Source organism: Telopea speciosissima, chromosome 6 (assembly GCF_018873765.1).
Source record: "Telopea speciosissima isolate NSW1024214 ecotype Mountain lineage chromosome 6, Tspe_v1, whole genome shotgun sequence".
Classification (NCBI taxonomy): Eukaryota; Viridiplantae; Streptophyta; class Magnoliopsida; order Proteales; family Proteaceae; genus Telopea; species Telopea speciosissima.
The window spans coordinates 23,877,258-23,949,346 of NC_057921.1; the positions used below are offsets into that span (position 1 = coordinate 23,877,258).

General features: G+C 41.6%; 2 protein-coding genes across 2 annotated transcripts; one reads left to right on the top strand and one right to left on the bottom strand.

Annotated features, from left to right (window-relative positions):
- Positions 1 to 19,975: 19,975 nt before the first annotated feature.
- On the bottom strand, positions 19,976 to 31,302 carry LOC122663847. Its single transcript, XM_043859495.1, has 2 exons — positions 31,078 to 31,302; positions 19,976 to 20,313 (listed from the first exon to the last, which is right to left on the bottom strand). Exons 1-2 carry the CDS (start codon positions 31,236 to 31,238, stop codon positions 20,193 to 20,195), a joined length of 282 nt encoding a protein of 93 aa, XP_043715430.1. The 5' UTR covers positions 31,239 to 31,302; the 3' UTR covers positions 19,976 to 20,192.
- A 6,463-nt stretch (positions 31,303 to 37,765) lies between these two features.
- On the top strand, positions 37,766 to 39,460 carry LOC122666154 (pseudo histidine-containing phosphotransfer protein 2-like). The gene is made up of 6 exons (XM_043862281.1): positions 37,766 to 37,864; positions 37,977 to 38,104; positions 38,237 to 38,305; positions 38,683 to 38,754; positions 38,959 to 39,031; positions 39,133 to 39,460. Exons 1-6 carry the CDS (start codon positions 37,805 to 37,807, stop codon positions 39,178 to 39,180), a joined length of 450 nt encoding a protein of 149 aa, XP_043718216.1. The 5' UTR covers positions 37,766 to 37,804; the 3' UTR covers positions 39,181 to 39,460.
- Positions 39,461 to 72,089: the final 32,629 nt, after the last annotated feature.

Sequence of the window (72,089 nt, forward strand, 5' to 3'; positions counted from 1 at the left end):
GCATTTTTTAGACAAGAGTTAGTACAAGTCGATTTATTTGTAATCATCAAAATCCTTATATGATCATGACAGATGATTGGAGTTTATGTATGAGGACTTTTCTTCAACAATAACAAGGCCTATCTTAGAGGCTGCCCACCCAGTTCTGACTTGGGATATCTTCAAAGAAGCTTTCTTTGGGAATTACTTTCCCACCAGTGTACGAAAGAAGGAGATTGAGTTGGCTGAATTGACACAAGGACCAAGGTCAGTGTTGGAGTACCAACAAAAGTTTAAAGAGCTGTTCTTCTTTGCTCCTCCACATCTTAGCACTAATGAAGCCAAGGTTCAGAATTTGAAGATGGGTTGAGGTCACAGATTGCCTCTATTATGACTACTCGAACCACCCAGGGTTATTCTAAAGTAGTGCAGTTAGCAAAGAGAGTTGAAGATAAGTAGAGAGATGCATATCAAGTGAGTCAGGGATCAGGAAAGAGATATGTACCTTTTACTGATAGAGGGTACAACAAGTTCACTAAACCCTCTGGTTTTAGTTCAACACCAGCCCAATCACAGAAGAATGAGTCCAAGTCATCTGTGTCTAGGCCTGTATAAGACAATCCCAGCACCAAGACTATAGATGCAACAGCTCCAACAAGTACTGTTGATTTCAAGTGTTATACTTGTGGTCAAGCTGGCCATACATCTAGGACTTGCTTCCAGAGAAGACCTACACTCCCTACTCGACAACAAGGCAGCAAGCCTCAGGGTCTGATCTACTCTATTTTTGCTAGTGATGCTGAGGCTAACCAGACCATGGTTACTAGTATCATTCTAAACTTATACATTATTTATGTATTCATTGATTGATATCATGCATATGTAATCACTAAGTCATGGCATTTAGGTACCATTCTCGTCTGTTCTACACCAATATATACTTTATTTGATACGGGAGCGACACATTCTTTTGTGTCTCCGTCATTTGTAAAGAGGACAGGTGTATCACCTCAGTGTTTGACAGAAGGTCTAGCTGTTAGTACACCTACTGGGTCAAGGATAGATCTAAACACAGTATATGAACCATGTGCAGTAAAGATTGCCGGCAGGGAAATCAATGCCCATTTGATTCAGGTTGATATGACTGACTTTGATGTCATATTAGGGATGGGTTAGTTGGCGGCATACAAGGCAAATGTACTATGTGCAGAAAGGAAGATTGTCTTCCAGCCAAGAGGTGAGAAAGGATTTATCTTTGTGGGTGACAAGAAGAAAAGACCAAGGAAGATGGTAATTTCAGCCCTCAAGATGAAGAAGTTAGTTAATAAAGGATGCCTGGGATACCTTGTGTCAGTTATGAATACTAGGACACAAGTTAGGCCTATGTCGAAAATCCCTATAGTAGGGGAGTTTCCTGATGTTTTCCCTGATGACTTGACAAGTCCACTTCCACCAAGGGAAAATGAGTTTGTAATTGATTTACTTCCTGGAGTGGCACCGGTATCTAAGGCACCTTATAGAATGACGCCAAGTGAATTAAAGGAATTACAAGCTCGGTTGCAAGACCTATTGAAGAAGGGGTTTATAAGACCAAGTATTTCACCTTGGGGTGCCCCAATTCTATTTGTTAAAAAAAGGATGGCCCCATGTGGATGTGCATAGACTACAGGGAACTGAACAAGTTAACAATAAAGAATCGATATCAACTACCAAAGATTGATGATCTTTTTGATCAACTCCAAGGTGCCCAAGTCTTTTCAAAGAGAGACCTCAGATCCGGGTATCATTAGCTTCGAACTAAGGAAGCTGACGTTAGCAAGACAGCCTTTCGGACTCGATATAGACATTACGAGTTCCTGGTAATGTCTTTTGGCCTTATAAATGCTCCAACAGCCTTTATGGACTTGATGAACAGAGTGTTTCATGATGTCTTGGACAAGTTTGTTATAGTGTTTATTGATGACATCTTGGTTTACTCCAAGAGTGAAGAGGAGCATGCCCAACATTTGAGGTTTGTTTTGCAAAGGCTAAGAGAGAAGCAACTATATGCAAAATTCAGCAAATGTAAATTTTAGTTACCTCAGGTGGGATTCCTAGGTCATATGGTTTTAGTCAAAGGGATTGAAGTAGATCCAGGGAAGGTGGAAGTAGTGGTGAACTGGAAGAATCCCAAGACAGTGACAGAGATTAGAAGCTTTCTGGGATTAGTTGGATACTATAGAAGATTCATTGAGAACATCTCAAAGATAGCTATGCCCATGACACAGCTTACAAAGAAGGGTGCCAAGTTCGAATGGTCTGAAGATTGTGAGAAGAGCTTTCAGGAGTTGAAGCAAAGGCTGGTAATAGCCCTAGTTCTTATTGTTCCTGATGGAACTGAGGCAATAGTTGTGTACATTTATGCCTCTAAAATAGGACTAGGTTGTGTATTGATGCAACAAGGCAAAGTTGTTACTTATGGTTCTCGACAGTTGAAAGAGTATGAGAAGAACTACCCTACACATGACCTGAAACTGGCTACAGTGGTATTTGCTTTAAAACTGTGGAGGCATTATCTCTATGGTGAGAAGATTGAGATATTCACAGATCAATGACTATGAATATGAGGCAAAGGGGAGATGGCTTGAGCTTATCAATGACTATGAATTTGAGATCCAATATCACCCAGGTAAAGCCAATGTAGTGGCAGATGCACTCAGCAGGAAGTCATTAGATTGGGCAACAGGCAGAATTATGATTGAAGATGAAATTATGAAGGACTTACATGAGTTGAACGTGGAAATTGTATTCGGGGAGACTGATGAGTTACTTTCAGTGTTGATGGTACAACTATCACTGCGTGCACAGATAATAACAGCACAGTCTTCTGATGAAGAATTTTAGGATATAATAAATAATGTTCGTGTTGGGACACAGAAGGACTTTGATTTCTCACTGACAGTTGAAGGGGTGCTTATGTTCAGAGACAGATTGTGTGTGCCAGCAGATGGTCATTTGAAGAATCTGGTTTTACAAGAGGCCCACCAATCTCCTTTCTCTATGTATCTGAGTGGTACAAAAATGTACAGAGATCTGAAACAATACCTGTGGTGGCATGGAATGAAGAATGATGTGGCAGGCTATGTATCTAAACGTTCAACTTGTCAGCAAATTAAGGCTGTTAGACACCGACCTCAGAGGCTTCTACAACCGTTAGCTATACCAGAGTGGAAATGGGAAAACATCATAATGGATTTTGTCACAAGTCTTCCTCGCACTAGGAAGGGCATGGATACCATCTGGATAGTTGTGGATAGATTGACCAAAACAACCTACTTCATTCCAATGAAGATTACCTATTCTATGGATCAACTGGCTAAATTGTATGTTGATAACATTGTCAGATTACATGGAGTACTAGTAAATATAGTGTTTGACAGGGACCCCAGATTTACATCTAGATTTTGGAAGAGTCTTCAAAGGATAATGGGCACAAAATTGAATCATAGTTCAGCACATCATCCTGAGACGGATGGACAGTCAGAAAGGATGATTCAAACTTTGGAAGATATGCTCAGGGCATGTGTGCTAGAAATGAGTGGTGGTTGGGATGAACATCTGTCTTTGATAGAGTTTGCATATTATAACAGCTACCACACATCTATTGGGATGACTCCTTTTAAGGCACTTTATGGAAAGATATGTCGCACTCCATTGTACTGGGATGAAGTTGGTGAGCGGCGTATATTGGGCCCAGAACCGATCCAGACAACCTGTGAGAAGGTAGACCTCATAAAGGAGAAGATCAAGGCTGCCCAATCCAGACAGAAGAGTTATGCTGATAGAAGAAGGCAGCATGTTCAGTTAAAGGTTGGAGAAAAGGCCTTCTTGAAAGTGTCCCCAATCAAGGGTGTTGTGAGGTTTGGAAAAAGGGGAAAGTTGAATCCCAGATACATTGGCCCATTTGAGATTTTAGCCAAAGTTGGTGCAGTGGCCTATTAACTTGCACTGCCCCCATCACTTGCCGGTGTACACGATGTATTTCATGTCTCTATGCTGAGACAGTACATCCATGATTCGACACATCTTCTACCTTAGGAACTGGCTGAACTCATTGCTGACTTAACTTATGAAGAGGTATCTGAGGAAATATTTGATACAAAGGAACACAACCTAAGGAATCGTACCATCTCTTTTGTTAAAGTCAGATGGGTTAACCACTCCTTAATTGAAGCATCTTGGGAAAGGGAAGACTTAATGAAAGAAAATACCCCTTTCTTTTTGACCTACCAGGTACGTCAATTCCGAGGAAGAAATTCTTATAAGGAGGGGGGAATGTGAAATCCACTGTAAATTTGAATTTTGGAACTTGTGTGATTTCAGGTTCTAGTTCAGTATCTATGGTTGCCTCGATGCTGTGGGCTGCATCAGTAGAAGATGCAGATCAACTCCTCGACTCACCTATGGAGGATTCCAGGGAGTCATCACAGTTAGCTATTCTTGAATCTGAAAATCCTACTGGCTCCATGCACTAGAGTTGCTTGTATCAGATTTGTTGGCTCGAACATATACAGAATCTCTCAATTTCCTAAACTAATTTGTAAGTTATAATCTATTCTTATGTGTATATTACATAAATTATTGTTTAATTAATATATAGGGGCAAAATAGTAATTATTACTTGTGAGACCCACATCCCGGTGAGGGATTCAGCTTCCCATAGTCTACCTCAGCTAGATCACTAATTGTGTCATATGACATAGCCTGCATGACTTAGATTTAGGCTAAATATGTAATTAATTCTATAAAAATCATATTAGAAAAGTATTTCTTTAAAACTAATTCTAAGTTGACTAAGGCAAACATGCCTTAGTTAGACTCTACCATATAAACTATACTTAGTCTTATATTTAATTCCTACCAAAACTAAAGCCAAAATCGTTTCAGCATTGAGAGCTTTAGAGAAAAAGAAGAGAAAAGAAAGAAAAGAGAAGGAAGAAGGGAAGGAGAAGCAGAAGACTTGGAGATCAAGCATAGAGAATTATCTTGGAATAGAAAGGAGGGGCTGCCATCACCAATTATACCTTCAAATTCAGGTAGGCTTTAAGTCTAATTGTTGTAATGGTTCTTATTCTCCCTTCCTCCTTCAATCTTTCCTTAAGGGTTTAGGGTTATAGAACTCTAGCATAGAATTCAATCAATTTTTGGTTAATCCCCAAATTAATGAATGATTTTGAGTTTAATAAACACAATACCACTTACCCATCTTGGATTAACCCAAAAACCTGAAATTAGATCCATGCATTTGGAGCAAAAGCCCCAATTTTGACTGAGCAACAGGATGGAGTTGCAGGCTCCAGGGCAGACGTCCGACCCTCTGGCAATCTGCATCCGGTTGCACTTTTTGATGTGTTTGTTGGACTAATTCCTAAGGGTTTGACCTAGAATACTACCCTAACTGATATATGATGTTTTGATGTCTAATTAGGACTGTTTTACTCCATTTTTTGTGAGGATTACTTGTACTTTTGGGTTTCTATTTGGCTAAGATTATCAACTATCTCAGGTAAGGGAAATTGACCTTAATTTTGGTGTGTTTGTGCAATTAATTACCATTTTGTTAAGTATGCCATATCATGCATCATTCCTACAACTCTGTTCATATAGTTTATTAGCTTTTACTTCTTTGCATTAGATGTGCATGATTTAGGATGCATCTGCATATTGCATTGCACTTATTATTGTTCTTGGAATTGTATGATTTATGATGATGTTATTATTACTCTATGCCATCATATTAGACTGCATATGGTTAGGATTGACATAACCCAATATTACGTCCCTTACCAAAAGGGGAGAGGTGTTGGATAATCCGTGGTAAGTTCGAAGGGATGATTCAGGTATACCATTCACTGTCCCATTTCCAAAGAACATTATAGGAGTGGGATTAAACTGTAGGGTTAGTCATTGGGGGTCCGTTAGTGCCAGATGTTTGATGCCTGAGCTGTCGGGTCTCCACCGTAGTAGAATGGTTTCACTCGGGTGACCGACGTCTGGTTATGTGTTTTCGGGACCGAGGCTATCACTCTATTACAGTAGTACTTATACCTTATGAGACCTAGTATCCATGTTAGGAACATGTTTAATTTAGGTCATTCATCATGGACTATTTGGATATGCTTGTATGCTTTTCCTTGTTGGGCTCAGTGGAGCTCACCCCCGTGGATATCTTTATTTTTTAGATGATACTACTTTTGCTATGGCTGTTTCTATGGGAGTTTCTTCTGCTCCGGACCTGGAGTTGATACTCCGTTTCTTATGGAGCACGATGTCTCGTGCTTGTGTAACGATTGTGCCTTCTTTTGAACTGCCTGATAGACCAGGCTATCTCCTCTCTTTTTATTTATAAACACTTTTGTATACTAAGTTTTATGTAAATATGTCGTTTTGGTGTTGGGTTACTGTGTGAGATTGCCTTATAACTCAAACTTCACTTACATATATATGACAGCTGTGAATTCACCTAGAGGGGGTGTGAATAGGTGAATGTAATGGAATATAATAAATGATGCGAAATTAAAAAGTTATCAATGAAAGATAAGCAAATAACAAAGATAACACACAAAACTTATAGTGGTTCGGCCAAAACTTCCCTACGTCCACTCCTCTCACCTTAGAGAGAATTCTACTAAATAGAATCTTGAGTATGAGCAAGAGAACTCGTACAAATCTTGATTAAGAGCAAGAGAACTCAACCAACCAACTAATCTTGATTTTCGAGGAAGAGGACTCAAACTACTCTTGATTCCGAGCAAGAGGACTCAAACAACCATATGAAATAAAATGGTACTAATGATAGAGTTACCTCAACCTTAGTGGTGTTTGCTACCTTTCAACTTTGAAGCTTAATGCTAAGTGTGATGAAGGAGCTAGTGAGGGAATGTACTTGAATGCTTGATGAAGAATACACACTTCAATGCTTTGAATGATTAAGTAGTAATATCTTTTGATGCCTTTGATTAGCTTTGATTAATTGTGTTTAACTTAATTAAGCTTACCTATTTATAGGCAAAGGTACTCAAGGCATCTAAGAATCATTGCTAATTTCGGACATAAGTCTGTCCTGATCCGGTATGTCATTTTTCAATTCGGTATGATGGATCACAGAATATATCCGTTGACCAACGGCTAATTCATAACAGTCATAACACAATTCGATATGCTGGATCATGATTCGGTATGTTGGATTGTGATTCGGTATGCTGGATTAAGATTCGCCACATTCCGTTTGCTCTCTGTGAGCCAACCCTGAGATTGTGTTAAGTAGGCCAAAAGGGATTAGGCATGCCGGATCTGGATTCGATATACCGGATCAGCTGTATTTGCTGAAAATGACTATCCTTAGTTGGACAAGTCCGGGCCATTTTCTTTGGTTTTAGTCCATGTGGGAAGTGTCTAAAATAACCTCCTAAGGTCATACTACATGTATGTATGCGTGAGTGTGTGCATTACATTTGAATATGAACTTTAACTTAAATACAACTTAATAGAAATTTAAACAAGTTCTTTGAGGTCTTGTATCCCATGAAATTATTTGAAGATAAGTCTTGAGTTGTGTTCTTCTCTTCAAATATCTTGAAAGCTTTGGCTTGGTGCATCAATCTTTTAAGTGCTCCCCCTTACTTGATTCACTACTCTTGTGAAGTCTCTTTATACAACTTAACACAAGTTAGTACATAGGACTTATTTGTTATCATCAAAACCACAATGGATGATGTGTGAGGACTTTACCTCAACAACAACATTATCACTAGATTCCTTTATTACTGCCTTATTCTTTAATATTTAAATTGCTTCCGTTGCGTTTAAATTCTGTATATTGTGGTAATTATTGTAAATAGGGTACTGCACTTGTGATCCTGGTGGATTGATTGGATGTTAGAGACATCCAGTCACACTTGGCCCTTATGAACCGGGTCGGGGTGTGACAGTCCATGTTCTTTTGGGAATTTGAGCCCAATCTTTTACGACCTTGTGGTCATGCCTATATGTGATGATTATATGTCTATACCTTGAACTTACACTCATGTTTTGTGATCTATTCATGATTAATTGTTTGATCCTTATTCATGCGGTAAGGTCAAAATATTAAGGCCTACACCAGCAGGACAAGTCCGTAGGTAATGACAGACATTAGTATACACCGTGGCTTCCATTTATACGAAAGAGAATGATTTACCTTGAGAATGAAAATCCTTAAGTCCCGATGAGCCCCTCTCCCTCAGGAGACCGGTAAATGAGGTAAAACACCAGGGTAGGATATATCATATTTCCTAGACAAGGTAAAGAAGAGTAAAATGAGATATGGATTTCATTAGTAATATTAAATTTATAAGCCTCGTGAACAAAGAAACTTAAATTAATTAAGAAGCCCGAACCCCGTTCACTACACTTTGACCAAATATTATCAGTAGGAACTTAGAATGGAGTGGAATCTTTTTCCATTCCAAGTACAAGGCGTAGGATAAAGAACCAAGTATGAGACAAGTATTATGCAACCTACTTAGCTTAAGAGTAAAAGAAGACTGAACCAATATAGTGTAGAAACCTTAATGGGATGTATAGGATCCAAAATGGTGGCCAGACAGAGTGCGAAAGGATAATGACCTAATAACAGGCTTGTTGTTTTAATTAACTTAGTTTAAACAATTAATGGAGACCTTGTACAAGTGAAAGCCACTCATGTAATCTCCCAGGTCAGTGGCAGCACTATTTTGAATTTTAACTTAGATCATCCAAACCTTTAACTAGATCTACGGATAGAGTGCCAAATTCATTTGGAACTTCCAAATGACCTTGATCATAAGATTAATAAGGCCTTAATGTTGGACAAAACCCTAGAATATGTGAATGGAGAACTAAATTAGGGTTCCTCCATTTTTATAAAGTATGTTGGACCCACATCCGAGTTATGACCTGTGCTTATATCCGATCCATCTGTTTAATATCTTTTGGTCTGAATCCCCTAATATGTCGTGCTTGAGATTTACCTTCCGTCATGGAATAACCTTGTTTGGCGGGTGCATTCTTAGGGATATGAGTATATTTGTTGGAGTATTTTGTGTTTAAATGTATGTGTGGAGTTTGGAACCAAATAACTTCCTTCCTTAATCTTTTAATGTTTGACTAGGATGGTTTTCCTGCATTGCTAGCATGACCTTGCCCTGATCTTACTATGTTAGCTAGTTTGGGCCCTGACCTTAGCCAGGTTATTTGTGGGTTAATAGTCAATAAATTTGATGTTAACCCTGGGTAAGTCACGGGTAGGCTGAATAGCAAGGCTTGCCTGACTGGGGACGTCATTTAGAAGAGTTAACTTAGACCGAGACAATAAGAGATTGTTAGTTCTCAAAAGAGGACTAATATAGACTTACTTTCTGTTGAACAGTTGAATTGTAGATTTATGAGGTTGTGAAGGCTGAAACTGAAGGATGTAACAGGATCTTTTCCAACAACAAATATGAATGGAGTAATGGGTCACCAAATGCATTCCCTCCGTACTGGGAGTGAACAATAGGAGATTCCATCAATATTCCAAATCATTCTAAAGTTGGGTTAGGTAATAAAAGAATCCGAAGTGAAAGCATTTAGAATGTGAACCCTGTGTGGAGGATTAGATAAAGTTTAACCTTGTAACTCAAGGATGACCAGATTTAATACCGGCCGGATCTGGAAGATCCAAGGGACCTTTTGTTCTATATGGCTTAACCTAGTGCCTGAGGCCCTAGTTTCCTTGGACAAATTGGAGTGTCGACTCTTACCCCAATTGAGCCCAGGGTTACCTTGAACCATATTCTATGTGCAGACGCGGTTCTGTAGGGAGGAGAGTTGTGAGTTCCTGACCTAGTGTGCTATGTAGGCACTGCCCCACTTTGACTGGACCCCTAACATAGTCCGGGTAGTGTGGAGTAGGTAGTGTTATTGTTTAAAGTATCCTTACTCATTAGAGCCCTTAGACGCGTCAAATTTTGATGACGAAATTTTTATAAGGTTGGGGGAATGTTACACCCGTACCCAAAATACAACCTAATACCCCGGGTCAAATTAAACTTTTACTGAGTCAACACTTATATAATAGCCAATCATCAATTGGAAGCGGGCAAGATGGTGATGAATTGCGATTGGTCTAAACCTTCGACCAGCGGCTTCTTGCGACCTGCCCAGAATGCCCATACATATCAAGACCTTGTTCACACTATGAATAAAGGCCAGGTGGAAGGGGGCAGTTAGCTGGCTGCTTCTTGGCCACGTAACTTGTCCCGGGCATCTACCATTATACCCACAATGATCGACCATACAATTGCTATGCATAATGGCAAGGAACATTTGCCTATTTTTATAACAGATCGGATATTGATAAGGTGAATACCCAGTCTATTCAATGCTAGGTGAATATAAGGACCTCAAAAGAAATCCCCTTTTCGTCCTCCATTTGGTTTCATGTTCTATTTCACTCCCCGATGGGGGTTCTTTTCACCCTTCCCTCATGGTACTACTTCGCTATCGGTCACCCAGGAGTATTTAGCCTTGCAAGGTGGTCCTTACTGATTCACACGGGATTCCACATGCCCCATGCTAATTGGGTCAGAGCGTAAGCTAGTGTCTGTTGTGCCCCAGCAAGAAAAAGCCTACCGCTATATAAACGGGCTAACGCCCATGCAACCAAGCAACGGCTAGCTGATTGTAGAGCACTGTTATGCTAACGCAGCAAGAAAAGGGGTGTTTGGATGATGCCACGATGCCAATGGTCAACACCTGTGACCTTAGGTTGTAACAGTCAAGGGAGAGACTCGGACAAGGAATTGTGTTCACACCTTGATGGACGGTTGGACCACACCTTGGGTAAAACCCGAAACCCAAAAATTTGGGTATACGTATCCTAGGGGTGTCAATTTGGTACCGAAATCGTGTACCGATACCGAAACCGCCCGTGTAAAACCATACCAAATCGTACCATTGCAAAAATGGTACGGTACGGTATAGTCAAACAGTATTAACCATGGTACGGTACGGTATCGGTATTGGGTACAATACTGTTGGTATGTACCGAAATAGTACCATTATACCGAAATGGTACTGAAACCGTACCGTATTGGGGGTTATATTTGTAAATTAAATCCTAACCTAACTCCCCTAAATCCCTAATTCCTAAACCATTTACGCTTTCGAGTTTCGACTTTCAGAGTTTCAGTCTCAGTAATGGAGTAGTTTCCCATTTCCCTTTCCCCTTTACAGCTTCACCCTTCCTGGCTAAGCTTCATTGCAAGTTGCGATGCCCAGAGCAGCACTCCAGCAGAGCGGCCAGAGCCTCCTCGAGTCAGTTACCGCAACTCAGTTGGCTTCATCTCTCAAATTTGTATCTCATTTCTAATCTGATTCCTTCCACGCACTTTGTTAATCATTCACGGAGTGTTCGATGTTCTTCCTCAATTGATGTGCTCTTGAATCGGTAACTAGCCTTCCTAATCGTTACCTTTCGTTGATAATCTATTCCCTATTTTTTATTTCTTTAATATGTTTAATGTTCTTTACGGAGTTAGGTTATTGGAATTTGTATGTTTTCTTTCACGTTCTTTGTTATTTTTAATCTCTGTATGGATTGTACTAATGAGATCCCATTTTTTTTTATGTTTTTCTTCTTTTCCCCTCGCTTCAATGTCTATTAATACAGATTGACTTTATGTTGTTCATTCAGATGTTTTATTCTCTAAATTTCACGTTGAATACCGTTTTGTATACTGTTTTCATACCGTACCATAGTGATACGGTTCGGTATTGAAAATGGGGTTCCTAAACGGTATGGTACGGTATCGGTATTGGGTACCTATTTTTGGTACCGTACCAAAACCATACCGTATTATCGAAATCGTACCGGTTAACAAGCCTATCCCCTCGAAGCCCTGGAAGTGTGGGTCAAAGCCCTGTAACTTTCCTTGTATTTTGGGCCCTCACAAAAGCCACGAAGTCACGAACGGACTCACAAGACGAGTTCCGTTCGTGGATCCGTCTGTGCTATTTCTTGCCCTTTGGTCGTATTTTTATGTGGGACCCACGTCCCCATGTTCCGAACACAGTGACTAAGTCCTCGGACAAGATAGACCCCCATCCCCACCTCCTATTAGTTGTTGGGCCATGAATGTGGGCCCACAAGACTTAAACTTAAATGAATAATGGATTCTTTTATTTAGCTTGAGCCAAACAAGCCCTAAAACTAAAATGCTTTAATAGGACCTTAGGCTAAGCCAAATGTGCCCTAACCAATTGAACCTAATAGGGTTTGTAACCTTAGCCAAATAGGCCTTAAAGCTCACTTGAACATAAAAGATTATTAACCTTGGAGGCACCTAGGCAAACAAGCCCTAAGACCCATTTTATCTTTTAAAAGGAGGGGTTCAGCTCTAAACTCTCCTATCCTTCCCCCTCCAAGCCAAACCGTGAAGGAGAAGAAGAAAGGAAGAGGAATGGGAGGGGAAGGAAGAAAATGGAAGGGGAAGCAAGTGGAGTCTTACTGCCCTACCTCCTCTCCTCTAGCTGTCCGGACAAGGATTGAAGAAAAGAAGAAAAAGGGAACAAGGAGAGAGGAGAAGGTGGATCTTCAAGGCTGGCTAGAGTTTGGGTTTGAGCTCCACTCACCAAGGTATGTTTCCATCTCATGGGATCTCCCACTTCTCCATTTATTCTTAGGTTTGGGTAGGTTTATTAGAGGAGGAGCTGACCTAAGGTTCCATTTAGGACTCAAGGTGGAGCTTAGCCCTTAATGGGGCTCTATTCATGCAGACTAATCCCTAATGTAAGCTTCACTCAGCCAATTTACAGCCATTGCTGCTGTTCTATGGTTTTCAAACCCCAAGCCCTATATTGGGCCAAAAGGAGTTAGATCCTTGTGTGATCTTGGATCTATGAGGTAGGACTAGGTTCTAGTGACCCTGGGAAGGCCTATGACTCCCCTCCATGACCCTGAGGGCCATGTGAACTCCAAGTTCCAAGATGGGGAAGAAAATCTTAAGAAATCTCAGAAAAAACCTCAATGGATGCACGAACGGATCCAGTGTAGTGGTTTCGTTTGTAAATCCGTCCAATGTATGTTGGTGACTGGTTCGAGCGAAGCTAGGAACGGATTCACCATGTTGCCTCCGTCCGTGGTTCCATTTCCTCTCGGGAATGTCTCAAGAATCGAATGGATGCACGAACGGATTCAGGTGGAGGTTCCATCCGTGGATCCGTCCCTCGTATTTTGACTTGTTGGCCTGAATGAAGCCAGGGATGGACTCACCCTGTTGCTTTCGCCCGTGAGTCCGTCTGTGCTCTCTTGTTTGAAACCCAAATTTAACTTGGGGGCATAACATAGGACCCCTCTATATATCTTTTAACTCTTGCTCTCGCATCTTTAGGTACCCAACTCGTTGGAAAGAACGTGCACCGATGAGATTCATGTCAACCACATCGGGTGATACCCGAATTAGGTGAGTGGGTTTTGGGTGATTGTTTGGGTTTGTTATGCATTAAATATTCATTATCATCATATTATATGAATTATAAGCATCCTGCACATTTGCATTATTTATCTTGATTGTGAACTAGTACGAATGTGGATGTGTTAATTGTTTCATTATTGTATCGGGTCACGGTATCGGGTGTACCGGTACCGAAACCCCAGAAATATTTATAAAATATGTTGACTGTCATCTTGCCCTGTATGCATCGTGTCGTGTTGGTACCCGGGTACTAGATGGAATGGAACATTGATGCACCCGGAATACCTCTCGGGACGATAGGACTTGCATATAGTATATCTGTGGTTAGGATTCTTGTTCCCTTATGCTACGACCCTTACCAACAGGGGTTTATGTGTTGGATAGTCTAAGCACCTATTGCTTGTGGGGAGAGAGGCCAAGTCAGGGGTAGTGATGGCTATCAGGGTTTGCCACTGGGTGGTCTGATGGCTTTGACCGGTGTAGGCTCCCTTGTGATAACTGTGGTTTCTGTTGGGAGTGACCCAAAATGCCCTGCCTAGATCCCGACTCGGGCGAGGGAGCGATGCGCGCTGGCTGATGTGCAATAAAGAATTAAAGTTGCACATTCCGTCACAATGCGTCTTTTGGGGGATTGGCAAGCGCTTGGTTCCAACAATTGGTATCAGAGCAGGTGATCGCGAGTTCGAGTCTCCCCGGTGCCATGGGTACTCTGTTATTGGACGTGCATTTGGGGGGAGATTGTTGGGAGTGACCCAAAATGTCCTGCCCAATTTTTGGCTTGGGCGAGGTAGCGATGCATGCTGGATAGTGTGCAATAAGGAATTAAAATTGCACCTTCCCTCACAAGGCATCTTTTGGGGGATTAGCAAGCGCTTGGTTCCAACAGTTTCATTGTGGCAATAAGTTAAGTGTCCCACAGTGTCTCCCGAGTTATCATAGTAGCATACACTTGACTTAGAATTGTGTGCTAGGTGAAAAATAAATCTAACATGTCCATGCATCATGGATTGACTTCAAATTGATTGTTTGTGTGTATGTGCATTCCCCTTTGCTCTCTCACTAGCTTGTGGAGCTAACCCTGTTGCGCAATCTTGTTTAGTTGATATACAGGTAATCTCTTGATGAACTCCTATGGATGAGAATCGAGTGGATCCAGTGACTTGGACTTGGATGTCAATGTAAACCCACGAATGGTGCCCTCATGGCGTGACTTAAATCTTTACTCTTGTATTCATCTTTAGTCATGTACAGACTCCATGTATAAATTTATGAAATTTACTGGATGGAGATGGGATATAGTAACTGTAATATATACTATCATTAGTGAACCGATATCTTGTATTATTCGATTTTAAAATGATTTATGCTTCCGTTGATTTCGATCTCTTTATTTTGGAATGATTTACTCCATTGGTTTACGCACCCTGACAATATCATGCCTTGATATTGGGTAGGCTGTGGATCGAGACACTGTATCTGTGATCCTGGTAGTATTGGGATGACACTTGTCGTCCCAGTCACCCATTTTCTTGTAATATATCCTTTATTGAGATGGGGGCGTGACACCTGAGACAGGGGACCCGCTTTCTCTAGCTTTATTTGTGTGATGTTCCCAAGCCCTTAGTAGCTTGATTGCCTAGGCGGAAGTAGAGGAGCTTATTCATGGCATCAAAATGCGGAATAGAGGCAACCCAGTTTCCCACTTCCTCTTTGCATACGACTGTTTGCTCTATCTGGGGTGAGGCTTCATGAGTTGTTTAATTTGAAGGACAAGGTGGAGTGCTTTTGCAAAGCCAGTGGTCAGGCGATAAATGTGAAGAAGTCCAACCTTTGTTTCAGTCCAAATATCCTACCTCGGGTAAAGCGCTAGTTCTCCAGAATTTTTAAGATCCCATATGGGGATGGCCTGGCAAAATACCTTGGGCTCCTTTCGGAAATTAGAGTGAATAAGACTCAGTTATTTCATGAATTAAATGACAGAACATACGTGAAACTACAAGGTTGGGCTCAAAGCTTCTTATCTCATGCTAGGAGGGAGACCCTTATGGCCAATTTCGCAGCGGCTCATTTTAAAATTCCAGCCTCTTTCCACAAAAAATCAAATGCTATGGCGGCTCGTTTCTTTTGGGGAGTTGATAAGAAGTCTTCGAAAGTTCACTGGCTCTCTTGGGGGAAACTATGTCAACCAAAAAACAAAGGTGGTTTGGGTATGAGGGATTTGGCTTTACACAATAGAGTTTTGCTTGCAAAATCAGCTTGGAGGCTTTGGAAGAACTTCGAATCAACTTGGGGTTAGCTGATGAAGTCTACCTACTTTCCCACAAGGGATTTTATGAAGGCTTCTTTGGATCACAACCCTTCCTGGGGGTGGAGAAATGTTATTGAGGGGAGGAAAGTCCTTGAAGAGGGGCTGGTTTGGAAGATTGGGACGGGTGAAGATGTTAATATTTGGAACGATAAGTGGGTTTTGGGTTTACCAGATTTCAGAGTCCCTCACAATCAAAGGCTAGAAGGAGAGATCCAGCTTGTCACGGATCTTATAGATTCTGAAAACCGAGTTTGGAAGGAAGACCTTCTTAATGACATGTTCCCTCTCGAAGTGAAGGAAGCGATTAAAGGCATTTCGCTGTCTCTCTTCCCCTCTACTGATCAGCTTACTTGGGGTGGTTCCAAGGATGGGCGTTTCTCGGTGAAATCAACTTATAATTTGTTAAGGCTCAAGGACGATAGGGTCTCTTCTTCGGATTCTTTAGTGAGACAAGGTAGATGATGGTCGACGTCGGAGCATGTTTGGAAGGAGGTCTAGAAATGTAACACCTTACCAAAAGTGCAAAATTTTTTATGGAGGGCATGTGCCGATGGTTTGGCGACTGGGGAAGGCATGGCCAAGTGAAAGTTCAAGGCGGACTGTTGTTGTATGAGGTGTGGAGCAGAGGTCGAATCAGTGGACCTCATTCTGCTCCATTGTCCTTTTGCCCAATCAACTTGGTTTGGTTGCCATCTTTCTTTGCGGAGCTCAATCAATCCAAACCTTAAATTCTCAGAGTGTTGGGGAGAGTCAAAAAATTTATGAACTTGGCAAGAAGGAGGGCAGGGAGATTATTGGATTTATTGGTTTTCTTGCTTGGTATTTATGGAGGTTGAGAAATGATCTAGTGTTTGGAAGGCGAATCTGATCCCAAGCTGAAGTGATTGAAGCAACGGGGAAAGCTCATAAAGAATTCCTTCTTGCCCAGAATCCTATCGACAAGAAATTCGTTGACAGCAAGGTCTACCCCGATAAACCCAGTGTCCACTGGTCTCCTCCCCCCCCCCCCCCCGAGTGCTCAAATTCAATTGTGATATGCTTCACGGGATCCGATCAGCAAAAAATGTGGTATTGGCTCTACTGGTACTCCTATCTTGGCTAAGTCAAAGGGATTTTACTTTGATCAAGTGATTATGGGAGAAGCCTTAGCGATCAGGCAAGGCCTATTGGAAGGGATTGCACTCACCGTGGATGATCTTATTATTGAGTCGAACAATCACGAAGTGATCTCATTTGTGATTGATGAGTCAAAGGTGCCTCCTACCCTTCTCCAACCAATCATCGATGACATCAAACATCTGGCATCCTACTCTCTCTCCTATACTTTTGTTTTTGTTCCTAGGGAAGCTAATTGTGTAGCAGACTCCCTAGCTCGGAAGGTCCTGTCTATGCAGTGTATGACAATGTGGCCAAATTCCACTCTATGCCCTTTTGGAAGTTGATGTGTCTTCAGCCCCGTGCCCTTTTCCTGCTTCTGAATAGATTTGCTTTTTACCAACAAAAACTAATTAAGCCAAAATGAATGTAAATATTTCCATTTACCCAAAGATTCCCAACTTGAAAAAGCCAATAAAGCAAGCTTAACTGCTTGTATTTTTATTAATGCATCATGCCCACTAGTGCATCTGTAGGTACAAAGCTGACAGCCATGACTGGCCCAATCCAAAAGCTACTTTCTTAGAGTAAATTATGTGCATCATCCAAAGTCATCAAGATTTATAATAGGGCAAATTTCACGGACACCCCCTGTAAGTATTCAATATGTCATGGACTTATCAAATTTGGTCAAAATGGCAACCTACACCCCCTGTAAGTATTCAATATGTCACGGACTTACCAAATTTGGTCAAAATGGCAACCTACTCCCCCTGTAAGTATTCAATATGTCACGGATATACCAAATTTGGTCAAAATGGCAACTTCCCCCCTAACGTTAAGCACAGTTACCCAAAGGTGAAATATTCATTTTACCCCTTAGTTATTTAAATAAAAAAGGGAAAAAGTTCTCTGTCCGGGAGTGTGGTCTATGCCAATACTCCCATGAGTCTATCTCTCTCCTCTCCATGTGAAAAGATACATTTGCCCCCCTGTTTTAAGGAGAGAGATAGACACATGGGAGTGCTGATGTAGGCCACACTCCTGGACAGAAAACTGCTTTCCAATAAAAAAACCTGTCATTTCATCTTCTTCCCTCTCTGGCTCCGACGACCATCACCTGCTTCAACTCCGGCGACCATTACCAGCGGCAATTCCAACTCCGACGACCAGAGAAAAAAATCTGAAACAGAGATGGATTTCCCTGAGGTAGGGGAAAACCAAGAGCCGATCCTCCTTAGTTTGTTTTTCTATTTTTTCTCTCCATCACACAAAACCTGTACAAGCATCTCTCTCTACCCTCACGAAGCATTTTCACTTCTCGTCTCATCCCCAACATACTTTGTCTGTCTGTGGTGGTTCCCTCACACTATTATCCACTCTGGAGATGGGTTCGTGCTTCTCTTCAGATACCACCGATGGTTCCTTCGCTCCCTCCACGGCCGATGTCATCTCTATGCTTGGCAATCTCCGCGAATACCCCATACCCATCACAATATCGCAGGTCCTCGAAATCGAAACCTCGCCCTGCTTCCTCTGCAACTCCGATGGTCTCTCTTACGACGATTACATTCCTGCCCTTGATTCCTCTGAAGAACTACAACCCGGTCAGATCTACTTTGTCCTTCACACCAGTCGCTTAAAGTATTGCCTCACTGCTCCCGATATGGCCACCTGGCCGTCAAGGCTACCACCGCCCTTGCACAGAGTTCTAGGAAGAAGGGCCGACGGAACAAGAAGAGATGGATATCTCCTGTTTCGGAAGTGAAAAAGATGAGGGTTGGGAATGATGGGTATGAGTTGACGGGCTTAAGAGTACTTCCGGTGATGATATGTCCAAAATCAGTGTTTTGAGAACTGAGTCCATTAAGAAATTACAGAGAAATGCTTCCAAACGAGCCAAGTTTGCCATTCGATCGTTTCGATTGAGATTGAGCACCAATTACGAAGGTTTAGTGGATGACTGATTCTGGGGCCAATCGGATCATCGACAAAGAAATATACAGAATCTGTACTCTTCCTTTTCTGTAACTCTCTGTTTTTTATTATTATTATTATTATTTTCTTCACCGGCAAAATATGAGGTTGGAACTTCCACCAACTGAAACCACCATTTCACCATCCAAAACCGTCATTTTCTCTTAGATTTCTAGGCCTATGAAGCTACACATGGCCAAGAGGAAGCTTGAAGCATGTGGGATTGTCGAAATAGATGACTCCTCTTCCGATTCAGGTAAGCTCCTGGGTGCTTGGTGTTCTTCACTGATTCAGCATTTAATTTATAGGGTTAGGGTTCTTGATTTTGCTAGAAGATGAGTGGTATGCTGAGAGGCCAATCAGGTCCCCTCATGTAATTTGTAGAGTTAGGGTTTTTATGGGTTGGATTGTTGAGAGCATGGTCGGCGGGGTAGACTGGAGAGGGTGGTGGCGGGGTTGCAGGGGAGCAAGAGAAGGAGGGCTGGAGGGGGTAGTGGTGGTGGTGGCGACGGCGGAAGAAACAGCAGAAGGAGAAGAAGAAGGAAAGAAAAAAGGAATAAAAAAAATGTATTGAATAAAAACAAGGGCAATATTTTCTTTTACAAAAAAGCTAACTTGCTAACATCATTAATTCATCGTTAAGGGTATTATAGAGAGTTCACCGTGGTAAGGATAATTTTGCCATTATAAAAGAATTAACAGCAATTTAACTGCACAGACCTATCAGAATAGACTAAATTGAAATAAAAAAATAAAGTAAGGATAGTCTGTGATATTACTTACAGGGGCTGTCCGTGAAATTTGCCCTTTAAAATATGATTCACAAGGTTCACTGTACTTACTCAGGCTGTGCTTCAGGATTTATATCAATTCCAAAGAATGGGTGAGCTAGGCTGTATCACCTTCATAACTGAAGGGTTAGTATTTCAAACAGCTGCCCATAAGGCATGTCTTGGGTACGGAGCATCCGAACGGTGCCCACAAGTAGGGGATTAAACCACAATAAAATATGAAATTATGAAGCAAATGATTATAACTATCAAACAGACAGGCTAGAGACAAATAGATGGTCAAAGATGCCTCAAGATTAAAGAAAATGTTAGAACAAAATTGATGACACCTGATTCACACACAACCCGTTAATTATGTATAAAACATTGGAAGATAGATCTTGATTAATACAATACACACTTCTGATGTATTAGTGACATTTAAGGACCAATTAGAACGTAAAACACCCTATGTAATAAGTCATGGAATCTAATAAATTATACAATTTTAATATACAAAGAAGATCATGGAGATAAAAGGAGAAGTAATTAATCATCATAGGAGACATGGAAGTCCGTAGTGCAGCCTAATGCATTAGGATTCTCTGCACCACAGCAATCATAGAATTTGGCAGCATAGGGTGGATCATCAGGTCCAAGTTCGTAATACCTGGGAGAATGCAGGAAGAACTAGTAAGCACTCAGCAGAGGAAGACTTCTTCTCTCCGAAAGAAAATAAATATAGAATTACACCAGCACCATGAAGTTTATATTTGAAAATGCTTTCATTTTCTATGACAATTAAGTGTTCTTCATGGGCTGAACAATCAGTGAAACTGAAGGTTAAGGTATCCACAGAGAAAATCACAGCTGTTGCAACATTTTGGACCTACAAGCAGTAGAATGAAGCCAATTGTTGCACCTTCTCTGAAGAAAGTGGACTGATGGTGGTAACCTCCTCTCCCCCCACCCCAAAAAAAAATAAAAACCCTTGCCTTATTTTTTTGGAAAAAGTACTAAACTGTTCAGCAATAAGAAATTTCAGTGATACTCACTATGATGTTTAATATACATGCAAGGACTTCTCTTTTTTTTCTTTTTTTTTTTAAAGAGAAATTTTATTGAATATATAAAAAGGGCAAACAAGCCTATGACAGATTACTAGCAGAGAAAGCTAAAGCTTAAATAGGAGGGACTCAGTCCTAAACCATATGGGCGAGGGCTTCAAGCCACTCGCTTACCCAATAGAAATGATATACCAAGGCTACGGGAGATCTGCGAGGCGCACCGAGGGGGTCCTTGTCCTATTTGATCGTCGAGGGATCCCAGCATATACTCCGGGCCGATCAAAAGCCACACGAGCCAAAAGAGCCTCCTCCTCTGGTGAAAAGGGAGATGTGGTCTCCTTTTCAACCAGAGGTTTTTCTACTGCCGTGTCCACCCCTTTAACACCAGGCTTAGTCTTCTTTTGACGTCGAGTTCTACCAATAACTGGAGTTGCCATACGACAACCCACACAGCCACCTCGAGGGGCATTCCTACGGCCATCACGATTTTTCCGACCCAGCACCTGAGTCCACCCACCTTGCATCTCCTCTTAATCAACTTGATCATAATCCGGCCCACCCACATCTGACCCAGTTGCACAAGCAGAACCCACATCCATATTTAGGCCCGAATCCACCCCATCCGACCCACCTAGAGAAGATCCCTCCTTATTTGAATATAAAGACTCTTTTCCCAACTCAATCTCCACCTCATCATTATCTTCCAAATTTGAAAACAAAGGAACATTTACACTAGAAGTATTAACCACCACGCCTTTCTCCACTAAATTAGCACCCAAACCGGCATTCACTCTATCTCCTTTCAAAAAACCTCCATTTGATTGGATCTGATTAACCAAATCCCCTTCAATGGGATTCCTTCGCAAACTAGACTCCCCAACCCCAACGTCTCTCCTCTCAAGCCCTCTGCCACCTGCAGATTCCGGTACCCTTGAAAGATCCGACGAGTTCTCCATTCCTTCGGGAATAGCACCATTCAAAACCACAAGTGAAACCCCATCTCCACCACCGCCTATAGCCTTCTCCCCCTCCACTTGAATGTTATTGGAAACCACAACAGCACCAGGAGTAGCACCATATTCGATCCCCAACCCCGAGCCCGACGGCTCTTCCACTGCTTGCACTTCCTTCTCATTCTACCCTTCCTCTGAGTTGCAGGCCGGATTGGCATTTTCCATTAGGGCTCCCCCTAAGGGGGTTGTGCCTTCCACATCGTTCACTGGGGGTTGTGTTGCCCCTGTGCATTGCTCCCCTAACCTTCTTCCTCCTACTCGACCCACCTTGGCAAGTTTTCGACAAATCTGCGCTGTATGCCCTAACTTTCCACAGCCCATGCAAATCATAGGCAGTCGTTCGAACAAGACCTTCTGAAGGAAGCCTGAAGCACCACACCCTATCCAGATTTTTTCAGGCAGTTTAGCGCGAAGGTCTACTTCTACGCAGGCCCTCGCCTCAACCGTTCTGGTGCACCCTGACGTGGCACCATCCACCTTCAATACTTTCCCAACCACCCCTGCAACCGATAGAAAATAGTTACCCTGGTACAAGTTTACCGGCAGATTCGGAAACGAAACCCATACAGGCACTACCGGGGACTCCACCCCTGCTTTAAACATTCTTGTCCACTTAAAGAACCTAAACGGGAATCCCTTGATCATCATGTGATCTCTTTCAGCCAGACTCTCACGTAGTCTGTGTGATTCACAAACTATGTGAGAATATGGGGGGAAATTTTAATGAATGATCAACAAAACAGAAAAGACAACATTGAGAGGCTTCCAATAATCAGAAAAAGAAATGCACAATAATGATCATACCTACTTAGTGGATTAAAGGCATATAATGATCTGTGATAAAAAAAAATGATAATATTCAATCATCAAAAGATACACTGAAGTTCCCATCTGAGTCTTCCCTTCCATGTGCTATCAAGCTCCAAACATCATTTATCTGTCCATTAGTCTACAGAGTAAAGACTGACAGCATATTGGTCAGAATTTCCATGCCACAAATGTACCCATTCTAGTTTCAGGTTTTGAATCAAATCCACAAGTGAAGTCTATTTCCTACTGTAGTAAGATAAAGGCTTCAAAGAGAATAAGAAACTCATACAATATGAGTAGAACTCAAAAACTCCAAGTGTATGAATGGACTCCCAATGTCACACCAACTACATAGTAAAGACCTAGCAACAACATCATGGACAAGTAAGGGCTGAGTTGTGTCAATGCCACTCTCCTTAAGAACGTTGTTGCCCTCTATGGTGCAAAAGGTCCTTGCAACACATCCTCCAAGATGAAACAGCCCTTAGAAGGCCCTATAGTTGATGTGCACTCAAACAACTAGGTCACATTAGAACCCAGTGGTTGTTCTCACCACACATAAAAAATACTTGCAATAAAGAAGAAAAACTCAAAGCATGCAAAGCTAGCAAAAGAGAAGATTTAAGAGAGTAAGAAAACAAAACAAGATTGTAGAAGAAGAGTGAGATCCATGCTCTATTTATAGAAGGGAAGTACCCTTTAGACACATATGTCTGAATGGATACACCTCCCCATAATAAATGATAAAGAGATACATACTATTGCAAAGCCATGTCCTTACGTAGAAGTACACCCCTTGGTATGATTGTCTTTAAACCTCTTTATATACATGTATGTAGAAACCTCTTTATATGTGGAGATGTCTCTAGAAGATGATCTCACATGAGATGTTTCTAGAATATGTCCATATATAGGGGTACATCTCTTTACATCTTGTAATTAAATCAGAAGTAAATACACCAGAAAACCAGAGCCAGAGAAAGAGAGAAGGATAATGGGAGAGTGAGAGGATGGAGGGACTGTCTAATAGAATGGCATATCTACCGCCAGCCAGCCAATGTTATTTATAATAGAATAAGATTACATAATGGAAAAAAAAATGAACTTCTTAGCTAGCTAATCCTAATCAAAATAGAAAATTAAATCTAATTACAATAGGAAAATATAAATTAAGTACTTCGGCAAAAACACCATCCCATGGTATAGAGGTCCATGGACACCCATGGACATCCAACCGATACATAAATATTCTAACACTCCCCCTCAAGCTGGAGTATATATATCTCCCACACCCAGCTTGGAACAACCACCAAAGAGCACAGGTTGAAACAGCGCCTTTGTAAACATATCACCAAATTGATTGCCGGAGTTGACAAACTGAGTTGAAATAACCTTTTGCAAATTGCATTTCTCAGAAAATGACAATCAACCTCAATATGTTTGGTCCGCTCATGAAAGGCTGGATTGCTAGCAATATGAATTGCACCTTGATTATCACAATACATCTTCATCGGTTGAGGAACTAAGAACACCAACTCTTGTAGGAGAGACTTCAACTATATCAACTCAATTGTAGTATGAGCCATAATTCTACACTCAGCTTCTACACTTGACCTAGCACAGTAGTCTAATTCTTACTCTTCTAAGAAACAAAATTACCACCAACAAACGTACAATATCCAGTGGTTGATCTACGATCATTAGCAGCACCAACCCAATCAGCATCAGAGTATCCAACAATATTAGTGTGACCATGACGATGATAAATAAGACCTTTTCCAAGAGCACCCTTAAGATACTTCAGAATATGACAAGCAACATCCTAATGTATATTTTAGGATTCTCCATAAATTGACTGATGACTCCCACAACAAAGGAAATATCTGAACGAATGACAGTTAGATAAATAAGTTTTCAAACTAGTCTTCTGTACAGATTGTCAACTGGCTTATAGCCCAACATACCAATCTCAAAGAAACGATAAAAAAGATATTTCCTCTGAAGCATATTGACACCTTTCTTGTAACAAACAATGTCAATCCCCAAGAAATACTTGAGCACCCCAAGTCCTTCATCTGAAAATTCCAATGGAGATATACTTTAACATCTTCAATGCCAAACGAGTCATTACCTGAAATTATGATATCATCAAAATACACAACTAGGATCATGACCTTGTTCTCCCAATGCCGCACAAACACAGAGGGATCAGAAAAACACTGAGGCAGCGTTTGGTAACAGTCGGAACGATGTTCTTTACCGTTCTTCTGTTCTTTGAGAACAAAATAGGGAAAAGCGTTTGGGTTGCCTGTTCGTTTTTTTGGTCTTTCAGAACAAACCGGAGGGAATCTAGCCAAAAAGAACGTTCTTTACAGACCGTCTCAGACACGGTCTGTAAAGAACAAGAACAATTTAAAGCACAACTATCGGGCAAAATTAAATCGCAAAATCGAGTGAAGAGCTGGGCTAGGCTGGGCATTGCAAGTTTTCGAAGACACACCTATGGGATTTCCTGCAACTCCATCCGCAACGCACCACAGCGGTATGACGGTCTCTCTCTCTCTGGTCGTGTAGCCTAATGAAGAAAAAGAGGAGGAAGGAGAGGAAGAAGAGGAAGGCTCAAAAAGAAAGTCCATGAAACCATACACCACAACCTGAGTTCTCTATCTCACGCTCTGAACCCTAATTTCATCTTTGTTTCACTATTTCTCGTACATTTCCTTCATTTTTTCTGGAAATTTCTCTCACCTTTGCTTTCTCTGCAACACTCTCTCGCTATCCCTCTCTCTCTCTGTCTGTCTCGCTCTCTCTCTCTCTCTCTTGGTTGTCTCTGTTTTGTGAAGTTTTTTGATGGTTTTGAAAAGCCAAGATCTGACATACACGTTACTGTTACTACCTTTTGTCTCAGGAATTCGATCACCATCAATATAATTCAAAGAAATCAGCCGAAAAGATATGGATTTTAGGGATTTCTTAAGCAAAATTGATTTTTAGGTATGGATTTTAGGGATTTTACTGTTGCTATATCGATCTGTAGTTTAGCTACTGTTTTATATGTATTATGATGTCTGATTTTGTATGATATGTGTTGGATTTTTATTTGGGATTTAATGGGAAGAAAGGATAGTGTTCAAAGCATTTTGCTGGTTTCTTAGCACCTTTGGTGGCTCAAATTTGTTTCAGTTTCTAGTTTGTGTGGCTTGTATTGGTTTCCATATTTTTAGGAATCTGAGGTTGATTCCCATGATTTCATTAATATATAGTATCTATTTGTGTATTCTTATGAAAATTGAATTCTCATGTGTGACTGCATTCTAAGTTTGAATTGGTTTGAACGTTATATCCTGTATCAGAATAAAATTTCTGAACTTGCAAGCTCCAATTATTTTGAAGTATTTGTCATCAAGAGAAACAAAAAGGGGAAACAGTAGCACATCAGGGAAATCAGGGTCCCTTACACTCTCCATTACCTGATTAGGGATTTTGTTTGCAGAATTAATGTCCTTGTATTCTCAATATACTTCTTTGTTAGAAAAGCTGGGCATGAGACCACAACCATCCACTGCCTCAAGCTTAAGATCTTTTTTTGTTTGCATCATTATCTACCATCAATTCCATCATATGATATTTTTTTTTGTAAAACATAAGCACATTAGAAGGCATTTTTAATTCAACTGGATAAAAGGAGGCATTTGAGTCAGGTTCACAGCCTGCATTCGAAAAGCATTGGCGAAACCTTTTAAAATGGACTCCGGACTCCGAAAATCTGTTTGTTAAAGTTAGAAGTGGCATAATACTTATGAGTCAACAGCTGCTATGGGCTGAATTGCAGAAAAGAATGTGTAGCCACCCCTTACTAATAGGGATAAGGCTTATTTTAGTACAGATTAAGGTTTTATGTTTTCTTTTTCGTTTTTTGGTACTGAGTTCAGTTTCAGTATGGTATTGCTTTCAGCTTCAAGGCATGACAGTGGTCATATATATGTTTGCACCAGCATATGTAATGTGGTGAACCTGGCAACTTTTATCTGTCGCAAGAAGATCAGTTGGGTGAATAAAATGTCTATTGTGAAGTCCATTTTACCATTTATTGTAGTTCTTAGTCTAGGATTTAAGATCGGTGGCTGGACCTTTGTCACCAGTTTATCTTCATTTGCCTTCATAGTTCTTACTTTCTATTAATTGGCTGATCCATAACGATATCTAATGATGCCAATCCATCCAATCCATGCCCATGCATTCCAACTGGATGAAATGGGTTGAAATGAAGATCTTAAATGGTGTTACAGTGTTGTATCTGTATTTTTGAATGTCATAGTTCTTTTATATAGGTTGTTTGGATCCAGCAACCTAAGATAAGTCATCTTTTGTTTGATGCCTCTACTAAAATTCTGTGATGTCATTGTGAGGGATTTTTAAAAGTTCATTTTCAAAATGGAAAAAATTGTTTGGGTAATCTACTTCAGGTGGATTTTGGTTGATGCTTGTATCATCCATCTGTGTTAATGTTTGTTGATCTCTCTCTCTCTGCAAAATTTGGTCTCCATGCTTTTGCACCTTGGGCATGGAATGATCTTCTCTGGCCTTCTCTCCATTGTGTCCCCTGTCTTTAGAACTCTCCTCTCTTGCTTGTCTCCCCTGCAGTGGAATTGTTGTGCCAAAAAGCTTGAACCATTGTGCATCTTGGCTAATATTGTCTGTGTCTGCCATCCTAGACCGATTTGATCAAAGGAAAGAGAGAGTGAGAGAAGAGACCGATTTGATGTATTTCTGTTTTAGACCTTTGCTCATTGCATTCCTCATGTAGAGATTCATGCGACTGTGACTATTTTTGCTGTATTTCTGTTTTGGATCTCTACTTGATGGGTCTTTTAGCTCAAATTGGTAGAGCACTTGGAACATGAGCATATTCCAAGGGGATGGTAGTTCGAATCCACCAAGGCCCTTTTTATTTAACTGTTCACAGCATACTCAGTTATGGCACTAATCCACACAAGAACCCAATTTTAATGGCATTTTTTAAATTTGACATATTTTTATAATTACTTTGGTTATGTTAATGAGATATTTTAATTTTATGCTAAGGTTGGTAAGAGAGAAAAGGGTTTTACAAGTATTTTTTGGTATAATTTAGAAGGAAATGGCATTATTGTAGTTAATATCAAATAGGGAAGACCAGAGTATACCAAACACCATTTTCGTTCTGAACGGCGTTCTTGAGACCGTTACTAAATGCTCATTTTTGGTCTCAGAATGCCGTTCCAGACCAAAAACGCCAAAGAACATTCCTAGTCAAGAATGGGCGTTCTTTGTTCAAACCGTTACCAAACGCAGCCTAAGTGAACCCATTATTGCCAATAACTTAACTTATTGAACCAAACACTTGGAGACTGTTTCAATCCATATATAGCCTTACAAAGACGGTATACCTTAGATGCATTCTCCCCCTGAGCAACATACCCCGGAGGTTGCTCCATATAAACCTCTTCATCAAGATTACCATAAAGAATGCATTTTTTTTAATATCTAGCTGAAACAAAGGCCAATCAAGATTCACTACCAAGGAGATAAGAACGCAGACTGGATTAAGGTGTGCCACTAGAGTGAGGGTCTCAAAAATAATTGACACCATATATCTAAGTAAATCCTTTTGCAACTAATCGTGCTTTGAGGCACTCATCTGAACCATCAAGTAGATATTTAACTGTGTACACCCAACGATACCATATAAGCTCCTTCCAATGACCGCCACGACCACGGCCTCCCAATGAGCCACACCCTCTCCAGAGAAATTAGAGCCGCGGCCATGGCCAGCAACAAATGCAGATCTTTTGCAGAGGCATCATGGAAGAAAGGTGTAACAGTAGGCTGAAGTCATGCAAAAGATTCATTAAATGAAGGTACCTTTTCTCTAGCAAGTAATTGGCTCTTAACAAACAAGTAATCTGAATTTACGCTGGCCATAAGCTTGGCCACATGAAATTCTTTATGTTGAAGCTTCAGCTGTTCCAGATTAGTGGTGAGGCGCTGATGAATGTTGAGTTCCTTCGTCATACCTGTAAAGTTGTAGGCAAGTTTTCCACTCTTTCCTCTTACGCTTCATATTGATCTTGAAGTCACCAAGTTGTAGGCAATTTTTCCAATAAGGAACCCAACACTAAATCCTCGGGCAACACCATGCTTCCTTTTCCAACTAGGAAACCAAGGAAACCAAGACTTGAAACTTGTCAATTTGAGTAGAAATGTTTGTATCATCCTTCATGACAAAGTCTAGGACATTGGCCATAACATACTTCTTGCTATTGGCATCATCCAATGCATATTTCTTCTCAAGTGCAACTCATATGGTATTAGCATATGTATATTGGCATACACGTTGTACAATTCGTTTGACAACGAATTCAGAATTTGATTCTTAAATTGGTAGTAACGCCCCTCTTTGCCTTGAGAGTTGAGAGGAGGACCATCACTCTCTTCCAATAACGGTTTTGTCAATGCAACACTGACAATTGCCCCAAAGCAAATGTGATCATTTGCTTCCACCGTTTATATTTGGAACCATTAAATGGCTCTATCTGGTCAAAATCTGGGACTATTCTCAAATTCTCCAATGGTAGTAAACTTGTCACACTTGATGTGCCTTGAGTCTCCATCTTAAACAACAACGTTCTAGAGTTCTACTCATATTGTAAAAGTTTTTTATTCTCTTTGAAACCTTTATTTTACTACACCTATAAAGATGCCACTCCAGATGCATCCCAACGAATAATCAATACAGCCACCAGGAAAAAACTTTACATCCCAAAACATGTTCCCTTGTTTGGTTTATCCCTAACTGATTAACAGTACAGCTTTATGTTTATCTGTGTAACTTTAATCCAGGATGACATTTTCTGCTTCGGTTTATGGTGGAAGGCTAAAATGTATTGCATAGCATATGGAATATGTCTACACAGCTCTACAAGTGATCTTCAAGTCTAAAACTTCCTTGTAGTTTTGAATTATATGTTATATGGTTCCAAATTAATTAATGCACTAGTTCACTAATAGGTAATAACAGAATTAAAATTACTTGAATGTATATTAACTAAAATTTAATGCAGTACAACCACATCCCTCATTCCAGATGATCTGATTTCGTCTCACAGAAATGGAAACAAATTAAATTTTTTACTATTTTGGTATTAATACCCACATAGTTTTCTGTTGTTTCCATCACAGAAACCATCATTTATGTCTTAACTCCTTCTAACCAACCACCAAGACTAAGCATCATAATATCTGAGCTTTAAGCAATATACGCGCATGGAATGCTTTCCCTCCCATGCTCCAAGGTTCAACCAGGATACATGACCTCGGAAACCTTTCTCCAACCAATAGTTCAACCTGGATGCATGAAAACCTTTCCCCTACCAAGATGTATTTTGCTAGACCAACTTACAATTTATAAATAATTGTGTCAAGAATTACTAACAATCCCAATCATAAGATTTTCTCATGTATCTAACACCTAGTTCTCATACTGCTGCTAATGCAAACAAAAAATGAATGTCAGTTCACTTTTGTTTAGTGGATCGGTTAGAGCTTGAAAATATAAAGCACAACATAAAACCCAAACTTACTCAAACCGGTAAGTAAGGAACTTGGCCAGCTCAACAAGGAATATGAGTATATGACTAGTAAGGTCCTAGAAGGTTTAGTCACTGCATATCAAAAATAAACAAGAAAAAAACAAAAGCATCAACTTATCCATTAATATTTCAATTAACCAGATCATTCCAAGCAGTTCTATAAACTTGTTTACCATGGAACTCAACCAGTTTAATACTCAAACAGGAATCAGCCAACCCAAGTACATAACAAGTCAAGAGATAAAGAGTTCAAGAACATATCCAGAAACATTGTCACATTTGTAAACTCCCCTAATCTTGTAGTAAAATTTGCTCATCTATGTTAATAAAAATACACTGGTCCCCCTATACTTTTCATTGAGTAAAAGAATTATACTAGACAAAGGAAGAACTTTTCTACTTAATTTGAAGTCACCAGCACAACCCATTTCTATTTAATTTGGGGTCACCAGCACAACCCAACCAGATCAAGTCACCCATAACCGTAGGCAGGCAAGGGTTTCAACTATTGACTCCGACTATTGAGATTTATGTTATTAGGTGTAGTCAGATATCATCTTTTAACAGTCTCAAAACACTTCTTGAAACCCCCCTCCCCCCCCCCTCATGTCCGTGAGTCTGAGACCTGATATTCATGCATACAGAGTATAGACTACAATTACCGAATTAAAGATCTATAAACCAACAAAATTAAACATGTGAAGACACCTCAGTTTCCTGCATATCAAACTTAACAAAGCATACAGAATGCCCGGAACATCTGGGTAATAGTGGAAGAATCGAGAAAGAGGGACAATGCATGCAAACAAATAATCAAATCAAATCATTACAAAAAATTTAAGCAGGGATTTTCATTTCAGACCCATCAATTAATATATCCATAAAATGTGAAAGAATTGGATAATGTTGGTACCTTTTCTGATCGTCATGTCTTCGACAAACAAAGAATGAAGGATGAAACCTGCAAGAAAGAGAATTGTTGGAGAAAGGTTCATATGTTTGTTTGCATCGCTTGCATACCCTCTCGATCACCTTCTTCTGCTCTCCTCCTAGTCCTTTCTCGCCGTTTTCCATGGATTCTCCTTCTTTCACCTTCGAGAATCGAGACCGCAACCTTCTGAATTCTGATCACCAAAACAAAATCATTGGGTTTTTGTTGAATTACAATTTTTTGTTTTGTTTTTTACGATAAAGATATTCACAATCTGATTGCCTTAAAATTTCAAAATTACCTTTTAGTCCTCTGTTTCGTCAACTTTTTTTTTTTTATCAGCCCCGGTTTCCTTACCTAAATGGATAATCGAAAATCCGAATTCGATCCGCATCTATATCCGTTTAGGGGTATCCGTATTCGATTAGAGATATCCGGAAAAAAATCCGAATGCTCCGATAAAAATCCAAGTCTGGATACTTAATTATAAAAAATTAAGTAAATAATGATCTTGAGGGTTTTTTAAGATTCAGCAGGTTCTAGAATATGAGGAGAAGAGAATCATGATCTAAAACCATGGATTGAGACTGAATTGTATCCACTAGGGGGAGGAAGGTTCGGGTTACACAAGGCAGAGGTGTAAACGGATGGTCGAAAATCCGAATTCGATCCGCATCCAAATCCGTTTAGAGGTATCTCCGTATTCGACAAGTAAATATCCGAATCCGATTACATCCGATCCGTATCCGAGCCGAATTCGATCCGTTTACAGGCCTAATTCGAAGGTTTGAGGAATGGATATCGGATATCGAAATCGGCCTTTACAACAAATAAAAAGATATTGGAATCGACGAGTTTGCGATTCTAACTGATATTTAAACCCCCTTTTCAAGGGGTGTTAATTGGTTCGGTTTTGGGCTATCGGTTTGGATCCTTAGCGGTTCTGGTTCTAAGGTGTCAAAACCATAACTGGACCAATAACCTTACCAAATCCAAATCTGGGACTCAGGACCATTAACTAATGGGTGGTCCGGTTCTGATTCCTAATCGGTTCCAAACATCATTGAGCCCAAAACAAGGACAATGAGAGTTTCTCTAGGAAAACGGGAGCTTCATCATAGATAGATATAGTCTTGTAGAGCCCAAAATAAAGACATTAATGCATATATAAATAAAGAGACAGCTTTAAGAGTTCATAATTTTTATTTAAAACTCAACTCATATGCTTGTGACTTATATAGCAACAAAAAAGCATCAGGTTTTTTTGGTAAATCGAATTACTATTGAAGAACACGGATTACACTCCTGGGATCTGAGATTGAATCAACAGAAACACAGGGATCGGAATTGGACCACACTATCCTATCCGTAAGAGATAGAGCCCTCCTGGCAAGGGAATCAGCCACAGCATTGGCTTCCCTTGGAATATATTGAAATGAAACATGGTCAAAATAAGTAACCAGATGTTTAATATCACTAACAATAGGCCTAATTGAGAGAGCCGGAATCTTCGTGAAATCACAGAGATAACAGATAACCTCTTGGTTGTCACTTTCCACCACTAGCATATAGGTTCCTTCTGAAAGAGCCTCAAGTAATGCATCCCTAATAGCCATTGCCTCTCCAACCAAAATATTGTTGAACATAGAAGGGATTGATACAGCCACCTGAGACTCACCAAGATGATTTCGGATTACAAAACCCAAACCGCTTTGATTTTTGTTTGGGTTCCAAGAGGCATCACAGTTGAGCTTGAAACTACCAAGAGGAGGGGGCGTCCAAGTTGAGACCATGGAGGTTGATGAAGGCAATGGAGAATCCGACGACCTTGGAGGAGGCATGGAAGCCATAAGAAAATCAGTGCATGCGCGATGTGCTGATAAGATCACATCATTAGGAGAATCAGCCTTAGATGAAAACAATAGAGCATTCCGAGAACACCATAGATGCCAACACATAAATGAAGCTAGGGACATAGCCTCCTTAGCAGCTGACTTCCCCATAGAAAAAAGAGAAGACCATCCCGATATCCACCCAGATAACCGCACATTTTCAGGGACACGTTGAGGATAATTACTGCCAAACCACACAGCCCGTGCAGGGGCAATACAAAAGAATGTGTTCATTTGTTTCCTCAGCCGCTCCACAACATAAACACTGTCTATCAATTGGAACTCGCCGTTGATGAAGGGCTACACCAGAAGCAATACCATCACCACAAGCCCTCCATAGGAAGTGTTTAATTTTTGGCAAATAGGAACAACTCCAAATAGATTTCCAAACTGAAGAAGATATCTCCTTCCACTGCAGCAAGGTTGTAGATGAGGAATTTCTCTCCTCTTTTTCCACCCATTAGTTACTCAAGAGATGGTAGGCGCTCTTGACCGAGTAGATACCGTTCTTTGAAACTCCCCATAATTGACAGTCATTAGATGGAAAAAGTCCCAATTGAATTTGAAGAATGGCCTCTTTATCCAAAGGATGGAAATAAAGGTCCAAGAGATCATGCTTCCACCGTCTATTATTCTCATCTATTAAATCTGACACCTTCAACAAAGGGCAATCAACAAGAGGGGCATGTTGTACCTTAAAGTTGGGGAGAGATGGAATCCATCGATCTGTCCATATGTTCACCTGTTCACCATTGCCAATATGCCATATAAGACCTAACTCAAGCACTTTCTGTCCCTCCATTATACTCCGCCATGCCCAAGATGGGTTAGAACCCATTTTTGTTTGCAAGAATTCCCTATTTGGAAAATAGATAGCTTTGATAAATTGTGCCCACATAGAGTTTGGATCGCTCCACAGCCGCCACGCCACCTTCGATAAAAGAGCCTTTTTATGTAAGGCCAGATCTCTAAATCCCAAGCCACCCTTTTCCTTGGATTGGCAAAGCCTCAACCATGAGATTCAGTGAATCTTTCTTTTATCTGAACCATCACCCCAAAAGAAATTTGTTGCTGCTTTCCGAAGGCAATCATGTTGTGAGATAGAGAGTTTGAAATGTGAGCAGGCATAATTTGCCATTGAGAAGGCAACAGATTTTAAATTAACCTCTTTACCAGCATATGAAAGGAGTTGTTGCTTCCAACCACTTAGTTGCTTCCCTGTTTTCTCAGAAATATCCTTAAATAGAGAAGATTTTGACAATTCAAATTCCGTAGGTAAGCCAAGATATTTGGATGGGCTCTTACCATAAGAAATTTTGAGGATGCGGGAAAACCACCGTCGAAAACAGAGTGGTGTGTTGGGGCTAAAGGAGAGGGAGGACTTGCTTAAATTCACCGCTTGCCCACTAGCCTTACAATAAGTCTCCAAGCAAAGCTTCAATTGGCACACCTCTTGGAGCTTCATTTCGGAAAATAATAAACAATCGTCGGCAAATAATAGATGAGAAATCTGCTTTGTGCGATTTCGAACCTGAATGCCTCTTAGAAGGCCACTGTTTTTCGAGGTTGATATAATACTGCTAAGGGCCTGAGAGCATAAAATGAATAATGTTGGAGATAGCAGGTCACCCTGTCGTATACCCCTCGATGGTATAACCGTTCCTCGAATGCCACCATTGATGATCAGCTTGTATGATACAGACTTAAGACTGGACATGACCATCTGAACCCAGTGAGTTGAAAAACCGAATCGAAGGAGGAGCTGCTCAAGAAAGACCCATTCAACCCTATCATATGCCTTCTTCATGTCTAGCTTCAAAGCCAATAAACGCTTCTTGCCCTTCTTCTTGTGGTTGATATAATTGAAGATCTCATGAGCGACGAAGACATTGTCAGAAATTGATCTGTTTGGAATAAAAGCTGATTGGGTAGGAGAGATTAGCAAATCCATGACTTCCTTGAGGCGATTTGCCATTATTTTAGTGGCAACCTTCACTACAACTGGGCATAAACTGATTGGTCTATAATGCTCTGCATATTCATGGTTAGAATTTTTTGGAACTAGACATAAGAGAGTCTCATTACATTTGGATGGTAATTGCCCTGTAGTGAAAAAGTCATGAACAAAAGTAAAAAGATCCTCCTGAGTGACATCCCAATATTTCTGAAAAAATGCAGGGCGAAGCCCATCTAGACCTGGTGCCTTCAAGGGCGCCATTGCAAATAGAGCTGATTGAATCTCCTCCTTTGTAGGAGCTGCACATAATTTGCCATTCATTCCTCCGACACCTGTGGTTGAATAGAGAGAAGAATTTGTTGTAACACTCCCAAAAAAGCATCAGTTAAAAGTCTCAAACAATGTAATATTATTAATAGATTAGGGTTTAAAGCCTTTTAGGGTTTTAGATATCTAATTTCCCATTCAATTTGTTTACATATATGTCATTTGGTTCCAACGGTTCCGGTGGTCCTTAATGGGCTATCGGTTCTAAAACCGTTGGGAGACCCAGACCAGAACCGGCCCAGACCAATAATATATCACTAGGACCAGATCCGTCTCAATAAACTATTGGGTAGTCCAGTTCCAGTTCATGTCGGTCCAGATCGATTCCGGCTACCGGTTATTGTCCTAAATTGATACCCCTACCCTTTTCTAAATAAGTGTTCAATCATGTTTGTTTTTCATTTGGACCGAGTTTTTCTCCACCCACAGTGAATGGGATCCCATTCACCACAGAGTGGGAGAGGGCAGGAAAGGGTATCGAGAGGGTATTTTGTAACATACTAAAACCCTAGGAGGGTTTTGTGAACCCTAGGATGGTGGGTGAACCGTCCTCTATGGGTGGAGGGAAACTTAGTCCTTTTCATTCTTTGCTATTGTTTTCTTCTAATAAGTAAAATGGTAAAATTTAACTCTTATAGTAAGATTCTTAAGTTTAATGAATAAAAAAACACGAAGAATTTATAGATTTTGTAAAATCTTGTTTCTTCTTCTCCATTCCATTTTTAAGATTTCAATTGATTCCAAGTTGATTTCAACAAATTTTGATCTAGCGAATTGAAATCTGTGGTAACTAATCCCATAGTCTTGAACTATGGGATCTCCTCCATTGATGGAATAAGCATTGCTCTAGATTTGGTCTATAAAAACTGATCAACAACAACAACCAAACCTTATCACAACTTAATAGGGTCAGCTACATGGATCCAATAAGAGACAAATGATTAAAACTAATGTAGTAAAAAAGGGGGATGGGAAACAACATAGATACAACTGCAAGGGTGTCGGTAGGTAAAATTAAAGAAGTAAAAAAAAAAGGGGTGGAGGGACATACCACATCGACAAAAAACTCTAGGGCATCGACCCTTCTTAGCTACATCTTAACTATCCAACATTCTGCTCTAGGTCTCGAAGAGGTATGAATCCAAAACAGCATCACAACAACAAAGTCAAGCTAAATGGGATCAACCACATGGATCTTTGATCTCCAATCAGCTCCTTGTGAGTTTGATTAAAAAATTAATTTAAAATTCAATCTCTCTTTTTTTTGGTAAACAAATCAAATATCTCTCAAACTAATAAAAAAGTTCTCTAGCATATACAGATACAAAAGCTTTTTCTACCACGATAGCTAATTTCTCTCTAGTGGATTAATGATTTGATCATTCTGACCATTGGAGATTCATCACAAGTTTGGTCATTCCATTTAAGTTGTATGTTCCACTCCCTAAGGGCCTGTTTGTTTGATGGAAAAAAATGGGGTGGAAAAAAAGGGTTTATACGTAGTGTTTGGAAGAATTCAAGCGATTGAGGAAGGACAGAATAAGGAAGAGAGATATATACTGAAATTGGTGATGAATTTTACAGGGCCTCGCTAGCCATTCCGGTGATGTTGTAGTCGGATTGGCTATGCGAAGAAGAAGTAAGATATGAGAGAGAGAAATTGATTATTATATTGCATGTGGGGTCCACAATTTCATCTTTCCCATCTTTTCCTTTCCTTTTCTTTTCTGTTGTTTAACCCCATAACATATGAGGTTCACAATTTTACCTTTCTCACCCCTTTTTATCCGGCAAACAAACGGGGCCTAGAGGAATTCTCCTTCCGCATTTTCCAAGTATATCATCGTAGTTCATTGATTGCTCAATCTCAAATATAATTGATTTTTTAAAATAATTTCTAAAAGCCTTATATTAATACGTAGAAAAATTAGATTGGTCTAAAAATCAACCAATGACTAAGCACTTATATAAACAACATTTTCATTAAATTTGAACCCAAAACAAACTACCACGTGGCAATAATGGATCTATGTGTTGGAATCCATTCTGGATTGGCTATTCACGTAACCCACCATTTACCTAAATGCCTATTAAAAATTATAAAATAGAAGGCTGATAGGCTGTGCCTGCGTCCATTCATATAAGGGCAAATGACTATCTGCCCCTTCCCCTAAAATGAAAAATCTCACTCTTATTGGATGCTCTCATTAACTCGTACTGGTGTAGGGCCATGCAACCTGGCAGCAATCCCAAATGAAGCCTTATTTTCTCTACACTATTGTCATGCAGAATGAAAAAATTGTTGCATGTCACACAATTTTTATTCATTTCTGTATCATGCGAAATTGTGAGAAATAAATGTCTCCCTTTCATGCTTAACCATACATTCCTCCTCTCTGGCTCCTACTCCTCTCTTGTATATATATGCCTATCTCGTGGGTTAGTATGTTTTATTCTTCAAGCTGTCACGCCACTTATAGCTAATAGCTCTAGAATCTCTTTTCTTTTCTCTTATTTTCTTTCCGCTTCAAGAATGGATAACAATCAACTGAAACATCAGGCTGTCCAAATGAAACAGTCCCTCTTTGAGCAGGTTCTTCACTTTTTGTCACCTCTAGCTATATATATTTCTAAGCATTTTCATTCAATTCTGTATATATATGAAGCTCAAAATGGGAAATGTTTTGATGTTACATTGCTTGTAGGGGTACCTCGATGAGATGTTTAATGAGATAGAGGAGATTCACTGTGATGATCCCAAGTTTCATGAGAAAATTGTTAACATGTTCTTCAATGATTCTGCGCAATTGATCACCAACATTCAGCAAGCACTGTTAGTTAACTGAGTTAGAGAATATTTTGTTTACCATTTACACCTGCACCAAATATTAAATTGGAAAAATTTCCCTATTCAACCTTGTCGTCCCTGTCTTCTAAAACTCTTTATTTATTTACTTAATTTCAGGGAGCAGAGTCCCATCGATTTCAGTAAACTGGAAAAGGATTTGAACAAGATCAAGGAAATTACTTTAAGGTAAATTAAGAAGGGGAGGATTTTCACTTTTCATACACGGTGGCACAAGGACGGTGTTAGGGCGAATGCCATGCAGGAAACATTTGGCCAATTAAGAATGGACAAAGTTTTCCTCCACTCATAGAGGACGGTTCACCCACCATCTTAGAATTCACAAACCCTTCCTAGGCCGGGTTTTTTTATATTCCAAAATAACCTCCCGATACCCATTCCCGCCCTCTCACCGTGGGTGGAGGAAAACTCAATTCATAACAAATTATAAACTAAAAGAGGATGATGAAATAAAAGTGATGCTAATCCAATGGTTTTGTTTTTACATATACTGTTGCTGCTTGCTAGTATCTGTAATCACTGACAGAAACTGTGATTTGTAACAGCACTGGAGCTAAAAAGGTGAGAGATATGAGCGATCAGGCCATAGAATGCTGCTTGGAACAAAATGTAGAGGGGCAAGTATCTTATATTTCCTGATCAGCCTTCTCCCCTCCCCTCCTTTTTATCTCTTAGCAGTTCTGTAATTAGGGTTGGCAACATCGATTTCGCAATACAAAATCATCTTCCTTCTCACCATCTACCTAGACACAAAAAATTGGTGTTTTTTTTTTGGTTATTTATTTATTTTGTGTAAATAATTAGAAATCTAATTTGTGCAGATGCAAGGATGCTTTTGAACAATTGAAGACTGAACATGCAACTTTGAAAGAGAAGCTCCAGTCTTACTTTCATGTCTCTTTTTAATTTTTATTCTCAATTTTCTCCTTCATATGTTCATACTTTCTTGTTTCTAAACTTGATTTCTTTTGTGTGGTTAATTATTTGTATTTCAGCTTGCAAGACAAGCTAAAGCTGCTGATGGGGCATCTGGCTCCAATTAATTAGAAGGAATAACGAATGACAAGGATGATGACTGGGACAAGATGCTGATGTGGCAAAAGGTCATCTTCATGAATGTGGACTTCATCATTTACCAAGTCCATCGATCTCCACCCAAATATCAAAGTTATAGTAGATATTAATTACTCTTAGGTTCTTAATTACAGTATGAGTTATATTAATAATTCCACTACTTGGATTTGGTTTCAGAAATAGTTTAGACCTTTGTGGCAATAGGCTCTAATAATGCGTGTTTGAAAGCATTAGCTATTAATTATATTCATAATTCCTTTGATTTCAACCTGATTATATATGTATTTCACATAGTTTACCTCTAATTATGTCATCAGAATCGATTGAGTTGATTGGTTCAACTGCACCTGGGTGAAATTTAAATTACGTGGAAACAGAATCCCCTTGGTTATCCCGGTTGATGCAAACTCATCCAGGTTAAATGATGGTGAATAGAACCCAGTCTGGCCACCTATATAAAAGCCACAAACAAGAAATCAATCACATGTAATATTATCAGGAAATTAAGGATCTTTTGATTCATTGCATTATTCTCCAATGGAGATGAGTATAAATAGTTACAACCTACTCGATCTAAATCATACAATTATATAAGTGCATGAATGCATGCTTCGTAGCTACTTTTTCACTTGACTATTTTATCCTTCTTTCTTCTTTAAATATCTTTTTCTCTCCTATTATATTTTTTTGTTATTCCTTTTTATTTTTCACAAATTAATGGTACCCTTACCCTCAAATTTTTATAATAAATTTTTTTGATAACTCTAAATTGAGTCCTCCCATTCCGTGAGATATATATCCACTTTCCATATCTCTCTCTTTAATCTCTCATGATTCTTCTCCTAAAGTTGTTAGTTATTACCAAAAACAATAAATTCTTCTCCAACAGTTCCTTCTTTTATTTAATTTTTTTACTCTCCCTCTCCACGATCACCTCTCTCCCAATCTCAGTCGCTCTCATGTTTCAAAGCCTCTTTATTCACTGCTTTTTTCTAAATCTTGGCTCTCACTTTCTCACTCACCCACTTCCCTTCTCTTCTCCTCCACTCATTTACTTTTTACATGAGCAGCACAACTTTGAGGCATTTTCCTCCTCCTTCAACTTTGATTCTGCAACTGAGGTAATGACCCCGCCGGGAAAAAAAAGAAGTTCAAACTCAGATTTCTCTACAATCCTTCCCAACCCTCTCTGTGCAACCCCGACCCACTCAACCCTTCTTGACATTGGGTTCAAATGCTATAAGGGTTTTAAAAAAGTGGATGATGTCAGGCCTGTCCTTGCACGGGGAAATCTGGTTCAGTATTTGATGGGAAGTTTTTAATTTAATCTTCAGTTCTCTCTCTCTCTCTCTTTTTGGCTAAGTCAATTACCAACCGTGTTTCTACTGTAAGTAATTATCAGGAGCCGAGTTCTTTGGACGCAAGTATTATTCAGTTATTCATAGGGCTCCATTTGGTTGCAAGGGGAATTAAATGGAAGGGAAGGGAAAATTTTCAAACCTAAAAAAGAAATTTTTGTAATCATTACCCCATGTAATTGTATAAACTACTCAAATTTCTTTCCATATCTAGTAAAGATACATTTTACATATAATATTTATTTTACATTTTAAACCAAAGGAAAATGGATGCAAAGTAAAGTGAAATTTAATAACCAAATATGGAATGATTTGGAGTTAGATATATTGTCACATGGTGTCACACGGGGTAATGATTAAAAAAGTTCCTTTTTTAAGTATGAAAATTTCACTTCCCTTCCCTTTAATTCCCCTTGCAACCAAACAGAGCCTAGAGAAGAGAAGAAAGGGTAATATAGATGGAGATGATTAGAAATACTACAAGGACGACAACGACTTCGACAAAGCAAGTGAAGAACCATTATATTATATTATACTATAAACGCTGATTTTTTGTCACCCCCTAATTGGCGATGATGACAACGGGACATGGACGATGGACGATGCAATCTCCCTCTTTTCAGACCCAGAGATACCTGACCCATAAGACCAAGAACCATACTGATCACAAAATGGCCCATTTTAGGCCCAAAAACAAGGAAAAATGACACTGCGCTCCCACGACGCCATGGAAAGTCCACGGCGCTGTGGATGCCTTCCCACGGCACCGTGGGGATGTGTATCGGATGTCCACGGCGCCATGAGGGGGTGTGACATCAGCCTACTGACATCACCCACGACGCCGTGGAAAAGTCCCCCACGGCGATGTCCACGGCGCCGTGGAGGACTTATCTGGCTAGGAGAGAGAAAGGGTCCCTCCCTATAAATAGGAGGGTCCCCTCCCACATTTCCCAAGGAATTTTGGGTAGAGAGACCCTCCCCAAGTGATTCCTAGCCTCTTTTCCTCCCTTTTTCACCCTCATTTCTCCTCCTTCTCTCATGAGTGTGTGAGTCTTGAAGTTTTCTTGTGGCGGACAGATCCTTCGATTGTCCCTCTGAGTATAGAGCGCTTTAGCTCCTGGGCGTTGGTATCCCGTCTGTGCACGGATAACCATCAAAATTCCTTTATTACAGACGTTATTCTGTCTGTTTATTCCTTTCCAAATCACTCAAAAGGGCCGTTACTCTGCCGAGAAAGAAGCAGCGTCGGTCCATTCGTCTATCTCCCCTGAGCCAGGGGAATACAACCATACAGGTATAATTATTGCATTTTTGTTGATCCAATGTAGTCCTTTCATATTTTATTGTTTTAGTCCGCATTTTTCATATATATAATGTAGTTTATTATGCTTTAGTTCAATTCATAGCATCTGAATGTAGTTCATAATATCCCCCATCCCCGTAATAAAAGAGAGAGAACATTCGTCCTTATGTAGCATCTAACACAGAGAGACCGGCTTCGACCGGGCGAGGTGGGTGCCTCACACCTTCCTACACTCGTAACCTGACCCCTTACCCGAACCTTTGGTCGGACCATATGGAGTCACGTAGCCCGATTCCGCTCACCACGGATAGGGCTACACTTAATGGGTCCTAGGCCCTAACCCTAGGTGGCGACTTCTCATTATATATGCATATTTTAATGCGTGGTCCCAATCCCCTATTTATCGATATTATACATTGACAATGTTATCCACTTCCATGGAAACACACATGTATCTCCCAAAATCCTATGTCGTCATACACAACAAAGGGCTGAGGAAACCTTCGTCCCGAAGGACCGCGGTACTTACAGTGGCGACTTCACTGGGGATGTGGTGGACAAATGTCCACCCGAGGTCAAACTCTCTAAATAGGTGCTATCAATAAATGACAGAATGTTCTCTCTAAACTTTTATAAAAAAAAAAAAAAAATAATAATAATAATAATAAAAGAATATAATAAAAAAAATATACAAAATAAAATACAAAAAAATAAATAAATGAATAAATAAATACCATAATATGTTTGTCTAGCTAACCCTTGTGTGTACTAACCGCATCATGCATAGTGCTCGAAGTGAAATCAAACGGCGAGGGTACTCCCTGTCGTGCCTTTACCCCCGGGGAGGTGAGGCACGTCATACTAAGTACTCTGAGATCGGATGATAGCCGCTTCCTGTACCACTTTCTTGCACACACACACTGCATGGGAACTCCTCTCACCCCCATAGTTAGTCGTTGGACCCTATGAGTAGTCATGGGTAATTCGCGTGGCTACTGACCCTTGATATTTCTTTTGCGAGTTTAGAATCACCAGCGAGGGTATTCACTAGTGTGCTGTGGAGTGCTTTGCCACTCAAAAAAGGCACTAGATCGATTACTCTGAGTTTGTGTGACCTATTCTCCAGGTGTATCAAAAGAACCACGTGCCTACAATTCGCGATCACGAGCGATTGGTATATCGGTTCTGTCAAGGGTAGCCTTGTTCTGTCCTATGGAAGCCTACCCATTACATGCATCATGTAGGAAAATAGACCACATATGATTAGGGTACGACACAAACTAACCTTTGTTAGCTGTAAGAAAGATCGAGTTTAGGGTCATTTGACGATTAACCTGGTTTTGATATGAGATGCCACCAAAGATAAGGAATTCCATAGTCCCACGATGGTCCCTCAAAGAAAAATGGAAGTCCACTTCCATATAATGGAACCTTACATGTCCCTCGAAAAAAAAGAAGAAGGCATCTCATCTTGACTCCAGACATAATCATCAATAACCCGGTAACTAAGATCTTTCTTTTGTTTGTTTTTTCTTTTGTGTGCTCGAAAATGCTTGGGCAATGACGGCATTCGAAGTCTGGTCTCAGAAGGAGTCTGCTAAAACTCTGATGACCACTCCGATTACTTGAGTCAAATAAAATAATAAAATGATATGAAACAAATGTTATAAAATACCAAAAAAAAAAAAATCGTAAAAAACTCAAAAGAAAAAACGACAAAAATAAAAAAAAATAAAATTCTTCTTTAGCCTTCTTAGGGTCTAAACTAGGTATTCTTCTCTCTTTCATAGAAGCACGATTCCGTCCTTATCCATCTGGGTTCGACGCGGCAGAAGGTTGACTCGAGCTAGCCCACCATTCTCCTCAAGATCCCTGATTCCTTCTCATTCTTCTAGTTCATCTTCTAAGATATCACTTGTGAGTAACATGAATCCTCCGGAGGATCACTTGTCTAAAAGTCACGTCGAAGATTGAGTGGATAGGCTGCAAGTAGACATGGCCGAAATGCGGCAACTCATGGCACAACTAGTTCAGTCGGTCAATGAACTATCTAAGGGCGGATCCATAGCTGGACCAGCAGAGCAAGAAGTCCGGAAAACCAACCCCGCAACCCTCAAGACTCCAATCATCATACCAGTAGAAGAAGGGGAAGATAGCCACCCTATGGACCCTCCTGAGACTGAAAGGGAGAAGAAAATGAGAGAAAAAGTAGCAGAGTTGGAAGTGGTTGTCAAGGGCAAAGTCAAAGAAAAAGATGAAGAAGACCTGGTGTTCTTTCCCGAAGGGAAAATCCCCAAAGATTTCAAATGGAAATTGGATAAGTTCGACGGATCGGGAGATCCTAGGGCTTATCTCAAGATTTTTGCCACCATTGCCAGATCATGGGGACTTTCTAAAAATCAAATGGGATAGGCGTTCTTGTATTCTTTGGCCGGATCTGCTTTGAGGTGGTTAACCTAGCTTGATCACACTCAAACCCAGTAATGGGCCTCTGTGGTCAAAGCTTTCACTAAGCAATATTCGTACAACACCGAGATGGATATTACTCGAAGAGAATTGGAAACCTTGGGGCAAGAGCCAAGTGAAGAGTTCTCAAACTACATCATGCAGTTTAGGGAGAAAGCCGCAAAAATGTGGAACCGCCCTATTGAGGAGGAGTAGGTCGAGATATTGTTAGAAAATTTATACGGGGAGTACCGTGAGAATATATACTACCAGCACATCAAGACCTTGGATGCTCTTATGACAATTGGGAAGAAGATTGAAGATAAGATCTTTAAAGAAAGGCAAAATCAGGGTATGACCCGTGAAGCATCAGGAAGCTATTCGGCAAGGAAAAGCCCAAGAGCCAAAGGAGGAAATACTGTAGGGACAAGCAGCCAGGCGGCAGAAGTCCAGGTGGTAGCCGCAGGATCCACCCCTCTTGTGATCTAAACTGAATCTGAAGCATCCAGGAGGAATTTCAATTTTAAAGGAATGACACCCTCATTATTCACCAAGCTCAAGAAGCAGGGAATGATCAATTCAGTTCCTCCTAGGCCTGTGGATTTGAACAATCCACCTACCTGGTATAAGCCCAATCTGTACTATCATTGCCACGACCAACAAGGCCATCATACGGATAGATGCCTAGCTCTTAAGCATGCGATCCAGGACTTGATTGACGAGGGCAAAATTGAACTTCAGAAGAAGCAGCCTCCAAATGTCACCACAAATCCTCTATCTAACCATGGAGTAAACATGCTTCAAGAGGATGCCGAGCAAGCAGATCCTACCACCTTGATTCATCCAGTCGGGAAGAGGAAGCTAATGAAGGCACACGTCTATATAGCAATGTTGACCAAGAAACTTAAGGAGGAAAAAGAACCACAGATTCGATAAGAGGTGTCTCAGGATGTGGATCGGCCCAATTCCCCTTTCTATCATCCAAAGTCAGAAGGTGCCACGTGGGTAGAATACCAGATACCTGCATGAAAAATCTCACAACCACTGGTGAAGGGGACCTATTCCCCAGAGTCATCTACAGGATCAGTAAACATGTCTCAGGAAGAGACACCATTCCAAGATCCAACTATATTGATCCAGCCCATCCCGTGGTATTTAGGAAGAGATGAGTAGTCATGGCAAGCACGGGCAGAAAGGATACAGATTTACGTTTATTGTGCCCGAACCAACTGTGACGGGAATATCCGAACAGGCGGGCAACCATGTGACCAAGGCAGAGGTATAGCATCCATCAACCGGCTTTGAAAGTTAGACTTCTTGGAGTATGGAATAGAGGGTCTCGAGATAATGACACCAATGTACAAGTATGGTTTCTCATCATCCGAAATATGTCACCTGGTTCCTGAAGAAGAAGAAGGGAATGAAATCACCAGAGTCACACCTCAACTCCTTGAAGCAGTCTCAGCACTAGCTATTGGGTAGGCTCTGACCAAAGAAGTCTCTCTTGTCCATATAGGGGGGATACTGACAATAGCTCAGATGAGGAAGACGACCAAGAAATCCATGAGGGATGGATAGAGTATGCCGAGCAAAGTCCAACGATGGAGGACGAAGGAGTAGAAGCAATGGATTGGGTAAATAACATCGGAAGCGATGATAATAATGACCCTATCAACCTTATTCAACCCATATCATCAGATGAGGATGAAAGCAGAGATGATGAGGAGATATCATCTCCAGAGGTTCCTAGAGGCAATTGGACGGTGTCCAGAGAAAATTTTGAGCGTTGGAACATGAGCGCCTTCTACCAGGTCGCAGATATACTCGATGTTTCCACCCATACTCAAGAGATCCTGTACAAGGCTACTTCTCTATTTCCAGATTTGGTGTGTAGTAACTTTGCAGCATGTTGTGAGAGCTTGGTGATGCCAAATTAGAGCAATGTACTTGCTCGAACCCTCCATGAGCTGAAAAATATGACTTGGTTAGTCAATGCTTTGGCCTGTGATTTGTTCGGAACTCCTCCAGAAGACCTGGTCTTGTATTCAGATTCATTCTCCTATCCGGATCCACCCCAAAGAAGTGAAACATGGGACGCATGGATCAATGATATCAGCCTCGGGGAATTTCAGATTGACCCCACCAGGGGTATTTTTCCCATGGACATCGATGTTGAAGGGGAAGAGCCGTTGGAAGAAGAACAATCATCTGAAGAAGATGAAAGTGAGCAAGAATCTACATCAGAGGAATCCAATGATGAAGTGTCCGAAGGGGAAGAAGAAATGGAGGATGAGGAACCTTGGCAACCAAGGACGCGTCTGGAGAAGTATGAGAACATTTGCGGACCCGCACCATGGGAATTATCATTTCAGGTGAACAAGGTCCACCGCGATGTAGATAAAATCCAGGAAACACTCATGAGAATGGTGGGCTTGGATGATAAGTACCAGGGGGAGCTTCAACAGCTGGAACCTGTTAGAGAACAGTGGGCGCTCCCTCAAGCAATTCACCATTTGGAAAACTCTGTAAAGCTAACTTTGGCCTTGGCACAAGACCTATGTGGGACTCCTCCCCCGTCTCCGTATCAGGGTAACAGAGAATACCGTGCGTGGGCAAGAGCACATGATGATTTCTATATGTGTCATGTCAATGAGGGAGAAGCAGTAAATGACCCAACAGGGAATATCCACCCAGTTATTTCAACCCCAGAAAAGAGGTCTGAAAGTTCAGTTTCTCAAGGAGAAAAGAAGGATCGCAGCTTCTATAAGTCATTGGCGGAAGCAAGAAAGATGTACCAAGCGGCTTCGAAAGCCTTTCATGCCATTGGTCAATTGATACCAGAAGAATCCCATACAGTCCAGCAGGTTGCTGAAAAGCGAGAAACCCTGTCAGGAATCCAAAATCAAGCCCGAAAGTTTATCGTGGCCTTGTCTGATGAAGGAGGTAAAACCCGAATTTGTCCCAAGGGTCCTCTTATCGTCACTGATAGTGACGAAGAAGATGGGGACTTTTGCCCAGTCCGGTTGGTCATTAAAGAAAGAGAGTCAGAGGTGGCGAAAACCAGAAGTGGCCGAAACTTTAAGAATAAAGAGTTGACAGTGGAAAAATATCGGTCTAGCCAATCAACGGCGGTTGTTGAGCCAGAAAATCGAGTACTAGACCAATTAAAGAAAGCCCAAGCCAACATCTCAATCTGGGGATTATTAATGGCGTCGCCAACCCACCGAGAAGCTGTTTTGAAAGCTCTTACCAAGGTTCAAGTGCCCATAGAAATGGGGCCTGGGGAATTATCTCACATAGTGGGAGCCACTTATGCCATTCAGTCACTCTTTTTCTCAGAAGAGGATTTACCCCCAGGAGGAAAGAATCACAATCGGGCGCTTTACATTATGGTGGAATGTAACAAGAATCAGGTCCCCCAAGTTCTGATAGACAATGGGTCCGCCCTCAATGTGATGCCCCTCAAAGCAGCTAGATGCATGGGTTTATCTCTAGACAAAATGAAGTCATCCAGTCAAACCATCAAGGCATACGACAATTCCAGAAGGGAGGTAATTGGGATTCTTACCACCAGTGTCAAGATTGGACCAGCCTGCTTTACCATAGACTTCCAAGTCATCAACATTCAAGCATCCTTCAATATGTTGCTTGGAAGACCATGGCTGCATTCAACGGGAGCCCTAGCATCAAGTCTTCATAAAAAACTGAAATTCATATATGACCAAAAAATAATTACCATCTTTGGAGACCCAGAAATGGTACACACTTTGGCCAACATTGAAGTAGGTGGTTCATCTTCGCAGGAAGTGCAGCTGGGGGGGTTTGAAATTGGCCACATTTGTACTACCTCTACAAGTGAAGAAGACCAGAGTCTAGGGAAATTCCTGACAATGTGGAGCGAGGCCTCTGTAAAGATTATGAGAAAGATGAAATATTTCCCTGCATTAGGATTGGGAAAAAACCAACAGGGGGTACCGGCGTTCCCGGAGATACCAGCCAATGCCAACCGTTGTGGATTAGGGTTTAACCTGAAGAACCCAAGGAAGAAAGCCACAGGACAGAAGAATAATACGGCAAATGGTGAGCCATATTTCAAGACTCTGAACAGGTACTTCATGAAAGAGGGAGAAGACTTCCCTTACTGTGGGAATCCAGAACCATGGTTCAATCAAGAGCAGGGCGAACGTCTACCAGGACTTGAAATATTCTTTAAGAACGAAGTAGACTGGATAGCCATGGAATTGGATCAACCCAGCAAGAAGGAAGTCACAGGGGATCAAGGGATCGGCGAACTGTTCGAAGTAGCAGTGATCATTGAAGAAGACGAAGAAGGACCGGCACCACATCTTCTCATACAACCTCTCCAAGAATCCATAGCGAATTGGGCAAAAATGATGGAAGATTTCCATATTAATGAGTCTGAAGTTGTAACCAGCTCTAGCATAGTCCTGTCTAAGTCTGTCTCTGAGTGCTGTATCTGAGTCCGGTGGAATTGTCCATTCCATTGGGTCTGTCTGTACTCTTCCCCTTATCATGAATGAAATTATTGATTCTGAGTATGTTTCTTCTTCTTCTTCCTATTCTTCTGATGATGATAATGTCTTAGAACATCGTAATCTGTTAGAATGATTGGAGCAAAGAAGAGTTCAACCCGTCCGAGAGGATACCCTCCCCGTAAATATAGGGACCAATCAATGCCCTCGAATAATCAAAATTGGTGCTTCTCTCAACAATAACAAAACATCCCAAATGATCTCTCTCCTCAAGGAATTTGAGGAAGTCTTCGCCTGGTCCTACAAGGATATGCCCGGCATCGATCCAAAGATTGTGCAACATGAATTACCAACATATCCGGAGGCTCGCCCAGTCAAGCAAAAGTTAAGAAGGATGCGGCCGGAATGGAGTGAGAAGATCAGGGAAGAAGTAATCAAACAATGGAATGCAGGATTTCTTCAAGTAACCCAGTACCCTCAATGGTTGTCCAATATTGTCCCAGTCCCTAAGAAAGATGGAAAGGTCAGAATGTGTGTGGATTTTCGTGACCTAAACAGGGTCAGCCCGAAGGATGATTTTTCGTTACCCCACATTGACATTTTGGTAGACAACACTGCAGGCCATGTTCTACTGTCCTTCATAGATGGTTTCTCAGGATATAACCAAATTAGTATGTGCTCGGAGGACAGGGAGAAAACTACCTTCACCACACCCTGGGGCACGTTTTGTTACAAAGTAATGCCTTTTGGGTTGAAAAATGCTGGGGCAACATATCAAAGAGCGGCCATGGCTATCCTACACGACATGATACACAAAGAAGTAGAGGTATATGTCGATGATATGATAGTCAAATCTATTGATCGACAAGGCCATTTTACAGCTCTCAGAAAGTTTTTTGAAAGAATCAAAGAATACAAGCTAAGGCTGAACCCTCAGAAGTGTGTGTTTGGGGCCAAAGCAGGAAAATTACTGGGATTTCTTGTCAGCAAAAGAGGGATAGAAGTGGACCCTGACAAGATAAAAGCCATCACGGAAATGCCACCACCCCGGACAAAAAAAGAGGTACGAGGGTTTTTGGGCCGCATCCAGTACATTAGCAGATTCATATCCCGGTTGACATCCATTTGTGAACCTATCTTCAAACTCCTAAGGAAGAAAGAGCCGAAAGAATGGAATGAAAAATGTCAAGATGCCTTTATGAAAATCAAAGAGTATCTACTCTCTCCTCCTATGCTTCTTCCTCCAGTGTTCGGTGAACCTTTGCTCCTATATTTGTCAGTAGGAGAAACAGCGATCGGATCAATGATGGGCCAAGTTGGCAAGGCGGATGGAGAAGAGCATGCAATCTACTATATAAGCAGGAAATTCATCGAGTATGAAACTCGATATGCCCTAGTAGAAAAGACATGTACATCTCTGGTTTGGGTAACTAAGCGCCTGAGGCACTACATGGTGTCACATCCCGTCAGGTTGATCTCTCGAATGGATCCAATTAAGTACCTCTTTGAGAAACCAGCATTGACAGGGAGGATGGCTAGGTGGTTGTTGCTATTATCAGAATTCGACATAACTTATGTCAGTCAAAAGTCTGTGAAAGGGTGAGCAATCTCTGACCATCTAGCAACATTTCCCTCAGAGGATGATTCTCGAGCAACAGAGGACCTCTTCCCAGATGAAGATTTGCACTCCGTAGAAGCCGGACCAACTAGGGGGTGGCAACTGTACTTTGATGGAGCCGCCAATCAAAAAGGATTTGGCGCAGGGGTGTTATTGATAACCCCAGAGGACTTTTACTTGCCAATAGCCTTCAGATTGGAATTTAGTTGTACCAATAACATAGTAGAGTATGAAGCTTGTGCTATTGGGTTAGAAATGGCTCTGTCTGTAGGAGTTGACAAAATTAAAGTTTACGGAGATTCCTCTGTGGTGATCTGTCAAACACAAAGAAAGTGGAAGACTAAGGATGAGAAGTTAAAGCCCTACCAAGTTTATCTGGAACAACTGATCAATGCTTTAAGGAAGTTTCTTTTGAGTATCTGCCCAGGGATAGCAATCGGTTCGCCAATGCTTTAGCCACTTTGGCGTCCATGGTAGAATGTGATACTCGGGACAAGATCCAACCCTTCCTAATAGAAAGAAGGACCAGCCCAGCACATGGAGAACCAGTCAATACACTCACCGAGGATGGAAGACCTTGGTATGCTCCAGTGGTCGACTACATCAAGGAAAGGAGATATCCTGAAGAGTTTTCAGAAAGAGAGAAGAGGCATTTGCGAAAATATGCTACTCAATTCATCCTCCAAGGAAACTTGTTGTATAAGAGGTCTTATGATGGTATCCAACTATTATGTGTAGATGAGGATCAGGCTCAAATCATTATGGAAGAAATCCATCAAGGAATATGTGGACCACACATGAATGCAAGGATGCTGGCCAAGAAAATTCTCAGGATGGGATGCTATTGGGTCACTATGGAAGCTGAGTGTGCTGCCTTTGTAAGGTGATGTCATAAATGTCAGATATTTGCCAACATCATTCATATTCCCCCGACAGAGTTGCACTCATTAAATGCCCCTTGGCCATTTTCTACCTGGGGAATTGATGTAGTTGGTAAAATAACTCCAAAGGCTTCAAATGGACATCAATTCGTGTTAGTCGCCATCGACTATTTCACAAAATGGGTAGAGGCTCAATCTTATGTAGTTCTAACTTCCGCCAAGGTGGCAAAGTTCATAAAAGAGAATCTCATCTGTAGATACGGTGTGCCGCAACAGTTGATTTCAGATCAGGGCCTGCATTTTAGGGGAAAAGTGGAAGAACTCTGTAACCAATTTGGCATTAAGAGACATAAGTCTACTACTTCCCGGCCACAGACTAATGGAGTAGTAGAAGCAACCAACAAGAATATGAAGGTCATATTGCAAAAGATGGCAGATACACACAATGACTGGGCAGAGAAACTTCCATTAGCCTTATGGGCATATCGGACATCCATCCGAACCTCTACCGGAGCTACCCCGTATTCTCTGGTATATGGGATGGAAGCCGTATTGCCTGTAGAAATTCAGGTCCCTTCTCTTCGAGTCTTACTCGATAGTCAATTGCCAGAAGGAGAATGGGTAAGGGCCAGATACGAAGAGCTTAATCTCCTGGATGAGAAAAGGATGAAGGCCATGGACAATCTCAAGAAATATCAGCAAAGAATGGCTAGGGCATTCAATAAGGGTGTCCGCACTCGGAGCATTGAAGAAGGAGATTTGGTCCTTAGAGAACAGCGAGCTCCAATCCACGACCCAAGAGGAAAGTTCTGACCCAATTGGAGTGGACCCTACAAAGTCAAGACCATATTGCCAGGACAGGCGGTCCAACTCTCTGATCTTGACGGAGAAGATCTTCGGGGATTGGTCAATATGGACCAGCTAAAGAAGTATTTTGTCTGAGATATGTGAAGCAATTTGAACTACGTTTGACCTGATTCCTCCGAAGGGATACGTAGGCAACTCGATGTATTCGGGTACGGTCTCAAAAAAAAAAAAAAAAAAAAAAAAAAGAGAGAGAGGGCATTGTATTGGTTTCCTCCCATAAATTCCACCAGCCGGCGTCCCTTGCACATATGAGTAAATCTCGCCATTTGGCCTTCTATTCCTTGACCTAGCTTAGGAGTAAAGTCATCTAGAGCTGGTTATTAACAAAGGATTTATTCATTCTGTGTCGCAAAATGCTAACCCAATCCTTGATACAGGTAGTATGAGGGGACCAAAGAAAGAAGGACTCGACGAACAGCTGCGTCAGTGGACTCTCAGGATGAATGTGGACAAGCCTACACTTCTAGAGGATCACCATCTGATAGTATTGGGAAGGATCGGTTGCTTCAAGCTCCATCATGATTTACTAAGGGAAGTGTCGAAGTGCTGGAACCCCCAATTGCATCTGTTTTGCCTCGGAAAAGTCTGGCTGGCTCCGACCATTGAAGAATTCTGGGCTTGCATGATGTCACCCCCTCGAGGAAAGTTGTTCCTCCCAACTATGAAGAAAGAACAGCTTTTCAAAAATTTGGGAGATTTCTTCGCCTTGAATAAGAAGGAGTTAAAGCAAGTTCTCAATTATGACAAGGTGGATGCGTTGAAAGTTGTGAAGATCTTCAACAATAATGGATTTGAAGAAGAAAGACAGATCCGACGCAGAAAGTGGGCATACTTATTCTGTATGATTGGGAGGTACTTGTTAGCATCTCCGGGAAAAGGCATGCCTCCAATAATTGCAGAAGCGGTCAGGCAAATTGAAGAAGGATGCGACATCGCTCCTACCATTTTAGCAGAAACATTCAAAGGGTTTGATACCATGATTCAGTCTCAGAAATACGGAACAGACTTCCTTCATGGATCTCCGGCGGTGTTCCAAATGTGGTTGATGGAAAAACTAAAATTGGTCACACCAATTTCGTGTCCTCACCTCCGGCCTATGCATTATCAAATACAAAGGGAGAAGTCAGAATTCCACAAGGTCCAAGACTAGAAGAAATATTTGGAGGAGAGAGATGTTCAAGAAATCCAATGGAACTGCCCTTGGATGAAGGCCGAGATAGAAAAATTAGAAACATCAGGGTACAATTATGTGAGATTCATGGGTTTAACTGACACCAGTTTTTATATCCCTTACTTAGTATCTTCAAGACAGGAACGACCTAAGATGGAGAATTTCAGAACCCCAGAGATGTGACACAAGAAGTGGTGATGCTGTTATCCGAAAAATGTTACAAATAAGTGATATCAATTTGATGTTCCTATCTTTACTTGTTTGTCTGTCTTTTCTCAATTTCTCTGTCCTTGCTCATGTAATGGAACCATTTACCAATGGAATTTGTGCTTCTAAGGAAAGGGATGGAGTCTCATGTGCATTTCAAAGAAAGAAATATCCAATGAATTCATAGACAATTCGTTTATGTGTACAAAAAAAAAAAAGAAGAAAAGTGTACATAAAAATTGCACCAGTATCCATACCAAAATGTATAAACAAAAAAAAAAGAGAAGAAGGGAAGGAAAATAAATGTACATAGTTGTAACAATACTTCCAAATAAAAAAAAAAAAAAAAAAAAAAAAGAGGAGCGGTCATGACTCAGGGGAGTAATCGTCAACATCCAAGCCTTCCCCCTCTCTGCTTTGGGACGCTATCAGGGCATCCCTCTCAACCTCAACCCGCGTAAGGTTGAACTGCAGCTGCTCATTTGCAAGCCTGAGTCTCTCAATCTCTCTCCAACAATGGTCGAGCTCAATCCTCTAAACAAAAAAAAAGAAAGAGAAAGAGAGGAAAATCAAAAGATAAGCAAGGAAAAAATAATAGTAAAAAATCGAAATAAGCATAAAAAAAAAAAACAAAGAAAAGAGGGGGGGGGGGGGGGAAAGAGACGAAGCATTACCATCCTATGGCCCGCGTCCACACGCGAGATGATCGTCTCATCCATGCTCGCCATCATGCGCCTCATGTCGGCGTATCGGCTCGCGTCCACCTAAACATGATAATCATCCAAGATGTCAAGAATTTGAAAAATAACGGATGAAGTTAGGAAAGTTGGATGTGCTTACCCCATCATAAGGAAGAGGGAGGCCTAGGTCCGTGTCTGCAGCCCGAGGAGGTGGTAAGATGACCTCAACCATCCTAGCCTCGTGGTGGCGAATAAACCACGAATGATACCCTGGAATGTGGTCATCTGGACCAGCAATCCGTAGGGCTGGAACCTCTCCAGAAAGCCCAACACCTGACTCCACTTCCCCTACTCGGGAGGCACGAGAAGAGCTCCCACCACCATAGACCCCTGGAATCATGGGGTGACCTGGAAACTGTCAAGAAGAGAAACACATCAGAATAAAAGCTAGATTAACAATCTGAGGAGAAGAGGGGAAAATGGAGAAGATCTTACCTGAGGTCCCTCACGGGTGAGGGGGACGTAGACTGTCTCTCGGAGAAGGAAGTCGGTATAGTCCGTCTCGGCTAGCACCAGCCCAGTCGTAGGCTCACCAACCCTCCAGTGCCTGATCTCATCCCGATCCATCAAGGCTGGCTGATGGACCCGAGCAGGAGGAGGGCAGGGCACCAAGCGAGCCTCAGACCACTGCAGGGATACTCGCTCTCCCAAGTAAAAGGCAAACCCCCATGGGCCCTCAAAAAGGACCCTGCGAGTGGAGAGAGCTGAGGCCCTGTCAAACATGTCCGGCTCTAAAATCACCTCCCCCAAATAAGGACGGAGAGAAGCCTGTCAAGTAAGAGTCAAGATCAATGCAAAAAAAAAAAAAAAAAAGAAGAAGAGAAGAAAAGAGAAAATAAGATAAACAACCACTTTAAATTTACCTCGGTAGGCTGCAGCTCGTTCAGGAGGCCGCGAATGGACCCAAGGTCCTTATGGCGACCACTCCTGAGCAAGTGGGACTTACGCCATCGCGTAGTCCGAGGAAAGGTGGTTCTGGGGTCATCCCCAGGTCTGAAAGTAGGGACCCGGAACCGAAGGATCTCATAGCTCCACGTCTACAATAGGCAATCATAAATGAGCTCAAAAAAGTAAGAATAAGATAAAAATAAAAAAAGGAAAGAGAAAAAGGCAAAGTTGAGAAAACTAACCCATAGGACATAGCAGCATCCGATCAGGTTTGATGACCCCACAACCAGATAGTCTAACATATCCAGGAAGTAGGCATACACTGAGCCCCCCCAATCGTAGCCTGCAGCCACGTCAAAGTGCTCAAAAAAGTGAACATATGCGGCATCGGCTGTCACCGTACCCGTCATATCGCTAAAGATCACCTCCGCCAGCAAAAAGAGGAGGAAGCATTGAGCCTACTGATCCTGAAGGACGGACGACGACTGGTCTGTAACGACCCTCTCATCCCAGCTACCCCTCAGAACCGACGCGGGGATCTCTCTCCCTGTAATGGCAATCCCCAACTGCTGCCTGTAATACTCCAGGCGCTCTGTCGGCTCCGCCGAGGCTATAATCCTCTCCTCCGGAGTCAGGGTCACGGGTAACCCACCAAAGGGTAATCCCGTAATCATGTAGAAATCTAAGGGGGTGACCGTCGCCTCACCAAAGGGAAGGTGAAACGTATGGGTGCTCGGCCACCACCTCTCTATCAGAGCCCTCACAGTTGGACTGTCCAACTCGCGAGCTAGGGATGAGGCGATGTGTCCCAGCCTGGTCTGAACTACCCACGACTGTACCGCCGGGCAAAGTGTGCGGTACCACTCTGAAACAGCCTCCAGCCCACAATACTTCTTGGGCGAAGGAAGGGAGCTGCCCTGCAAAGAAAAATAAGGCAAATGGTTAGCCAAAATAATGGGGACAACAATTAAACAAAAAAAAAAAAAGAGAAAGAGGGAGACACTGTAAAAAGGGGGCATTACCTCGAGTTGCATGCCCAAAGACACATAGGGTAGTGTCTGATGGCCTCGCTTTGATTTGTGTGCCACTAGGTGCCTAGGAGGGTATCTAGAGGTGTTACCTTGATTTACGTGCTAAAAGACTCTTAAGGTGATGTCTGATGGCCTCGCTTTGATTTACGTGCCACTAGGTGCCTAGGAGGGTATCTAGAGGCATTACCTAGATTTATGTGCCAAAGGACACTTAGGGTAGTGTTTGATGGCCTCGCTTTGATTTACGTGCCACTAGGTGCCTAGGAGGGTATCTAGAGGCGTTACCTTGATTTGTATGCCAAAAGACACTTAGGGTAGTATTTGATGGCATCGCTTTGATTTGCGTGCCACTAGGTGCCTAGGATGGTATCTAGAGGCATTACCTAAATTTGCGTGCCAAAAGACACTTAAAGTAGTGTTTGATGGCATCCCATTGATTTGTGTGCCACTAGGTTCCTAGGATGGTATCTAGAGGTGTTACCTAGATTTGCATGCCAAAAGACACTTAAGATGGTGTCTGATGGCATCGCTTTGATTTGCGTGCCACTAGGTTCCTAGGATGATATCTAGAGGCATTGCCTAGATTTGTATGCCAAAAGACACTTAAGATGGTGTCTGATGGCATCACTTTGATTTGCGTGCCACTAGGTGCCTAGGATGGTATCTAGAGGCATTACCTAGATTTGCGTGCCATTAGGTGCTTAGGACAGAATCTAGGGACGTTACCTCTAATCTATGTGGTGAGGTATGAAGCTAATATAAATAAAATGCATAAATTGAAAGGAAAAGAGTAAGAATACTGACCTGGCCCCATATGGAGCGGCAACCATGGCGGGCAGTGTCGGCCAGGGTAACCCCTGAAAGATACCATGCAACTCGTGTATCGCGAGCAGTAGTGCAGAGTAGTGGCTCCCAATGAGACTGGCGTCCTCGTCGGCGGAAAGATATGGTGTGAGCGGATAAAAAGGGGTTGAAGTCAAAAATCAAAAACAGCAGAGCTTCGCAGCAGAAATGAGAGTGAAGAAATGAGGGAGGGAGCCCTCTATTTATAAATTCTCTATCGCGCCCACGGAGCCGTGGAATTCTCCACGGTCCCATGGAATAGTGGCCCACGGCGCCGTGGAGGTTTGCCCACGGAGCCGTGAAGTCGGGCACGGAGCAGTGCACACGGGGCCGTGCAAGCACGGTACCGTGGACCAATTAAAAAAAATAAAATAAAATATATATATATATATATATATATATATATATATATATATAATATCCCCAGTGAAATCCCTCAATATTAACTTTCGGTCGAGTGGTGCCTTATCACCCTCAAATTGGATCTTCGGGCCGAGTGGTGCCTTGTCTAGATCTTCGATCGAGTGGTGCCTTATCACCCTCCAAACTTGATGGTTTCGGTCGAGTGGAACCTTATAACCATTCAAGTTTGACTTTTGGTTGAGTGGTGCCTTATCACCCTCAAATTGGATTTTCAGGGCGAGTGGTGTCTTATCTAGGTCTTTAGTGGAGTGGTGCCTTATCACCCTCAAATTTGATCTTCGGGCCGAGTGGTGCCTTATTTAGATCTTCGGTTGAGTGGTGCCTTATCACCCTCAAAATTTAATCCCAGTGGAGTCCCTCATATTCGATCTTGTGGTCCGAGTGGTGCCTTATCTAGGTCGTTGGTCGAGCGGTGCCTTATCACCCTCAAAAATTGTTTGAGCAATGCTCACAAGATAAAGATTTGGTTCTTCCGAGTTTTTCTTTTGAGGATTATCGAAAGATTTCATCGCGATTAACCGCCTGTTTTTAGCAACTCTGTCGCCTTTGAGCAAAGCGTTAGCAGTACATGCTCTTGGTGACAAAATTAGTTGGTCTTTTGTCTTTACCCTTCGGCTGTTAGCACAGCCCTCGGCCAAAGAGGGGCAAACTGTAGACGCTGATTTTTTGTCACCCCCTAATTGGCGAAGATGACAACGGGACATGGACGATGGACCTCGCAATCTCCCTCTTTTCAGACCCAAAGATACCTGACCTATAAGACCAAGAACCATGCTGAGCACAAAATGGACCATTTTAGGCCCAAAAACAAGGAAAAATGACACTGTGCTCCCACGGCGCAGTGGACTTTTCTCACGGCACCGTGGACGCCTTCCCACGGTACCGTGGGCACCTTCCCACGACACTGTGGGGATGTGTATCGGATTTTCACAACGCCATGAGGGGGTGTGACATCAGCCTGCTGACGTCATCCACGGCGCCGTGGAAAAGTCCCCCACGACGCCGTGGACATCTCCACGACGCCGTGGAGGACTTATCCAGCCAGGAGAGAGAAAGGGTCCCTCCCTATAAATAGGAGGGTCCCCTCCCACATTTCCCAAGGAATTTTGGGTAGAGAGACCCTCCCCAAGTGATTCCTAGCCTCTTTTCCTCCCTTTTCACTCTCATTTCTCCTCCTTCTCTCATGAGTGTGTGAGTGCTTGAAGTTTTCTTGTGGCGGATAGATCCTTCGATTGTCCCTCTGAGTATAGAGCGCTTTGGCTCCTGGGCGTTGGTATCACGTCTGTGCACGGATAACCATCGAAATTCCTTTGTTACAGACATTATTCTGTCTGTTTACTCCTTTCCAAATCACTCGAAAGTGCCGTTACTCTATCGAGAAAGAAGTAGCGTCGGTCCATTCGTCTATCTCCCCTGAGCCAGGGGAATACAACTATACAGGTATAATTATTGCATTTTTGTTGATCCAATGTAGTCCTTTCATATTTTATTGTTTTAGTCCGCATTTTTCATATATATAATGTAGTTTATTATGCTTTAGTTCAATTCATAGCATCTGAATGTAGTTCATAATATCCCCCATCCCCGTAATAAAAGAGAGAGAACATTCGTCCTTATGTAGCATCTAACACAGAGAGATCGGCTTAGGCCGGGCAAGGTGGGTGCCTCACACCTTCCCACACTCATAACCTGACCCCTTACTCGAACCTTTGGTCGGACCATATGGAGTCACGTAGCCCGATTCCGCTCACCACGGGTAGGGCTACACTTAATGGGTCCTAGGCCCTAACCCTAGGTGGCGACTTCTCATTATATTAGCATATTTTAATGCGTGATCCCAATCCCCTATTTATCGATATTATACATTGACAATGTTATCCACATCCATACAAACACACATGTCTCTCCCAAAATCCTATGTCGCCATACACCACAAAGGGCTGAGGAAACCTTCGTCCCGAAGGACCGCGGTACTTACATATACACATGGAGCAAGTATGGATGATGCATTGATTATGAATCTCCCTCGATCAAGTTATTATTTTTGACATATTGTGGGGTCTAGACTTCCCATAGAATCTCTCCTACGATGCTTGAATGGGCGTATGCAAGCTCTGGTCTACCTTTCGATAAGATATGATTCTTATTTCATCGATCTACACATGAGTAAATTGATGCGTTTCGACCACCCAATCTTGTTCTTCACCCTTTAATATCACCTGATTGGAGAAGATGACTTACTCTATCAATCTCATCCTGCACCGACTCCAACGCAGTCTTAGTTGTTCGCATCTGAACCTCAAAGTTGGGAAAATTCTCTCTAGCCCACGCCCTCAGAGTAGGCTTAAGTCTTTTCAATTTCTGAGCCAGCACAAACAGAGAAGAGCCATTGATCCACTCCTTCCACGAAGCTTCCACCACACCCATGAAGGACTGATGCTCCAACCAAAATCTCTGAAACCAGAAGGGGGAGTTAGCAGGCCTTGCAATTGATTCAGACACCACAAGCAACGGAGCATGATCAGAAACAGTCCCAGTGAGCACCAACTATTTGCTTGTGAGAGCGATGCGAAAATGGCCTACTCTAAGGCAATGGAGGGATATGAGAAGCTTTGGGTTGAGAAATCCAGGGTAAAAAGGAGGACTCTGGGTGATAGATGCAGTAAGTTCTTCCATCTCACTATGAAATTTAGGCGTGCTAGAAATACCATTGGTACTTTGAAGAAGGCTGATGGTGAGGTGCTCGTCGATCAGGATCTGATCAAACACCACGTGGTGGATTTTTTTGAGAATTTTTATAAGGCGGTGGAGGTGATAGAGCATGCGGAACTTCTGGATTGTGTGCCCCGGGTGTTGGAGGAAGTGGATATTTTTCGAATGGACTCAGTCCTGTGTGAGTCAGACATTCGAGCGGTTGTGTGGGATTTGGATGCGGACAGTGCTCCAAGACCTGATGGCTTCCCATGTGCCTTCTTTAGAGTTTGTTAGGAGTTGGTTGGTTTGGATGTGTGTAAAGTAGTGTAGTGTGCTTCTTTTTTTCCTCTAGCCACATCCCTGCTGGGATTAACAACTGCCTTCTGGCCTTGATCCCCAAGGTTGGTGGTGCTGCTTCTCTGGATAAGTTTAGACCGTTATGCATGGGGAATTTCTTCTGTAAAATTCTGTCCAAAATTATGGCGCGCCTGTTGGAAAGAGTCCTCCCTAGGCTAATCTTGGAGGAACAAGGTGCTTTTTAGAAAGGGAAGGTTATCCATGAAAACATCGCCTTAGCGTCTGAGCTTGCTAATTTGATGCCTGCGGCTATCAGAGGAGGGGGTTTGGGGTTGAAGATCGATATCCAAAAGGCCTATGACACGATTTTGTGGGACTTTATATTCAAAGTGCAGCGAAAATTTGGTTTTTCTGAAAGATGGATTAATTGGCTGAGGATTCTACTCTCCTCCACAAGAATTTTGGTTCTTTTGAATGGAGGTCCAGTGGGCTTCTTCGGTGTTGAACGGGGGTTGCGTCAGGGGGATCCTATCTCTCCCATGATTTTCATTATTGCAGAGGAGGTTCTCTGTAGGGGGTTATCTGCCTTGTTGGAAAAAAAAAGTATTAAATCTCTTCATGGTCCTAAAGGTGTGCGCGCACGCCGGGTCATTGCCTTTTTGCAGATGATATTTTTATTTTCACTAATGCTTCTATCAGGTATGTAAGGAACCTTAAGGATTTTCTTTGCAGATACCAAGAGTTTTCTGGGCAACGCATTAATCTGGAAAAGAGCAAACTTTTCCTGGGTTCCATCCCTTCTCAGAGACGCCAGGCGATCGTGGAGGTGCTTCAGATGCCGATCTGTAACTTCCCTACTAGATACCTCGGGGTGGAAATCTCGAAGGGTCGTGTCAGGAAAAATATGATGTTGCCTGTGCTTAACAAAGTGCTCAATAGACTTGCAGGGTGGAAAGGTAAACTCCTCTCGATGGCGGGGCATGTTGAGCTAGTGAAGTCAGTGGTGTCGAGCATGCCTATTCATAGCTTCTCAGTGTACTGGTGGCCTTCGTCTATGATTGTTACTTTGGAATGTTGGATGAGGAATTTTATTTGGACTGGTGATGCGGAGACTACTAAGGCCATTACTGTAGGGTGGGATAAAATTTGCAGACCTAAGGACGAAGGGGGCCTTGGGATCAGGCGCCTCAAGGATGTCAATAAGGCCATGCTTAGTAAATTAACCTGGAAAATCAGAAATGAGGCCTCTATTTCCTGTTCTTTTTTGCGCCACCGCTTCATCAATAAGTGGGGTAATATTCGGCCAGGGTATAGGGCCTCTTCAATATGGCCGGGTGTTAGAAGGATGTGGAGCTTTGTGTTGGCTAACGAACGCTAGATCTTGGGGAACGACAAGAAGATAAAATTTTGGTCGGATAAATGGTTGGGGCCGAATTCTATTAAAGAAGTTACTAGGCTCGATGATGCTTTCTTCAGGAACGAGGGGACCAGAATGGGTGATTTTGTTGAGGCTGGTGGTTGGAGGCTTCCTACGGTTAGATCGACTGCCTTGATCGAGATGTTCAAAGTGATTAAAAGCACTGATATTCCTTGTTATGATGTGGAGGATTTGGTGTGTTGGGGCCCTTCGAAATCGGGTGATTTCACTATGACGTTGGTTTGGGAAGAGTTGGGATTAAAGGGTCCTAAAGCTCTTTGCGTTCAACTTGTTTGGCATAAAAACCTGCAGCCTCACCATTCTATGTTTGGGTGGAGATTAGCGCATGAGAAGCTCCCCATAGAGGAGGAATACCAGAGACGGGGTGTTAGTTTAGCATCCAGATGCATGTTGTGTAAGAAGCAGTGCGATTCAGCCCTTCATTTGATCCTCAATTGTGAGTTTAGTAATGCTGTGTGGGGGGAATTTTGCTCTTGGTTTGGCATTGGTTGGAATCAGCCAGCTTCCATTGTGATTTTTGGGATTGGTGGAAAAGAAAGCGTCGATGCACAAATGTGAAGGATCCTTGGGTTGTAGGGGTTGTTGTCACCTGCACTACCTTATGGGAGGAGAGGAACAAAAGGTGTTACGAGAACTGTTTTCGCAACCAAAGGCAGATTCTTGAGGTTATTAAGGGTGAGATAAGGGAATGTAAGATGGTGATTAAGGGAGTCAAGACAGTTCAAGACCTGAGCTGTGTCAGATCTCTAGGTCTGGCTACCTCTACCTTGTCTTCAAACGACATCTCTGAGGTGTTCTGGTGTAAGCCTCTGCCTACTTGGATCAAAATAAATATTGATGGTAGCTCTCTTAGGAACCCTGGAAGGGCGGGCGCGGGAGGTGTTTTCCGTAATCACCAAGTGCAAGTGGTGTTTTCCTTTAGCAGGTTCTTGGGGATCTCTAGCAGCTATGCGGTAGAGTATGAGGCCCTTCTTGGTGGTCTCTCCAGTGCCAAGGAGATGGGGTTCAGAGAGCTATGGATTGAATCCAACTCGGCTTCAGTGGTTTCATCTATCTAGTCCTCAAACATCCCGTGGTTTGCTCGGCAGAGATAGATGGTTCTCAAGCCGTATCTGGACTCTTGCAATTGGAAAATAACTCATTGCTTCAGGGAAGCCAATCCCATAGCGGACTTCTTGGCCAAACAGGTAGCAAAATCGGGTTCTTCAGTGACCAACTGTGCTCTTCCTAGACACATTGAGGATCAATTGGCTCATGATGCCATGGGTCTGCCGAGATATCGGTTTTGGTAATTGAGGGATGTCCCTCCTTTGTTTGGGGTTGTTGTTTTAGTTCGCTTGTGTTTGGGCTTTGTGCCTGTTGTTTTTCTTTTCCTCTTTAATCCAATGATCCTTTAGCAAAAAAAAGATTGGAGAAGATGACTTGAAGAAAGCCAGACGTACAGATATCAATGGGTTTTGAAATGGAAGGGAAAAACCTTGCATGATATATATTGTGGGTTCTTGCAATGGGTTTCTCTACATAGTGGCATGGAAGGGGTTGTTGGGTTCCATCTGCCTCTGTAATCCCATTACAGAAGAGAAGAGAGGATTACGTTGTTGCCCAAATCACATCTAGATTTGCTCCCTTCGATCTTAATTTTATCCAATAAATATAAATAGCGAAAAAACAAATAATAGTTTTGGTTTTGGTTTTAGTTTTGGTTTCGACAGCTTAAGCATTAAATAAATATAAAGTGGTCCAAATTTGTGAAGATGAGAATTGCAACAGGGCTGTTAAATATTGTGAGATAATTAATTACAGTGGATGAAAGAAAGTTCATGGAGAAAATTAGACTTCCCAAGATCAGTAAGATACCTACACCTATATGATTCACATCCGGTGTTTTTGGATGGAACACTCTATTGGCTCATTATAAATTATTCTTTCTGCTACTACAGCCGTGAATACATTCTTGCATTAGACATTAACAGTGAGAAGTTTTGGACTATTGAGCAATGTCCTCATCCATCCTAGAGAGTTTAAAGGAAGAGAATCTTTAATTCAGGTTGGATGGATCTCTTGCCATTGTTGATTATGCCTACATAGATCCAAAGCCTGCGGACATATGGTTACTTGAGTTCAGGGTAGCAAGACCAAGGGGTTTTCATTTACTTTAACTACTTACGATATATCAGTTCCTTCCTTCCTTCTAAAGAATATTTCTTAGTTATTGCTAAATTTGACCATGATACATTGCTGCTAAACATATGGAAGTACGTGAAGTTTGTGAAAGGAATTCTTGATGTTGGGTCCTCCCTCCTTCTCTACTCTCCGGTGAAGAAGCAATATTTATCTGTTCAAGGACCTTGGAGAACTTCTAGGTTGTTGAGACATTGGATGGTGCCCGTGCCGTGCCGACCCTCAAATCTCTCAAGGCCTGATAGATTGATATAGCTAACTTGACTTGAATATATATAATTTGTTCTTTATATTTACATATTGTATTTGCATAAATTAATTTGCCCCTCCCAGACAGACCCTACAGTAGTAGGAGCCTCATGCATTGGGTAGCCCTTTTTTTTATTTTTTTGATATATTGTATTTGAGTACTTCTATTGTGTTTCTTGTCATGTGCTTGCATTATCAATAGAGTGCTTGAAATTCTTATATGTTATCGTCAGAGTTTTTGATTATGTGGGATCTAAATTCTTCTTCATTTATTAGAATAACGTATTTATTCTTATATATTCTTATTAGTGATTTTGATTACGTGGGATCTAAATTCTTCTTCCTTTTTATCAGATTAATTTGTTTAATTCTCTAGAGATCATGGTTCGAGATCTCACATTCTAGCTGATCTTGATTAGGCTTGCTAAGTCATCAAGCATTCACCATCTTCACACATGGATCAAATGAGGCCATCTAATGGAGAGTTGGATCTTGATTACCAGGTGAGTGGGTGATTGATGGTAAGAAACGATCGAGTAAATGAAAACCCACTAAACGAGTGACTTTCTTGTTGTAAGCAAAGTCCAATTGTATTGTTTAGTCCAATTGTACTGTTTGCATAAGACAGAACAGAATAGGGAACATAGAAAAACTTTATCCTATTTAGATTTAGATTTTCTTTTAATGGATTTTTTTTCTCCTTAAAGCAACCAATAGGAATGCATTTTGATTATTATATAAGTGCACAAACTCGTGTTTCGTGGCAAATCTTTCATCATCTTTATCATTATTCTTTTTATTTAAATTCTTTCTTTCCCTTATCATTCTTCATGTCTTTTCTTATAAGTTTCTCATATTCTTAATACCCTTGGTCGTAATTCATTTTAGATTTTTCTTAAGATATAAAAAATAATAATTCCCTTTCATTTTTAGGAAAGTCTAGATTCTCCCTCCATTCCACGTCTCTCTTTCTTTCTCTCTCTTCTCTTCTCTTCTCTTCTCAACCTTAATTAGTAAGAAATGTAAAATGAATCCCCTTCCATGGGAAACTATATTCTTTTTCCCATTTTTATAAGTGAGAGGAGGGTATTTTTTAAGAGAAAGAACTAAACTTTCAAGGTTTGGGCTGTAGGAGAGGAATTGTATCCTATTGTTTGTGGGTTCTTTGTCTATGAGGCTTAGGATTGAAGTTGGTGGATGTTCCATTGGATTTTATTCTAATATATGTGTTTGTATCAGTCAATTGGATCATTGCCTATCGGTTTGACATGATCTAAATGACTTAGATCTCAGTAAGGCTTTTCATTAGTTTTCATTTGCTCGCATTGTTATCAGAATCCACTAGCCAAGGCTTTTGGATTTTTTTCCTTTTCTTTTATCTATGTGACTGTGTCTGTGATTAGAGGGTTAATTAATGTACGAACATTATCTATGAATACCTTCTATGATTAGGGGATTAATGTGTGATTGTCTTTGTGAAAGAGCTTTGGAAACTCTCTCTCTCTCTCTCAGTTTGGTTCCTACAACTTTTTTTTCCCCCTTCTTCAAATGCAAGATGAAAGGGGAATCCAATTCGCATGAGAAGCATGATATAGAGGTGTTTTTTTCCACCTCCACCAAATCACACGGTATTTTCTGATTTGCTCGAGTCTTAATCTTATATGCTTTTTTTTTTTTTTTTTTTTTCTTTCTCTTTAGCTATTTCTTAGTTTTCTTCCACAATAACCAGGATCCACCAGGTAAGCTTTTTTGGATTTTTGTTTTCTCCTCTTCTTTTCTCAATGTGACTGTCTCTATCATTAGAGTTTAATTGGGAGCTAACATTTTCATTGCTTGATGGCTGCAAGCTCCCATCGTTACAAGAATCTACCAGGTAAGGCTTTTGGATTTTTCCCTCTTCTTTTCTCTATGTGATTGTGTTGTGATTAGAGGGTTATTGAACACATTATCTATGAATTGAATGTTTGTGTGCTGATTAAGGGATTCTACCTTTTATATGATTAGAGGATTAATGTTCACTCTCTCTCAATTTGGTTTCTACAACCATTTTTTTTCCTTTTTCTAGTGTGAGATGAAAGGAGAATCCAATTCCAATTCGCATAAGAAGCATGAGGTGGGATAATACAATAAAACAATTTTTTTCCACCTCCAAATCATATGGTATTTTCTGATCTGCTCGATTCTTCATCTTTCGTGAATTTTTTTTTTTCTCTCTTCAATTATTTCTAAGTTTTCTTCCATTGTTACTGGGATCCACCAAGTAAGGTTTTGGGAATTTTTTTAGCTTGCACATGCACGTGCACGTTTACTCTTATCAAGGTTCTATAGAAACTGCCCTTGCTTTTGGTGGTGAGATGTCTGGTGGCATCTCTGACATTGTTTGGGGGGGGGGGGGGGGGGCGCTGCACGTTCAAAATTCCTTCACTGGTATTTTATTCAAGATTACCAATGGCAGAGGCGGATACATAAAAGACATTATGCCATATTTAGAATGGTAATTGTGAACAAGGCACTCAAAGCCAGATGGCAAGTTTGATCCAAATGCTCTACCAGTTATTGATCAAATCACCTTGAAAAAACGTTGTTGGCAAAAGCATCACGGGTGCTAGAGATCTAGCAGGAATTCAAGTCTCCCTAGAAGGGTTTTAAAACCAGGAATCAGTGATGGAATCGGTCCCTCCTGATACCGATGTAGATTGGATTGGAATCGGCTGGAATCGGTCCCAATAACACTAGAATACGCTATAACTTACTGATTCAGGGGGAATCTTGGTAAGAATATTCTGATTTGTAACGACAGAAATTGGAATCGGCCTGGCCAATTCCGATCCAATTCAATGCTTTTTGAAACCTTGCTCCCTACACCTCAATATGTCTTTCTAATTTCTCTTTATTATTCACTTCTGGTACTTCAATTCCTAATAAAATTCAGTTCAATTTTTTCTAATAAAATTCAGAATCTGAGCCTTCAGTTCAATTTTCTTTTACTCTTTATCATACACCGCTGTCATGCCTAATCTGCAACTCAATTGTACAATTTCATTTCTTCATTCTTGTGTACAGTTCAAACTGATACTTACATGTGCTAAAATTATACTTATAAAATAACAGAAAAAAGTAAATTCTATTTGAAGAACATAAAAGGTTGAGAAAACAAGGAGGAAAACTTGGACTGGCGGTCGATTTTCTTAGGATATGGAACTAAAATGACGTGTGACCTACCTATGGAATTGTGCATACAACTTGAGACATCCTACAAGGAAATCAGAACTACAATGGGTCGGTCTTATTCCTAGCCTTATTCAAAAATCATCATTAGCCCCCAACTTGAGTGGGAACCTCTACATGAACTTCCCAACATATCCAAAACTTAGAAATACTAAGTACCATTTGCAAACTCAGTGTTTGGAGGAGATGTTCAAGAAATGGATTAGATTATAAGGTGAGGGAGAAATGGGTTTTTCTAGAGGAATTGGACCCTCAATTATTGCAATCCTTTCAGAAAGGTCCCTAATGTCTCAAATTTGAATTTGGATACAAATCAAGATCACTAAGGTTTCTTTTTTGTATACACTGTGTATCAGAAATTGCACATTTGAGTCCAAAATATAAATAATTAAAAATAACGGTTGCCCTAACATATTAAACTGAAGTGGACCCAAGTCTCTCTCTCTCTCTCTCTCTCTCTTTGCCACTTGACCCACGTGCATTTGCACGTGCACGTTTGCTAGTATATATTATAAGTTAATATAACATGTGATATGGGAAGATTACATGACGACACTTGTATGAAATAGAAGATTGTGATGAGAGGACCGAATATTGGGTTCCAAGAATAGGAAACTACTTATTCGGTCAATACACCCCTTCAACATGGAGGTGAGACTTGATGAACCTTCAACTTGTCCCACATAAACTAGAATCGAGTTGTAGGTAGAGCTTTGGTGAGAGGCAAATAAAAATTTTCACTTTGGGACCTCAACATCCTAATGCTCATGATGTTTCACGATCAGTATTAGAAATGAACGGAGAACTAGTGGAATGTGTGGAACCACATGACGCCAAGTCGTTTGACACATTAACACGAGTAAATGAAATTCTAGGGACAGGCACGTCCAATTCTGACTTATTCTAAAAAATAAAATTTGGTTATGCTATTTTGGGCTTTGCTCTAACCAAAGCTATTGCATTGTTTGCCCTAATGATGACGTCTCTGATCTCATTTGTATTCAAATAGAGAAAAAATTGATCGGATGTAGTAGTAAACTACATAGAGAGCTGACGATTAGTAATGTCACACCCTACCCCGCTAGACCGACAATGTGACTGGATATTCGCTAATATGCAACCACACCTACCAGGATCTGTACATGCAATAATAAATATCCAACCAGACCTACCAGGATCTGTACCCACACATCATAAACCAATACAATAATTTACAGTGGAAGCATTTCAGTAATAATAAATCCTATTTAAGGGTCAGCTATGGCATTGCCGATGGTGAGGAGATAATCTTGCTTTTGCTTGAGTTTGTGTACGGCTCAGCTTTTTCTCTTGTACTATATTTTGTTCTTTTTTCTTCTTAATCTAAATGACCTTTTAGCAACAAAAAACAAAAAAACAAAAAAAAAAGGGTCAACTATGGTGATAAAACTATTATAACTATTTTATCTCAAAATTCACAATAGCAAGACGTAAATCCTTAATTATATATCCCGATAATTATATCCAAAAAGTCCAAATATCAAAGAGATATAAGAACATCATAGGGTAAAACTCATCAAGTTAGTCATTAAGGAGAGGATGCCCAAGTCTTTATAAAGCCCTCATATGACCCGATGTCAGACTATTTCAAACCTTGGACATCCCAACAATCTCCAAATCCAAGGGAAGGTAAATGTGGAGCCTAAGATGAAATATGAGAATCCTTGGTCCAATGGAAATTTCTAAGCCTGCCATCAAAGAGAAGGTGTCCAAGTCCTTACAGAAAAACCTCATATTAACCATTCATATAGGATGTGAGATTTTTTTCCCGGACATCTCAACAGATATTAAAGAGCTAATTAGAGAGATTCCTTTCCAGATGGCGGTTTTGGACAACCTCTTCCCTATAATTTATCAGATAATGTGATAAAGTGAAAGGAATACGACATGATGCATGAGCAAGGCCACATAACATATAACAAATATACATTGATCTAGCAAAACGATATAGGTTTCTAAGTTCTTATGTCCTGGATTGTAAGTTCTCCTTTATTCCTAGGAAAGCCAACTCAATGGCCTAGCCCGAAAGACCTTGTCTATACCGTGTATAACAATTTGGCCAAACTCCTCTCGTGGTTGTGTTGCATCAAGAAAGCGTCGGCGGTCCCTTTGAGTGCCGTAACCTGCAAAAGGACCAGGGTGACAAAGGAGAACCGGTGTGGTTCCGGCCTAGGACTCTCCGATGCCTAAGTTAGATCTCTCTGAGCAAACAGATGAATGATAGAATTCAAGATGGGTTGATGGGGTAGAATACCTTCCCTTTTATAGTAGAGTATGGCGGTGTGGAGAGTCCCAGTTTGATGGCGAGTGATCCATGTAGTTGATAGAGTCCCTGGGTAGCAGGGCTCTTCCTTAGTTGGTGGCCTCCCTAAGGGAGGTAGTGTCCCAGTGGTGTTGGGGTCCTTAGTAGATAGACACTTGCATGTGGTGATAAGATCTTTGATGTTTGAGTCTGTCAGGATGACATGACTCGTAGGGGGTGGCCTAGAGTCCTTGAGATGGTGCATGTCTTGTTGATGGCAGCGGTAGTGGCTTGGTCTTAGATCAGGGGTCTGACGTCTAGGCCCACTCTGCACTCGAGGTCCGTGCCCATAGGGGGTCCGCCATGCCTGTGAGGTCGCACCTATCATGCCGCGCCTGCTAGGCCACGCTTGGTGAGGCCACGCCTGGTGAGGCGGCACCAGGCGATGAGGCCACGCCCGTCATGAGGCCACGCTTGTGATGAGGTTGCGCTTGAGGCCGCGCCCGTGATAAGGCCGCGCCTGTGATGAAGCCGCTCCTGGAGGCCGCCCTTGAGGAGGCCGCACCTGTGAGTGTCCTTGCGGTTCATGTCTGAGCTGGTTCTCCTCCGGGTCTGGGACGGCCCACCCCTTGGACTGTGACACATGGCAGCTCCCAATTGGTCCGTTTAAACTTGGGTTTATCATTTGCCCCCCACTCTCTTGGAACGAAGTGTTTAAGAGAGTAATGTTTTCATATGGTGAGGGGCTTATCATGAATAAGCTTCTCTTGAAGGGTGTACCTGTGAGTCCTCTAGTGAAGTGGGAAAGGTTATGGGTTCAAACCCCCCCCCCCTTACAACTTTTTTTTTTTTTTTTGTAGGTGTATATCTTCTTTCCTCTCTCTTCCTTTTTTCCCTTCTCACTTTTTCTCATCATCTCTTTCTTGCTTTTTGCTCTTCACCTTTTTTGAAACCTTTTCTCTTTCTTGTATTTAGCCCTTGCTTTCTTGTGCCCCCCAAGTGTTTGCTTTTGGGTGGCTAAGGATAGTGTGACTTCTTGTTGGCCCTCTTGTTCTCTCTTGGCCATTGGCCTTTACTTGGCTTAGTAGCTTGCCCACTGTTGCCCTTGGTGCTTGTGTCTTGACGTCACGCCCGTTGTGGCCACGCTCACAGCCCGCGCCTGTTCGAGGTCTCACCCAAGGCCACTTCCCGTCCGAGTCTGTGCCAGGGGTCGAGTCTATCGGTGTCCGCGCCTGAGGTCACGCCCGAGGTCGTGCCCGTCTGTGTCTGCGCCTGAGGTTGCGCCCAAGGCCGCGCCTGTCTGCCTGCTTGAGGTCGTGCCCGACGCCACGCCTATTTGTGTTAGCACTTGAGGTCGCGCCCAAGGCTGCGCTCGTGATTGGTTCTTGAGGCCGCGTCCGTCTAAGACTGTGCCTTTTTGAGGTGTGAAAAGCCTTCTTCTCTATCATTTTTTTTTTAATCCCTCTCATGGATTTGCTGGTTGATCGTTGCAGCTTGTCTTCTCCCTTCCAGCGCTAGCCACTTGTCTTTGTGAGATCGCTCTCTGAGTAAGTAACCTATTCCATTGTTGTTCATGTCGTCTTCTGGTGATTCTGATCCTACCACGGTTGTGGTTGGGTCTTCTGAGGAGCCTTCCTCGGGGTCACCTTCCTCTGTGGGTACCCTGCCCTCACTGCCTTCCCCTACTGCTAGTGATGGAGAAGAGGGACCTTCCAGCGACCCTAGCCTTAGCAGAGGTCCTAGTACTTTTGGGGCGACACCTTCTACCGCCGACCTTGCTAGTAGGTTGGGTCATATCTTCAGTGCCATGACTCCCTCAGATTTAGCCTCCCTTCATCAGGAGTTCCATATTACTTCTGAGATCGTACTCCGTGTTTCCAGGCCCGATGATTGTGCCTTCTCTCATCAAGCGGACGAGATCTGTCTTTACCGCATTTTCTTTTCCCATGGCCTTCGCTTTCCTGTTTCTCGTTTTGTTGAGTTAGTGTTAGACCACTGGCATCTCACCCCCGGGCAGGTATTGCCTAACTCTTGGAGGGTTATTTTGGGCTTTTATGTGTTCTTTTCCCGGATGGGGCATGCCGCCACCGTTCCCCTGTTCTCGCACTTTTACATGTTGAAGAAGGGGGATGGAGGATGTTACCATTTTGCTCGTCGCGTCCTCAAGGGACCCTATGCCGATTTCGAACTCCTCAAGGGGATCACTAGTTCGATGAAGTATTGGAGGGATCGCTTCTTTTTG

What these genes read in the sequence shown, in the direction of transcription:
- LOC122666154 (XM_043862281.1), top strand. Translation starts at nt 37,805, where the DNA reads ATGGATAACAATCAACTGAAACATCAGGCTGTCCAAATGAAACAGTCC. An exon ending in ATCAAGGAAATTACTTTAAG is followed by an intron (nt 38,306 to 38,682) that starts GTAAATTAAGAA and finishes GATTTGTAACAG; the next exon opens with CACTGGAGCTAAAAAGGTGA. An exon ending in AGCTCCAGTCTTACTTTCAT is followed by an intron (nt 39,032 to 39,132) that starts GTCTCTTTTTAA and finishes TTTGTATTTCAG; the next exon opens with CTTGCAAGACAAGCTAAAGC.
- LOC122663847 (XM_043859495.1), bottom strand. Translation starts at nt 31,238, where the DNA reads ATGGAAAACGGCGAGAAAGGACTAGGAGGAGAGCAGAAGAAGGTGATC. An exon ending in AGACATGACGATCAGAAAAG is followed by an intron (nt 20,314 to 31,077) that starts GTACCAACATTA and finishes GCATTCTCCCAG; the next exon opens with GTATTACGAACTTGGACCTG.